A 72,089-nucleotide genomic window follows, 5' to 3' on the forward strand; every position below is an offset into this window, starting at 1 on the left:
TGAGGAGTTTTAGGAAAGGGGAGACACAGTGACAAGGCTGTGGAGAAAGGAAGGGCTCATAAATATGGATATACATAGAAATACATGGAAATATGTGCTATGAACAAGTTAAAGTCTTCCTTTGCTGTTTTTGACAGAGTTAGGAAGTTGGAGTATGTGTAGGCAGGGAGGAGTGCTGTGGTCAGACAGAACAGACCTCATAGAAGCCTTACTGTATCTGAAGGGGAGCTATAAAAGTGAAGGCAAAGGCTCTTTAATGGGGTCTGTTGTGGTAGAACAAGAGGAAATGTTTCAAAATAAAAGAGGAGAGGTTTAGACTGCATATAAGGAAAAGGTTTTTAACAATAAGGATAGAAAAGCGCTGGAATATGATGCCTGAAGAGGCTGATGGGTGCTCCATTTCTGGTGACATTCAAGCTCGTGCTGGACTGGACTATGAGCACCCTGATAAAGTTGTAGGTGTCCCTATTCATGGCAAGGGAGATGGATCAGATGATGGTTAGGCACCATCCCTAGCGCTGTTCAAGAAGCGTTTAGATGAGGTGCTTAAGGACTTAATTTAGTAGTTGGGTAGAGATAGTGATAGGAGGATGGTTGGACTAGATGATCTTATAGGTCCTTTCCAACCTTATGAACTTATGAACTTATGAACTTATGAAAGGTCTCTTACAACTCAATTCACATTTTCTTCACATCTTGCATGTTTATATGTGTACGTGGACACATGAATGTGTATTGAAAAAAAAAGTTAAAAAAGAAAGTTTTATATTTCACATTATATTTTTCAGACATTTTATATCGGTGCTATGAAGCACTTGGTGTCCTCCCACAGTCTTTTTCTCCTTTGCTTGGAGCTTGCCAGATTCCCCATCCCATCAGTCCCTACCATTCAGAGCAGATATTGATGATGAGGATTCAGATATTTAATTTGAGTGTTTTTACATAATGTTCATGGGAGTTATGCACCCTAAGGAATGGCAACTAATATTTCTTTCATCTATAAAAAGTTTCACATTATTGTTTCAGATATAAGTTAGTTTTCACTGAAGCAAGTGCTATTTTTACATATGTTTGAATAATGCAAATATTAATTAATAGCTTAAAATTATTCACCTAGATAATAACAAGAGCAGTTAAAGGATGTAAATGTATGCTATGGGTATTCTAAATACTGTACTACTGAAGGTGGTGTGCTCTGATGGAAGTAAGTTCAGAAAATTTAGGGTTCTTCCAGTTGTAGAAGGATGTGGCACAAATATGCCTTTGTCAGGGCAGAGATATGACACTCTGGGAGCCTTCCAATATAAAAGCAGAAAAAGACCTCACAAATTTTTCAAGGAAAGTTATTTTCTCAAAATGGCTAGGAAAATTTTAATAAAATATAAAAGGAGTTTCCTAATATTCAGAATGTTCAGTACTCCCTTCAATGATTATTAACAATGATTATATTTTTGTGAGGATAGGCTCCCAAGAGCATTGAACTGCTCACAACAGACTAGAGAATCCTAATGATTGTCAGTGTTGGGAGGGAAGTAAGCAAAAACCACTTTGTAACCTTGAACAAACAAGGCTGAAAACTTTGGCTCAATATCAAATGTACTACTGCACTCCTGGACACTTCTCCAAAGGAGAGGATAGGGCTTGGCAGACCATTGGTGGATATTCCTGATATTATGAAGTTTATGTTGCTTTTAATCTCCAGAAATAGTCCATGAAAAAGTAGGTAAATAATTGGCACGAATTTCTGATGTTGGAACTTAGTTCTTCGTGTACCATGTTCACCGACCAATTACAATTTTGTAAGATTTCTGAAATAGCTGCTTGTAAAATTTTGCTAGAAAAACTTGTAATTAGAAATCTAATATGTGTGGGACACTTATATATCATCTGGCTCATTTAAATACCACAATATACTTAATTTTATCACTGTTAAACATCATACATTTCTTTAACCAGAAATCATATTAATTGAGCAGTGCCCTCTTCAATGTTTTTCAAATTCTCACCCTCTCTCTTTATTTTATTTTATTTTGTTTTATTTTATTTTATTTTATTTTATTTTATTTTATTTTATTTTATTTTATTTTATTTTATTTTATTTTAATTTCCTATTATTTGAGGAGTATCTTTGCTACCTTTTACCTACCTTTCTCCTTCACTCTGGAACACAGTAAATGTGAAGAGAGTACCTAAATTACATATTTCATACATGGAAGATTTCAGGTGGCATTCCGCTACTGCTTTTCCAACTGACATAATTCCAATTCTATACTAAAAAAACCCTCTTTACTGAGATTGCACTGATGATTCATAACAATCACTTGCTTTCAAAGTGTAAGCCTTTTAGGTCAGATTCATCACAGCTGAAATTAGGTTTGCAGACATGTAAATCAAGAGTACAGACATAATATTATCCTTAAATAAACAATGGTGGGACTGATTCTGAAGAAAGGTGGGTGGTTGTTCTTTATCTCCATGCCTTAGCTGGATTCCTGAAATTCAATGAACTGAATCTAGTTCTGCATCCTTGTATTTTGAATTACTGCCTGTTTCATTTCTTTTGCTCTAGTCTCTAGCTCATCAAGGTCTTTAGGAGGGAGATTTTTCTGCCTACCATCCCAATCCTCCCTTGCATTTACAGTACTTCCCCTTTTGTGCTAAATTTCTTATTTGTAGGAGGGGAATATCAATACCAAGGCTCATTATAGGAAAAACTGTTAACAATTCTTGCAGTATGAACTGTGGTTATATAGTCTTGAAAGCTTACCTTAACTTTACTAACATGCTTGTGTTAATACTAACCTTTCCCTAAGTAACTAACACTACAGGGCCATACTTGCAAGGCATTCTCTTACGTAACTTATCAAAATGGCTCATATAAAGATTTTGTTTCCCACTGAAAAAAGATGTCTGTGTTACACCTAGGTCTAGAATGTTACCTTTTTTCAGAATCAGGCGACACTTTACATATGCAAATATACCTATGACCCATATCTTCTACTCATTTTAATTATATCATTACAATAACAGAAGGTGTGTGCAAAAGTCTTCTAGACAACCCTCTTGTGTTTGAAAGATGCAATAATATTTACAATGATATTAAGTAATAATGATAAAAGTAGTCATAATAACTGACAAGGAATAAGGATATTCATGTAATCTTTGAGACAAGAGGATTCTGAGGTCAATTCAATTGATGTTCACAATGATTCTTGGATTAATCCAGGTTATATAATAGGACTCTTGTTGTTTGACAACCAATATATTTTGTAATCCTTGTTGATGTTTAAGATATAAAAGAAGAGAATAGTAACTGGCTTAAACTAGCCTTAATCTTGTCAAAAAAAGAATAATGTTTTAAATTAATAAATCTGCCTTTCATTAATCCTGTATCGATTAAAGAAAAAAATATCCTGGGGTTCTTTTGTTTACAAATGTATACTGCATAATTTAATGACAAAAAATAGAATGAGAACTGGAACGTTTGCTCACCACTACTATTAAGAAACAGAAGTGTCTTTTCACATTTCTGCAGCGTATTTCACCCTTTGAAGATTTTCCCTCACAGAACTCAGAGCATATTTAACCACTCACAGTTCATAACTAGACCCTCAAATCAAAATTAAGCCTACTTCATTTTTAACCCTACAGTCAGCAACAGTAATGACTGAGTATTTGTGACAAAACTGCAGAAGGGAGCTTGTACTTTAAGGGTCCAAATGTTGCCTATGCTGAAACAAATGGAAAGCTGAGGTGACCTGATCTGCCTCTGCCCATTAGGGACTTTTTGATAGTCATTGTCTTCAAGAAAAATAATTGCTTCCCAAGAATGCTCAACTAAATCATTTTATTAGTGTGAACTGGATTAAGGTTATAGGAAGGTCCCTGTTGCTTCTTACCCAATAATATCTGACCATGCATATCAAAGAGTGAAGGAGGCAAATTATTCATTATTTCACCAGCATAATGAAAGCATAAGAGAGGTTTAAAAGGACGCTATCTGCAGCAGGAAACTGTCAAAGAACGTGGGAACACAGCCCTCCTGCATTTTTGTTTCAGCTCCGTTGATCAGAAGATTGAAAGGCCTGCTCTACCTACAGGGGTCCTCTGTTCAGGCCCCACAGTGCAATTATAATCCGTCCTCACCTCCTTTAGAATGACAGGCCAAAAACAAAGCCCAGAGCTTTTGTACAGCTTAGCATTCCTAAGAAACACAAATCTTCATTTCTTACTTTTTTTTTTTTTACCTTTTAAGAATTAATTAAAATTGCTCTTATATAATATTGAGGGATAAAACAGCTTTAAATTATCTAATACGTTGTAAGAGTTGATTTTTTTTTTTTATATAGAGCACATAGAAGGATCAGTTGCTAACTGCCACAAGGTAGAGCAGCTCTGCTTTTGTCTTCATGGTGCTGCCTGCAGGAGGGAGTCCAGTTGGCAGAATTTTGCATGAGGCTGTTTAATTTCTTTTTTTTTTTTTCTTTCTGCCGTTACTCCTGTTGTTTACACATTTTGGTGGCAGAAATTTGCAAGTAGTTAAATCCTCAATAGCTCTTGTAGTTAATCTTGTTGTTGAGCCTGTACTTTTCAAGGGCTGTCTGAACAAAAGCCATACCCTCTCGACAGCTAACATGTATACTTGGGCACTGCAAGAGCCTTAAATGGTCGTGGTATTGGGACTGTGATAACCTAAGTATATTTAGAGTCACATGATCTATGTTAAAAAGTAATATTTGGTCGTAGTTTCAAACAGCAGAGTAGTTTAGAAGCAACAAAGACCTGTCCAATTTTAAAACAACAGCAGTGAACTATTAAACATGATACATAGACTATTTGTTTTAACACCCTTCAACTGGCCCCCACATCACTGTGCTTCTCCCGAGGAAAGCTGTAGATTGCATGGTTACAATACTTCGGAAAATTCTGTGTTCAGCATTAAAATTTCTGTCCGTCTTGCCTTACCCCACATAAACTAACAGTAAGCAGGCTAAAGTGAACTGACAGGTTATATTGTAAAATGAGCACACAGAATACCTTCAGCAAGCAAATCTCAAATAATGTGTGTGACCTTTAAATGCATACATTTGCAGAAGGTTAGACAAGATTCCAGGCTGCTTGAAAGCTTTACTGGGAGTGACCAGTATGGGATGCTGTTGTGTACTCCAGTTGTGTGAGTCTGTTTGAAAATGTACAATCAGGTGCTAACAAAAGTACTGGCAATGATGTTAATATGTTTTGCTCTTCTCATCCTCTGATTTCTTATTTCTCAACTGAGACAACACAGAATTACTTCTAAACTGATTTGATTTTTTTAATATCTTTAAAATGTTATGTAGATACACTATTGGTAGTGAAATCTTTCAAGAACACAAGTGCATTCAGAGGTTGTGTCACACCTGTTGGTTCTTACCAGTGAAGTCACACTTTCCTTGTATCATTTTGCTGTTAATATTATTAAATAATTACTTTACAAGTTGCTTTTTTTTTTAATTATTAGGTACTAAACTTCGCAGGGGTTAAGATGACTGAATTAAGACCATTTGCAAACACTTAAGAAGAAAATAATGGCATTAGTACCAACATTTATTTTGCCTTTGGGAAGGTGTAAGGCAATGTAAATCAGGCCTCTCCTTCAAAAGCCATTTCTTTTTGTTTGGTTGGTTGTTTTTGTTTTTCTGTTTTGGTTTGGTTTTTGATTTGGTTGTTATAGGCTGATTTCGTTTGTCTGAAGGGGACAAAGGCCCATTGTTTTATTCTTATTCACTTATTGTTTATCCCTTTGCCTTTTTAGTGACACCAGTTGTATTGTTCATGTGGGATACCAGGAGCTTCAGGACAGAAGGCAACCAAGCAGTAAGGAGCCAGTAGGGGAATATCAAAAGCCAAATGCTTGGCTTGTCATTCATGACTTTTACCTTCAACGGGATTGTGGCATGTAGAATCAACTTCTGGAGCAACAGGACTTCTGGAGCTAGGACTTGGTGGAACACCTATCCCTGGTCCATTTCTGCACAGCAACGTGAGAAGTAATCTGGAATGATTCTCTAGCATAGTCCCACTAGAGATGCATTTGTAGAGAAATTCAGAAACTCATACATTTATTCAAGCATGGAGAACTTCCATTCTTTGGGTTGAAGCACTAGCTATCATATCCTATATTTTAGCAACAGTATTTTGCATCTTTTAAAAAGTAAAAAAAAAAAAAAATCTGCAAAATTGTATGTAAGAATAGATGTAATGTCTGTCTAACATTCATTTAACTGATGCAAACATATCCTTCTCTGGCACACAAAAAACTTCTTTATGAAATAAATGTGTAGGACCTACCATAATCCAAAGACATGATATGCCTTAACACCAAAAGAAAACACCAAAAGAGATGAATCCATCTTGAAGGAATGTATAATTCCCTGAACTCCGTGTTCTAAGTGTGAAGATCTAGATGGAAAACTGGAAGCTTTAACTGAAGCTTTACTTCATTTCAAATTACATTTAATTCTGCAGAGCTTCAAGTCAAAGCTGGCTAAATGAGCTGAAAAGATATTAACTGTAGACTTACTTCTACGTTTCTTAATTGAATCTTTTAGGATGTTTCTAGACATTTCCATTTTAGATTTCCATTCAACTACACGAGATCCATTTCAATTCACAACAGCGGTGAAGTGTCATGAGCAAAAAGGGAACTGGACATTATTTGTTCCTGTTGACCTTAGTAGAACTAATAGTATTTTTAAATATTTTCATATGTGTTTTTTTCCCTTAATAATAATTAAAAATAAAAGTATTCTAAGAAATTCTGAAACCCTTGAAGTAACTACAAGAGAATTTTCAATTTGAGAAAATACACCATGGATAAGTGATCAATCTTCAGGATCAGCCCTTCTACCATCAAAATACTGTCCAAAGAAGAATGTTTAGTCACGAAAGGTTAATTTAAGACACCTTTTCCAACGTCTTTAATTATTTCTTTAGCCATGTTTTTCTCCAATACAACCCCAAACGTCTAACGCTTGTATCTTTCCAGGAAACTGCATTTAAAATTAACAAAAGCATAAGTATATGATGTTATCTTACATTTTCTTTCTCCCCTTGCATTTCAAGTATATTTCCTGAGGGATGGCTTTTCAGGTACAAAGCATCTCACGATTTTAACTTTAAAACAAAATGATAATGTCACCCTGTCTCTGTAAACTAAGGGAATTGAAAGAACAAAGCAGTACCATTGACCTCACTGCTGATGGGTTGAAAGCCAGAAGGGACTTATAATGCTCTCAAGAGGTATCTGTCTGCGCTTCCTAATGCAAGGAAATTGCCTCAAACAGCATTTGAATAGAAAGACGTCATTCAGAGTTGGTGGACTATTAGTAAGAAAGCAGGCTTGTAGGGAGTAAAGGGAGATCTTCCTGAATACTCTTTACTCCCGAGTCAAATCAACTGGGAACTGTCTCCTTTCTAAGAAAATACGATAAAAATAAAAATTTCCGAGTTCAGTTTTTAGTTGGGTTTGTTGTAGATTTCATTGAGCTGGATCAACCAGAAAGTTTCTTTCTCCTTTATATCTCAGTGGCACCGTTAGATCAGACTGCGTGTATGGATGGGTTTGTATGCACTTGTGTTCTTCTCAAAGGGAGGCTACATTTCTAATACTCAGATAGTTCGAGTCACTCCCAGCTCTGCCAAGATGCCCATCGGTGGCAGCAATGACTATAAGTCCCATAGAGGCTGCATCTGTATCTGTATCTGTAATGGATTCTGTCCACTCAGAATCTCTTCTGTCTCCTTAGTTTGACTTGTTCTTTACAATATAGCAAAGATAAATTCCTCACACACTCTGACCTTTTCCACTTCCCTAGAGCTGTCAAGAAAACTCAAAACACAAATCCAATTTCATGTATCTTTGCTTTATCTGATGGGATCTGAGAAAGAGTTGGTTGGATTTTCTTCAGTAAGAGCTCTGATGTTGTAATGGGTGAGAAGATCCTACTTAGAAGTCTTCCAAATGTGAGCTGCAACTGCATTCTTACAGAAAGATGCAGAGACTAGTGAAATGATATGAAAATTCTTAAAGCTCCAACCACAGCTAGATATGTATGATGTATGTTTTATGCAAGTATTTCTTAGAAATTAATTACTGCAATTACTGCAAATATGAATTCATATATTTATATTCATATATGCTGGGGCAGGGGGTTGTATCTATATGTTGAATGTTGTTTTGTACAGCTTACTGGAATCTAACTGGCAGTCTGATTTTTTTACTGTGGTGTAAAGCTTTGTCCTGAGTGCAGAAATCTGCTTAAAATTATTATATCCAATATCTGTTTGCCATCACTTTTCAGATGTGAAAATTTTGTTTTAAAAATAAATCCTTACCTGCTGTAATATGATTGAAAATGATTTTTTTTTTTTGTCCAGTAGTCAAATGTTTTTCATCTGGATATGTTCTCATCACAAGTCACATTCATTTGTTAAAACCTAGACAACATGGTAAAACAACATGAAAAGGGATTGTTGTCTCCATGTTGTCTGTCTATATTGTCAGTCATGGAGCTTGTTTTCACGATTCTAGAACTGGGAGGTCTTAAATTCAAATTAATCTTTTTAGGCAAAAGGAATGTCAGTTCGTTTAGGCAAACATGCCAGATTAGCTAGTTTCTTGAGGGTTACTGAAAATCAGTTTCCCACTGAACTTGCAAATGTGTAGCCATGGTCAGGAGATGTTATTTAAATGCATGTAGACTGCATACCCAGGACATGACATACCTGACATACCTCCATGCAGTTTAAACAAATTCTCTGTAAACCACTTATGTACTTGAAAATCAGAGAAGTCACAAAGCTTGATGTGCTTATGTCATGTGTCCTGGAGCCTGTCAGTCAGCTCTGGAGGAGATATGCCCTTCTATTTCTACTCCATAAAATAACATTTATGTGGCTCTGAAAAGGCCCACAGGCTGCTGTGTATAGAGTAAAAATACCATGGTACTGTTGAAGGAGAGACATATCACACCTTCACAAAATTTACCTTCCTTCTTTGGAACTTCATAAGAAAGTAAGAGACATAAAATTGTAGGATCATAGTGGTTTGAGATGGAAGGGACTTTTAAAGCTCATCCAGCCCACCCCTACCTTGCCTAAGACAGGAGCATCTTTCACTAGATCAGGTTGCTCAAAGTCCTGACTTTAAACGTATCCTTATATGAGGCATCCACAGCTTCTCAGGGCAACCTGTGTGTGGCACTGTCCTCATCATGAAAATTTTCTTCCTTATATCCTGATATACTCCTTATATCCAGGTTTCTACACTCCTGTTTGGATTGCTTGGGTTGAAGTAGAAGCTCCTGCTGGGTAATGTCAGTGTAGAAATCTGCTTAAGCTAATGAGTGTAAGAGTTCTGTTATAATGGTATGTCATGTATGGTACTATAAAATATAGAGATTATTGTAGAAGGCAGTGATTCTAAGACATACCAGTCAATGAAGTTGCAAAATATTACTGCTAAGTGAGAACACACTAAGCACTTCTATTTTATTGCTACACTCATGGAGTTAATATCAAGCAATTGCAGTCTCAGTTGCTTTTAGTATCTTTCTCTGAAGCTTATAAACAAATGTATTTTGTGGCTTAGAAAAACGGGACCTACATTAGGACTTTTGCCTCAAACATTTATTTTTAGATCAGACATGATAGTACTTGCAGAGAATATCAACAGTTTTATTAAGTTTTAGCAAGTCTCTTCCCCACAAACAAGAGTTTCCATTCCTGTTGACGGTTTTATGGACAGAAGAAATGGGACATTTACTGGCTGTAGACTGTCAGAAGAAGGACAGCTATAGTGACAGCATGGTAAAATTTTGGAGGCAGAGGGAAGTAAAACTTCAGGTCAAATATTGAAGTTCCGTACCAGTCTTTAAAGTGGAGCACACTCAGCACACTGAGAAGGAAAACAACTGATTGACTGTTAGCCCTTTTTATGTTATGTTGATCATTTCCATGAAAGAGAATCTTAAAAGGGTATCTCAAAGATAACTGTTTCAATCATGCCCTGCTTTACTTTTGCCCATGTCAACCAAAGCAAACATAAGTGAAGACAACTACTTTGTAGTGTCAGATTCTGACTGCAGTGCCAGTGAAAAGAGCCAGATTCCATGCCAAAGGTGACAGAAAATAAAGCTGAAAAAGAGCTATAGCATTACAAACCACCAGATCTTATAATTTCTTTGTGAAGACAAAGATGATCAGGGCAAGCCTCTGACCAAGGCCTTGGGAAAGCACTATAACATGTCTTCTATTGATCTACAAGGTAAAATCCACTACTATCATCATGAAAGATATCATAAATGTTACTGCACCCTCCCACTGCCATAAATATATCACCTGTGATTACAGGAGTGGGTCAAATCCACTGACTGAAAAATGTTTTTTGTTTCTGTGTCAACAAGTAAACCTCGTGAAAATGTTTTCTTTAATATCAGCTATCCTGAAACTATTCTACTGTAAAATGATAAAGATGCTTTTCATGCTTGAGTTCTCAGCCCCATGAGCACTCTTCGGGCTACCAGAGGGTCTCTAAATTCTGAGGTAATATCCATAGCACATAGCTTATTGTATCATATGGCTTAATCAACCATAAAATGATTCCAGTTTGAATATGTTCTACTTTAACTGGCAATTGTGTTGCTATCTATGCTTACAAATAGAAGTCAGAGTAGTCATGTTAACTTCTGCCATGCCATAATGCAGACTAATTTGAGCTATCTTAACAAAGGATTTTGATTATTCCAAAGTAATTGGAAAAGTTTAGGTGTGAATATAATATCAGGATAATAATATTTCAATAGAGGAAAATGAATAAAATTTGGTGAAAAAGGAAAAGCAAAAAAATATTTCAAATTTTGGTTGATTTTAAGTAAATTGACAGATGCAAATGAAGAAGTTATCTAACCTTATACTTGATTCTGCTTTGAGATGACCTCAGATTCCTTCCTATCTGAATTATCCGCATTTAAAAAAGCTGAAAATAAAAAAGGTCCACAAAAATACAAGTTCTACAGTTTCTGATTTCCACATTTTAACTCAAGACATCATATAGAATCATTATTATTGATAGAAGTGTGCTTTATATTGCAATTTTTATCATACCATACTTTATATGTTTAAAGAAAATAGAACACATTTTAAAATTATTGGTCTGTTACATTCCTGTTTAAAATATTTTATACACTGGAGTAGAGGTTGATCTTCAGAAAAGACCTGTATGAAGACTCTCTATGTCCATTATAGACCTTGTTTTTCTTTTTATCAAAATTAGATAAATTTCTTTCATTACAATGATGTAGGACCACTCAAACCAACTCTCTTGCACAGTGTACCTAATTTTCCTACGCAACGTTTTGAAGTGAATTCAAGAAAAATGTTAAACCAGCTGGTGCAAAAGTCACTACAACTATTTTTCAAGTGCAATTATTTTTCACTATATTGTCACCAGCTTTTATGTTGTGTTGATGGCTGAGACACAAAAACAGACTGAAAAAAGAGCGGAGGAAAAAGAGTCATTACTCCACCACATACATTATCATCATTACATGGATTTTAATAGCAATAATTGAAATCGAGTCAGGCATCTCCCACCTTGACAAAGATTTTTAGGGAATGGAAGTCAGGTGCATCTTGAACTAATCTTTGCTCTCATGAAGCCTAGGAAAGTCAGAACAGAAAGGCACCTGACTACATATGGAGAATCTCAGTGACTCAGTCAACACAGCAATTTTAGCTCTAAAGCATCAAAATTACATAAGTAGAGTGACAACACATGGAGTAGTGTAACAAAGGAACATTGCATTTGGGCAACATTGTCAAATAAATACGGTTACAGAAAAATCCTCTGGATTTACAAAATTAATGCTGTCTTCCTTTAAATATTTAAGCCTCAATCTGAGATGCTACTACCCCTTCAGCTTCCACTGAGTATTTCAGAATGCCATAGACCAGTTCCTTTTTTGCAGTGCAGAGCGGTCTTTGCTATGTAAACTGAAGTAACTCCACTCAATTTTTGGAACCCCACTGGTGAAAATACTTGTTCATACTACCTAGATTCCATGTAATGTGAATGTATGCCTCTTTAGTTATATAGAGTATCACTTTCAGAGCAAAATTTCACAGTTCTTTCATTAAATAAGGCACTACATTAAAGGATTCTTTGCCATTGGATTATTCATCCATCAAATAAATTTCTGCAGTGGAGTAAGGACTCCATATGCTTGCATGCCCACGCATATCTCTTTCCTGCAGCTTCACAGTCTCATACCATCACAAAAAATATTAGCAGAAAAACAGCTTACTTCTAGGTACAATATGACAGATTGCCCAGTCAAGTGCAAGTTTCAGTTTACTACAGTTTGCACAGACATACTAATTTATGAGGATTCAGCATCCAATCCTCTTTCTTCAAAAACAAATTGTGAAAAAGCTTTTCTAGTTCCGAGTAGTGGTAGCAATCAAAGAGCAGTAAAAGCAAAAGTGTCCATAAAAGGAAGGAAAATTTTCCTTTCCAGTAATATTCATTTGGCTGTACATGTTCAATAGCAATGCACCACACACATATGCTTACATATCTACTAGTGTATATGTATAGCTTCCCTGAAATAATAAAATCTTCCTAAGCTTGTCAAAAACTAAAAATATTTTTCCACTGATACAGCATCTGACAAAATCAGTCCAACTCCAACTTTGATTGAAGGGGAAGCTCTCAGTTCTGAATACAGTCACCGTGTAAAACACTGAAATGATCCTTGTATTGTTATGCAGGCCTAGGTGACTGTAAGGCCCAGATGTCTGCAAGGCTGCTCCTATTAACAAGGAAAAGAAAAAGAGGCTGGATATGATAAATAAGACAAAACAGGGTTTTACACCAGAGAACAAATGTATAGAACTCCCAGTAGTACATGATCACAGACAAGCAGGAGAGAAAGCACTGGCTGCACTGTCACATGTATTATTGCATTTTGGCTTCTCGGTAGTTTGCATGAAGGGCAGTCACAATTCATCATCTGTGGCCTATCCCTTAGAAACGTACAGTCAGTGAAAGTAATGAAGAACAGATAATACAAGACGAGAATAATCATAGGAGTATGTTAGAAAGGGAACAAACATGCAGGCCACATGCCAAAACCTTCGTGTTGCACTGTATAGCCTGGACAATTCCAGAAATCACAAGAATTACATGCACTCAGAAGCCAGAGTTCACTTCCCTCAGTTATAGGTCATTGCACCCTGTCAGCTATTAGCTATAAGACCAGCCTTAGCATAAACATATACTGTTCAGCCTTTGAAATAATTGTGTCTTCAGTTCTTGTTCCTTTTGGAAGACTTTTGGCGAAATATTAGGAAAGGACATTATGCTTTCCTAAAATGTGTTCTTAGTCACAGCACATTTGTCTATGTGTCTGCTTTTCCTTTATTTTAATGCTTTCAAGGTATTTGCCCGTGTACATTTTACAGGGTGGTTCTCTCCTCTGCATCTTCCTCTGGCTAAGCCAGTCAAGCCAAATGGTACTTTAATGATAAATTCTCACTTTTTACTAATTATCTTAATAAATCTCCACCGGAATCATGGAATCATAAAAGGGTTTGGGTTGGAATAGATCCTTAAGATCATCTAGTTCTAACACCTCTAGTTATAGGCAGGGACACCTCCCACAGGTTACTCAAAGCCCCATCCAGCCTGGTCCTGAATGCTTCTGGGGAGGAGGCATTCACAGTCTCTCTGGACAACCTGTTCTAGTGTCACACCACCCTCACAGTAAATAATTTCTTTCTTATATCTAGTTCAAATCTACACTCTTTCAGCTTAAAGCCATTTCCCCTCATCCTGTCACTACACGTCCTTCTAAAAAGTCCCTCCTTAGCTTTCCTGTAGGTCCCCTTCAGGTACTGGAAGGCCATTATAAGGTCTCCTTAGAGCCTTCTCTTCTCCGGGCTGAAAAGTCCCAGGTCTCTCAACCTTTCCTCACTGGGGAGGTGTTCCAACTCTCTGACCATTTTTGTGCCCTCTTCTGGACCTGTTCCAACAACTCTATACTATTCTTGTGTTAGAGACCCCAGAACTGGACACAGTACTCCTGGTGGGGTTACACACTACAGCAGAGTAGAGGGGCAAAATCACCTCCCTCGACCTGCTGGTCACACTTTTCTTGATGCAGCCCAGGATACAGTTGGCCTTCTGAGCTGCAAGCACACAGTGCCAGCTCATGTTGAATCTTTCACCAATCAACAGTCCCAAATCTTTCTCCTCAGTACTGTTCTCAAGCAATTCCCTGCACACCCTGTATCTGTGCCCTGACCCAGATGCAGGATCTTGTACTTGGCCTTGTTGAACTTCATGATGTTGGCATGGGCTCACCTCTCAATGCTGTCCAGATCCCCCTGGATAGCACCCCTTCCCTCTAGTGCCTCAACTGCACCACTCAGCTCGGTGTCATCTGCAAACATGCTGAGGGTGCATTCGATCCCACTGTCCATGTCACCCACAAAGATGTTAAATAACACTGGACCCAACACCAATCCCTGAGGAACACCACTCATCACCAGCCTCCACTTGGACACTGAGCCATTGTACACAACTTTCTGAGTGTGACCATGCAGCCAATTCCTTATCCAGTGAGCAGTCCATCCATCAGATCCATTTTTCTCCAACTTGGCTACCAGGATGTCATGCAGGACAGTATCAAACACTTTGCACAAGTGCAGGTAGATGATGTCAGTTGCTCTTCCTTTATCCACTGATTCTGTAACTCCATCATAAAAGGCCACCAAGTTTGTCAGGCATTACTTGCCTTTGGTGAAGCCACTTGCCCTTGGTGAAGTCATGTCTCTTCTTTTCCAGCTGCTCATGAGGTGCAGTTTTTCACTTCATTTCCAGCTTCATGTCAGTATGGCACTGGGGAGGTGATGCTTCTGTACAGACCCTGATTACATTTGCCTGTACTGAGAGGTAACCAGGGAAACTGAAAGATCTTAAGAGTCCATTTTTCACTCTTTCAGCTCTTTCATCAAGCCCTGAAGAAAGCTTCCCTGTAAAGATTCTTTGCCTATAATGACAGAAGGTATCTCTGCACACTAGTGAAATATCCTTAGCTGCTTCAGTTATTTCTGATCCTTTAGGAAAGTGGATTAGATAAACCAGCTTTTTTCTTTTGCCATCCATTACCACAATAATTTTAATAGCAGGCAAAGGAAGTCTTGGCTCCCTGCATTATGTGAATATGGCAATGTTCCCAAAGTCCTCCAAGTCTACTGTTCCTCATCATAATCTGAATTCTGTGTTTATATCATATTAACAAATAAGAGGTCACAGAGACCCTGTGTTCCAGCGTTTTTGTTTTTTTTTTTTTTTCCCACTGTGGTTATATCACAGCTACTAATTTGGTTCTAGGACTACAGATTACAGGTCAATGATTCACAGGATAATATTAATGGGTCTGAATTAAAAAATGTGCCCAACTCTTGATGTAATTAAATTGTACCTTCTTCCTTTCATACTGTCCCTTCCCTAACTCAAAATCTGACTGAGTGTTCTGTACACATCTTAAGCTATGAATCCTAAATGCCTTTTATTTTCACATCGTTTTGCTTTTTAATTGTCCTAAGATGCTCCAAACAGCAACTATGTCTGATCACTGTGAAGATTCCAACTCTTGACTTATCTTAGTTTCCTGTAATATGCAATAAAAAGGCATTGATGTGAACCTTTTTAAAAACACTGATTTGTTTAAAGACACATTGTCTGCAAATCTGGTATGCTAATTTCCTAAGTGTGATTGTTTCTGTGTGCAAATACTCAACAGTAAACAAAACCCAAGGTTTGTCAAAAAGAATTTCTGAGTAAGTTTATTAGGTTAAAATCTGTTTTGTTTTGGTATGTCACTGTTGTTGTTTTTTCTTGGTCCCACATGGAGAGCAAACATGGCCTGGAAGAGTGTTATGTCAAGTACCTCCCATCATGCATTGTCGCTGCTCAGTGAACTGAAGTCTAAAAAAAAGTAATTCCTCATTTTCATCTTGACTAGGATTCCCCTTTTCTTTGCTGTGAAGCTGCACTAATCCTTCATTCAGCGCAACCCACACCCTCTGGTTCCACTCGGAGTTCTCCCTTTCTAACATCATTGTATTCTTTATCTGGGCCTTCTTCTTCCAATAGTACTCCTTGAAAGCTCTTTCACAGACAAGAAAGGACCAGCTCCATAATGGCCAAGTTGGCCCTTTTCTTTTCTCTCTCTTTTTTTTAAGCTTCCGACTGAGCTTTGCTATTTAATCTTCTTGAGGCGTTCAAGATGTCACTTGCCTCTGATGACTATAGACAAAAGGGAAATCCATCCAACTTGAATGCAGTGTATACTTGAATACATTGGGTTGCTTTGAAGAGAGTTTCTTGAAGTCTCTGTGTTTCATTGGCTGTCCTGGTGGCCTCTATGCAGGTCTTTATGTTAAATCATATGCACTTTCACAGAGCATGTTTCCTGGAATGTTACCTGGATTTATGTAGCCTTAAATATCAGCAGGTGAAATATTCATCCAAAAGCGATTGTTTCAATCAGGTCTTTTTAATAAGCTAATGAGAATTTCCCCTCCTCTCCACAAGCATATGAAAATAAATTAAGCTTTCAGCATGCTTTGACTAGTTGGTTTGTACATATTTGTCAGGTAACTGCAATATTGTCCCTCTCGTTGCTGGAAACTGAGAGAAGGATGAATATACAGAGAGCTGGGTACAGCATTCTCTCACTCCAGGTGCTCCACTCCTTCTTGAAGCATTAAATTGTTAACATTTGTCTCTCTATAATGCATTACCTCAATATTTATTTTATACTTCAGCTAATTTAGGAAAACGGAACCATTAACGTGAAAATGTTTTAATAAGTCTTACAGACACCACAAGTAAAATTCATTTAATTATATTCATATGTGCTCTACATTTCATATATTCTCTAAAGGATTTTTCTGAAGTGCTGACACCTAACTCTTTAGCTACTGGTTATCTATGAATATTTACACAGCCTGATAAGAGATTGGTGATATGGAAGATGTAGGATGAACAAGCATTTGTCTGTATTGATGTGCTTTTAGTCTGTATAGCTACTCTTTGGTTACCTTATATTTGTGGCTCATGCATAGATAAAATTCTAGGAAACTGCAAAATGGATAATGTTCATTGCAATGTGAACATAAGCACTAGCAATTTCATTGCATAGAAATGCAGAATATGAAAACAACATGTTAAAATATGAGTCTACCAATTCCTAGCATTAGTCGGGAGTAGAAAACATGCAGTCTTTGTAGCAATATATACAACTTTTCATTTCCCATATCAATCATGAGAACAAGTTGAAGTTCAGATAATGGCCAGTTCAATTTACCCTAATTGTTAAGGACTTAGCCTGACTGTTTGCATTACAGACTGTGGCCACTGGGTTCTCAGTAGGGGTTTGCGGCCTACTCCATTCCGTAACAAACCCATGTTCATGCGTCGATTCAGATCCATCACCCTGAGATAAACTGTGAATATTGCCCTTTGTCCTGTGCTGCATTCTTTCATGCATTGTGTAGTGACTATTTAAGGATTTAAAGGCTCATTTGCACAATTCTTTTGTCAGCAGACTCAGTGCAGAATGGAAAAGTGATGGCTTCTCTGTCTGGGTTGTGCCCTAAAGCTCTTGTGAGAGAAATCTACATACATAAGTTTTTCTTACACATGCAGAATGTCAACACTAAAAAAAAAAAAAAATGACCTGTCTGTTTCTGTAGCGTAAAAGGTTATGGGTTAATATATTATGTGATTTGGTTTCCTCTTTTGTGGTATTAAAAAAAAATCAACACTTGAAAGCAAACAGTAAAGGAATACAGAAACATTAGGTATTTAAAAATTCAGATGATTAAGGTTGCTGGAATTTGCAAAATAAATCTCCATTGCTGAAGGAGATTGATGACATTAATAATTTAGATGCCTCAGTTGCTCAGGAAATGTCTGAGAAGATGATAAAGTCCATCTCATCTGCCTTTTATGTATGTCTCTTTTGTTAATACATGTGTATTTAAACAGCAAAACAAAACAGTCACTGGAATGACAGTATCTCTGTATACACACACATATATATACATATAGATATATATACTCATTTTAGAAAACTATCTCATTACTCTTCCCCTCAAAGTAAAGCTGGTGGAAAGCCTGCAAACAAAAATTAAAATTTGGTAAAATCACTATCTTGCACACAATTTGAAAATTCAAAAGGCTGTGCTAATGCCATCTGAGTCATTTACCTGCCTTGTTTACTGTATTATTGCTTTTTAATTAACACAGATAAATGTATCCTAATGATCATTAAATTTACAGCCATTTCTCATAAATAAGCACCAAGGACTTGAAATCAGATAGCAAAGTAGTGCAATGATATTGCCTTTTTCCATATAGCATTTGTCATAAGAGTTTATGACTTAGAGTGTCTAGAAATAGATTCTACTTTTTTCAACAATTTTCAAAATAAATTGTTCTGCAGTGTGTCTTGTGTCATTTAATATGAATAAAATGTGAGTCAAGTAATTCTTACAGTTAGAAACAAACCTTGAAATATGCAAGAATTTGATCTTCAAATTAAATCTTACTGGTATTACCTGTTTAATTTTTTCTACCTACTCATTATTACTATTGTTAGACTGAATCTGCCTAGACTGCCTTTAATCTAAACTTCAGAAATATGTTTGTTTTTTTTTTCTGTTGTTAAAACTATTAAAATATTCCAATTTTGATACTGGTCATCCACGCCCTCTGCTCTAAAAGTATGATGAGCTTTTATTGTCCAAATGTCTGCTTTCCCCCAGATAATTAAAATATTTTCTCAAATATCACCATGTGCAGTCAAGATCTTTAAAGCTTCCACTTCTTTCAAAATTTTCCTCAAAATTTATCTTCTCTGTGCCACAGCTGGAAACTACCTGGTAGCAAGTAGCATTTAGTCATATCTTTCAGGTTATGTTTTTGTCAATCACATTTGGTTTAATAGCCATGAAGATCAGGCAGATAGAGTGTAATGCAGAGTGTACTCTGCATTAAAGACTGTTTATTTTGGTGATCATGTTTTTCTTCTCTTTGTCTTCCCTCATGTTTTTGGTCCTTGTTCACCTTGGATTGCAGACTCCAGGTTGTGTGGCACAAGAGCAGTTACATACTCCATAAGGTCCCTGTGGCCTTTAGTATTTACTATGGAAAAAACCTGTGACTGCCTCAACAGTAGTTGAACAACCACCTTTAAATTCATTTCCAGTGAGATATCTGCTTGTTTAGCCTAATGTAGAGCGCCCTGGTAATTTTTTTTTACATCTTGTAAATACAAGATTTGAAGTACTTTGGAAAGATAGAATAAAAAACTTGCTTTTTGTTTCCTTGTTTATAAAATGGAACATATTAGAAAAGCATTTACAATATAGTTCTTTTTCTTTCTATTTGTTAAGCTCCTAGTAAGACACTGAAAAATATAAAAGATTAGATTGGATCTGATAGAGCCTTATAATTTATTTAATCATTGTCTCTGCACATCTGAAGATTTCTCTGTCAGTATAAGCCATAATGTTAACCTTTAGATTTCTGGTCTAGGGATTTCCATTAAATTTTATACTATGATACATCTCATTTAAATATTCATGTTATTCTGGATTGTTTATTACATTAGCCTGAAGATAGGCGAAGTGTGTATCCCAGTGTAATGTCCTCTCTGATGGACTGATGTCACTGACATTATGTAGCCTTTAAACACTAGTTCATGGCCCTGACTGTGAGAAATGGTTCTATCCAACCAGATTCTAAATCTTGCCACAATTTTGGAATAATGGGGACTGAGCTCTGCCATGACTTCATTAGCTTATTTAAATGCAAATGACCATTTGAAAATCTATGTATCTAATGTGTATCAGTATGTATACCACATAAAAGATTCTGGTGTCCAATAGAATGATTACCATTTACTCCTAGTTGCAACAGCAGATTACAACAGTGTGTGAAAGTCCAGGTGAAGGTGCAGACAGATTGCTGAACAGCACAGAATTTAGCTGATTCTACCAGTTGCTACCAAAGGATGTAAATACAGCCCATAGTCTTCTGGAGTCATACACAGTCAAAGAGGTTAGTTTCAAGTCCAGAAACTTGTAGGAATTGCTTTGGCAGGAAGTCATAACAGCCCCTAAATTTACAAACTTGTTCACGTCCACAGTGAGTGAAAAACTGAGTAACAAAGGATAACTGGCTACTGAACAGAAAGAATTTAAGAACTAAATCCAATGTAAACCGGGGAAGAACAAATGCATCTGATATTAGATCTCTTCAACAGATATTCACCTAAGCTGTTATAAAACATTCTCAATTCAGTAACATTTTTTTACTTTCCCTAAATGCATTTTACAACAGTAGATTTGTATTAGTAACTAGTCTAATTCTCTGATCCTTTGAAGTTTCTTTCATTATGCTGTATATGAATGTCCGAACATTGTGATTTTGTGCCACAATTAATGAGTTTTACGCTTTGATTTGAATATGAGGAATGTTTTGCCAATTTATTAACTACTTGCAAAAAAGTGACTGATAGCCACAGGCTTCCTGTTTTGCAGGAAGATGTACAAGAGTTTCACAGGTGTAAAACATGGAGGGAAACGCTGTCATAGGTTATGGCTTTTGAATGATTTATTTAGCAGAAGTGACTTTAGAGAGGATTGTCTTCATTACGGTACAGAATGAGAAATACCCAGAACACAGTGGGCAAGACAACCTGTATGTTGCTTGGCCACCTGGAGCTTCACCTCTGCTTGTGGCTGAATCCCTGTGACACTGTAACTGAACCATGGGCTTTCAATCTTCGGGGGGAAATTAAGAAAAATTAAGGCTCTTTGCCTATGTGAGGTTTCAGTTCAACAGTTCCCATGTTCTTGATAAAGATAACAATTTGCCATGCCTTTGGAATGAGCCTATTGTGTAGAAAGGGTAGTATTTTTTTCCCAAGACTCTTTCCTTCATCTAGCACTGGTTCTGCATCAGCTAGCTGTTGTTAATATAGATGTTGATTTAAATTAGGTTTTAGAAAGTTGAGTGATGGCTCTATGCATGAATAACATGAAGACATATATGTAATGTACAGTTACATGACAAATCAAACCAATTTAAACAGATTCAGACCAAGTAAAGTCATAATAATATATGCCAGAATTCATTATGTTAGCATTAATGGTGATTATGATGAACACCCTTTTTATCATCTGAAGCCAGACTTCCCAATTTTAATCTAATTTTAACCCACGATACTTAACAATATTTTCCTCAATATTTTATGTCAAGCTGAATATCTACCGTAGTGATGACTCTTTTCTATCACCATGATTACCTCTTTAGCTCTTACTATTGAAGGTCATAAATTTTACTGAAGTTACCTTGAAATTATCCTTAGTTGTCAAGTTTTTCAAAGGTAAGAATAACTGTATAGGACTGATAGACTTCTGCATGTGGACAGTTAGAATGGCTTTTTTTTTTTCTGATCACAGTTTACTAAGATGAATTATTTATCTTACTGTCAGTCTAGTCAACTGGAGATAAATCAGGTGCAATGCAACTTCATAACATAATGTTCAGAATTTGCTTTCATAGGAAAAGACAACAGTGCTCTCTCTGCTGAAAAGGCATGATGTTAATAGCATCAGTCATTGTATTTAGATATTCAACATAAAGATCAGGAAATTTGGTTGAGAAGTTTCCAGAAGCTTTCTCAAGAATTTCTTATATATTCTCTGATTTCTTAATACTAAATGTTAAAAATTAAAAAAAAAAAAAAAAGTAAAAGAAAACTTCTTTTTTAAGAGTTTTTTTCTTGAAATATTTTTTTTTCATATTTTCATATTTTTATTCTAAGGAAACTATAAACTTTTAAATAGGCAATGTTAGAACTTGCAACAATAATGTCTTCTGCATTTTAACATAATGTTGAAATTTAATTCAGAAACAGATTCAATCTGTCCACAACAGAGAATATAAAATATATCACTAGCTATTAAGGAAAAACCAACATCACAGGTTAACAGTGAATATGATGATTTATATGGATGGATGTGAAATACAAAAACTGAAGGATTACAGACTCATAGAACAAATAATGATACAGGGAAACACCTATAGAGATATTTCCACCTTTAGAAGAATACAGTCCATTCTTAATCTGTGTAGGTTGACAACAAATTGCATAGAATCTTTAAAGAAAGCCACAGCTTAATGTGTCAAAATGCACCAGAGCTACTGAGATTTAACCCAGCAAGGCAGAAATAAAGTGGTGACTAGTAATATGATAAAAAGCATAAGGTTTCTCTGAATCCACAGCTAAATCTACAGCTATGAAACAAACCATAGCAGAAAATATCGGAGAAATATCCAAAGGTTATTCCTACTGGCTCATGCACTCTATTTCCATACCATTGGGTTTATTTCCAAAACATGGTGTCCATTTTCAAATTGCCTGTAATACAGTTATACCTAGATTATACCTGGGACTGTTTTGGGAGAGTTCTAGCTGACTGACCAAACTATGGACCATGCTAGCCATAAGATGAGTTTCAGTGGCTAACTACATTAACCGCATCAGCACAGATGTAGTCTGAGAAACATCTTCCAGAGTTGTTTCTGGACAAATTTTGTTTCTAAACAAATGGCCGGATAATAGAGAAAGTCTGCCAGTTCATTACAGTGTTGTCACATTGCTGATAAGGGTAAAGTTCCAAGCAATGAACTGACAACATGTTTGGAAAAATGCAGCATAAATAAAAAATACACATACACATACACACCAAGGAAAAAAAGAAAAAGAAAAAAAAAGGAGGGGGAGAAATAAAAAAGAAAATAAATTTTATCTTACAGTTTTCTCGTAATTACTTTATCCACCTAGAACATGTTGTCTTTACAGACTTTGGTCAGAAGTGATTTACTGTCACCATGTACTTCACAATGACTCAAAGACCATATATGAGTAGTGTCCCCATGTCATCCAAAATATTCAATTTTTATTGATCCCTGTCTCTCCCTGAGTGCTCATGAGCACCCTCTCAGAAAGTTCAAATATATTTCCTAGATATTCAAATTGCTAATCTGTATTTGGATGTAGCTAGCCTGCTTTAGTGTGAAGGGCTATTTCATGATCACATAATCACCCTAGTTTTTCGTTTTGTTTTTGTTTTCAAGCACAGGCATAGTCTAGGTGTCAGATTCATCCCCGGGGCAGTGAATTTTAGTGAATTTTAGCACTCAGTCTTATCCCATTGACTGTTATAGAAGTTAGACACTTCTACAAAGGTCTCTTTTTCGGATGTTTCCACATAAACATATATGGTTTTATAAATAATTTTCTGTAAACTATATATCTGTAGTGTATAGATTTGGTGTAGTACGTCTTAAAAACTCTACTGGTGACATTGTAGAAATAACATCAGAATAAGACAGAATTATATTTATTATCCATGTTAGTTTATAACATCATTCTCATGCAGCAAAATCTTTACTGTAAAATAATGTAACTAAATGGATTAGCATTCATAAATATGTATTTTAAAGACATTATTTGATTTTGTTTATTTTTTTCCTGTTATCTCTTTCTCATTGCCCTTACACATTTTTTTTTGTTTGTATTTTCACTTTGGTACTTTTAACTGATAATGTAACAACATTTGCATTTAATAATTTGCATAATATAATTGTCACAAACTTTAAAATAAATGAAAGCTTGCAGATTATAAAAATGCACAGCTCAGCGTTACATATGTATACACAGAAAAGAACGATGCTGATAAGGCAGTCTGACTTACTAATAGCCATAGTAAAATTTGGCTTCTTAATCCACAAAACAAAGCTAATTAAGACAGAAAAATTGAAGCACAAATTGAAAGTGATCTCTCCACCCCCCCACCCCACCCAGCTGTAAAGAGTTTTTCTCTCAAAGTGGCATATAAAATACAGTGTATCTTGGATTTATTCCAAGAAGAATAGTGAGCCAGTGCAGAAGGCCACATTGGGATTAACAAATACATGAAAGCATTTGCATTAGGAGTACAGCTGGAAATAAACTGTGTGAGATGACTAACACTTACTTTATGTTTACAAAAGAAAGGGAAATACACTTGAGTTTGAAATTGAAGATATCTGACTCTGTTATGTTTGGGGTTGTAATAAGGATATGAGAGGGAGCTGAATAAATTATTTTTTCTCCTTAGAAGAGAAGACTCAACTGTGAGCATGTTTAAGTTCTGGAGTACTGATTCATTGTAAATTTCCCAATGATATTTAAAGAATGGGAAATCATTACCCAGAAAAATGTTTTTTAATTGCTTCCTCTTTGCAATATAATAAGCTTTCCTTCCCTTTTTTTTCCTCACTCAGTGTTATTTCAATTTTCTTCTGACATTGATATCCATTCTCCTATTCTGATCTAGCCCTTCATTACTCTTCCTCTCATTTTTGCCAGTTCACCCTATAATTATCTTCTACACCCTGCTGTGTGCCTTGTCCTTGTTTATGGATGCCAGGGTCTTTAGGAGTGGTCCTCCTTTGTAGCCTTTTCATGGAGAAGTCCCTTTCTCCCTGTCTGCTCCTTGTTCCTGTCTGCTCCTTATTCCTCCCAGCTCTGTTTCTTCATGGTTACCTGTTCTCTACCAGTGCACCTTCCTGTAGTAGTCAGTACTAGTATTTTTAGTACTAGTATTACTGACTAGTCTGTACTAGTCAGTCCTAGGATTTTCCTAAAGAAATCTTGGAATTCAAAGCCTAACTTTCCCTTGAAAGATTGCAAAAAAGTGAATCCTTTCGCCAAACGAACACTGAACTCGAAACTTGCACTAGGCAGAGGGAAATAGAACTCATCACTGCTTTCCGTGGAGATACAGAGGGATACAATTCAGCATTCGTACCAAATTTATTAGCTTTCAATCATTTCTATATTGATATAGCCAGGAAGTTTAAAGAATGAATGCCTTGATCTCAGTAGAGATTATTGTAAACTGCCAGTGCTACAGTTATTCTGGGGACAGACAGAAACTGTGGCTATTTTGGCATCACTTTGTATTAACACCAAAGTGAATTTTAAAAAGAATAAAGGAGGTCAGCACAGCTACAGATAATTGACTATGGAACAATAGCAGAAGTAAGGCTCAAGAAGAGCACTTTCATTTGGAAGTATGCTCAGTAAAACACAACACATCTTCAGTCTTTGTTATATAGCCTGCTAAGTGAGTTATCAAAAGCATGAAGTGACCTGAACTTTAAACACACTTCCATGCTAAGATGGATCTCATGGGAAGATGGGTCTTTTAATCTCAGTCGTTGTTTCAAACAGAGTGATAAAGAAACAGTAGGTGTAGTACCTTCATTCTGTTGTTCTACTGGAGCATAACTCAAAATAATAAACTAAGTATCAAGAGTCAAAGTTTGACTCTTCATGCATATTCTATTGACTTAAATCTTCAATAACATCAACTCTTCCCTGTGCAAACTCATCTAATACTATCTCTATATGCTTTGGACAAGTATAATCAAGAGAAATTTGGATCTTGTTGTCGGTAGTTATATTTGTAATTAAAGATATCACCTCGGATATATCTGTAAAATGAATACCATAGGTCAGTGCCTCTTTGCTTCTCGTATCTCACTATCTGTAAATTTAAAAAGAAAATTACTGTCTGTTTTCACCAAACAAATCTTCAACCTTGCCTCTTCTTCCATTGAATGTGCATTTCAAATAACAGAGAAGAGCTGCAAGAGACATTTTATTTACTATCATAAAACTGTACTGCTGTTTGAAAGAAATTTTCTAACTCATGTCCTCTTTAAAGACCTTATACTTGGTTGTATTCTTCTTTCTGATTTCATACAGTATCATTTCAAGTCACCTCTTCAAAACATAGAAGCTTAGTTTTCGTGGAAATATGCAGACCAGCAAAAAATGCCAGGCTGCATTCATAAATTGTATGTAGGACAGGACTAACCCTAGGGGCCAATTCACAGTGAGTGTGTTCTGCCCTGGAAGCAGACAGTAGTTGCAGTGCTGCAGCTGAACAGAGGTCTTGTCAGAGCAACAGAGCTACTACCCAGAGTAGACTGACCATGGCTGACTTGAATTTGTTGATTTACATTCCCTTAGACAGTGTGTGGTTTCATCTAATAATTACATGACCAGTTTTTGTAATTATTCATCTGTAACATATGCCATTATGAACCATTTTAAAATGAATGTTAAACATAAACATAATACTTCGTTTATTTTCCTCTTTCATATGTGATCCCAAAATAGTCACTTGAAAGGATTCTCTCCACTTCCCATGTTTTAAAGGAAATTTATATCCAAATTGATTAAATTGCTTCCATGAAAAATAGCCCAAGACAAAAAAAAATAAAAATAAAAAATAACCACAATAACAACAAAAAACACTACTCCAGATTAGCATTTGTGTACAACTTGGAGATCTGCCATGGGAAACGTTTACATACATTACTGAAGGGTCCGAAGAGAAACATCTTTAGCAATGAACATCATCATCTTGTTAGACTGTATCTGAAGTCTGGAAATACTTGTAAAAAACAGTGTAAAAGATAAATTCATCCTTGGCATTATCTTAAGACTGTTAAAAAAAATTGACTTATGATACAAAAATAAAACATGGATGTGATACAAATTGCCTTCATTTTTTTTCTGCTGGCAGACTGTAGGTAGCATAAAACCACAGCTTTGTATCCTTAATCACTTGATAAAATAGCATTATATCAAGAATAATTAGCCATCTAAGAACTGAAGTACACTGTTTGAACACTGTAAGCATTCATTCCATAGATTAAATTGCAGAATAAGTTCTTGTTCAGCACAATAAACAATCAGGGAAAAAAACATAATAAATTTCAGAAAAAATGGAAATTTAGATAGCTTGCAGTTATATTAGTTTTAGGGTATCACTGTATTGAAAGAATTAGCAATATGTCTGAGAACAACAAGCTATTTAGTGACTGCCTCTTTAGGTAAATACTTGCATCAGCACAAACTGTTTTCTCCATGAAGGTATAAACCAAAAAAAAAAATTGACTTTCTAAGCAGGTCTTTATTCTGCTGTGACAACTTCTGGCTCCAGTATGGAAAAGTTTACAGGTTAGTGATAATTTATATTGTCCTTGCTTTTGGCATCAACTTTTATTTTGTGAGAACTGCTAAACTAGTACATCCAATGCTGAGATAAAGGGTGCCAAGAAAATGCAATGCTTTTCTTCTCAACCTATATATCAAACAACAAACAGGAGTTTTGTAGATGTCTGCTTCATACCAAATTTGCTGCAGACTGGTCATACCACAACTGTCTTTAACGTACTGTGGATATGGAAAAGAAATAAGGGATTTGGCTAGATGAAGTGAGGGTAAATTGAAGCATTGTAGATACAATGGAGAAAGTTGTTTAATCTGCACAACATCAGAACTCTCTCAAGCCTGAAAGATTTCAGGAATACGCCAGAGGTTTATCTACTATACATCTCTTTGCTTGGTAGATTTTATGGAAAGTGATTGTATTCATGTCTTATTTGCTGAAAATAAATAAATAAATAAATAAGAGTATGCAAGCACCATACTGTATACATGCTTGAACATTTATGTTTAGTCAGAAGATGGCAACCTTCATTGCCTTTTGCTCCACCCACAATCAGATGGGAAGCTGACTCAGTTGGAGAATTCCCTTCCCATGTCTACTGTCAGTGAGACACATGATAAGTCATTGCACTTTCTTCTCTCTTGGGCTTTCCTGGATGTGTTAGGATCAGTCAAAGGATGTTAATCTCTGTTCATACTTTACCTCATATTGTTCCAGTTCTGTACCAATAAGAATAGATTGTTCTCCATTGCTCCAACCATCCCAGTTATTCCAGTGTAGTCAACTACTGTGTTTTAACCCAGCAGACTGCTAACACACACAACCATTCTTCTCATCTCTACCCTCTCAGTGGAATGAATTGAGACTAATTACTCAGAAAAATTACTCAGAAAAGAGAAACAAGCAAACAAAACAGTGATAACAATATACATTTATACCTAAAAACAGCTACTTACCACCTGCTGACCAATGCCCAACTAACAATTCAGCTGCTTCTTGACTGACACCCCACTGGCAATGCAAAATCTTACCACCTGCTAACCAAAGCCTAGACAATCCCTGTGCAACTCCCCCAGCATTATAGGCCTCCACATGATATGACCATGGAGTCATAGAATCACCAAGGTTGGAAAAGACCTAGAAGATCATTCAGTTCAACCATCCACCTATCACCAATTGTCCTCAGTAAACCACGTTCAACACAAAGTCTAAACATTCCTTGAATACCTCCAGGGTTGGCAATTCCACCACATCTATGGGCAGCCCATTCCAGCACCTGACTACTCTTCTACAAAAGAAGTATTTCCTAACATCCAGCCTGAATTTCCCTTGGCTCAACTTGAAGCCATTCCCTCTAGTCCTATCACCAGTTACACGAGAGAAGAGGCCGATCACCAGCTCACTACAACCTCCCTTCAGGTAGTTATAGAGAGCAATAAGCCCTGAGCCTCCTCTTCTCCAGACTGAATAATCCCAGCTCCCTCAGCCTCTCCTCATAAGGCCCATACTCCAAACCCTTCAGCAGCTTTGTTGCCCTTCTATGGACATACTCCAGGGTCTCAATGTCTTTCTAGCAGGGAGGGGCACAAAACTGAACACAGTAATTGAGCTGTGGCCTCACCAGAAGGAGATCAGGTTGGTCAAGCAGGAGCTGATAAACACAGGGCTGGAGCACCTCTTCTATGAAGAAAGGTTGAGGGAGTTGAGCTTGTTTAGCCTGGACAAGAGAAGACTCCCATACTTGAAGGAAGCTTATAAGAAGGACATTTTACATGGTCTGATAGTGATAGGAAAGGGGGAATGGCTTAAACTAAAAGAGGGGATATTTAGGTTAGATGTTAGAAATAATTTTTTTACTCAGAGGGCAATGATGCACTGGCACGGGCTGTCCAGAGAAGCTGTGGATGCCCCATTGCCTGAGGCATTCAAAGCCAGGTTGGATGGGATCCTGGGCAGCCTGATATGCTGGGTAGCAACCCTGCCCATGGCAGAGAGTTGGGACTAGATGATCTTTAAGGTCTCCTCCAACACAAGCTATTCTATGGTTTTGTGATATAATTCTATGTCACCTGGTGTAGAATAACCCTTGAATTAATTCAGACTAGTTGCCCTGGCTCCACCCCACTCCCTGCTTCCATGCCACAAACAGTGGCTTTTCCCTGCTGAGTGTCTTGGCCTGACCCTGATGCCAGCAAGCCAGGATTCCTTGTGCTGGGTTCACTAAACTCATCACACTTTTATCCTACCCCTGTAACTTGGCAAACCAGCATAATACCTGGTCCCTTAAGATCTTCCAACACTGACTGAAACATTTGACTACTGAGCAGCTATCAAATGCCAGAGAAGAATATGCTTTTTCCTTTCTGAAGGCAGACGAAAATCTCTCTCTACTGATCAACAATGCAGCACAATTCCCTTTGGGAACAGCTACCTCTTCAGAGAATTTTGATCCACTCATTCAGGAAAAAAAAAAAAAAAAAAAAAAAGTATTGATACAGCTCATCTCCTTGTATTTTATGAGCATGACATTTTTTTGTTTTGTAGTACATGTCCTGAAACTGAACTACCATTTCATGATACATATTTAAGTGCTTAGTGGGATGTCTATGTTTGAGTTACAACTTGCCCTGTTTCTGTTAGCTTCTTTTATATTACCCTTTCCTTCAGTTGTGCAAGTCTGTCTGCTCATGCTTACCTCTTTCTCTGTTACTTTATGTTCCACCTTAAAAGCTCATCACGTTTGTTAGAGTCCACAAGTATAATATGTAGTAAGCTGTGGGACAGTGACCGACTACATTTTTTAAAAACTAATTGAAGAAAAAGACAGAAATACCAAAACCCATAGTAATAGTAATTGTAATTGTGTAAACATTTCCAAAGCTTATTATTTTGATTCATATTCTGGAAAAATATGCAGGCCAATTAACAGACATTATGATTACAAGAAGTTTAGGCTTGAAACTTTTGCAGTTTATCATTGCCCAGCATTTTGACTCTTAGATGCATGCATAAATATTGTGATGCCTTGTTTTATCAATTCCAACCCTGATCCTCTAAATCCAAGAAGAAAAAAATCTTCTATTTTATGGAGATCCATTTTTCAGTCATTTAGTTCATAATGTGGTCTATTCCTCTTTTTAGACATCATTGAAAACAAAAACAAGCAAACAAAACTAAACCATTACAGGGCATAGACGAGGTACTACATGTGTGCACAGTAGGTTTTAACTGAGCATGTGGCACAATGACTTGTAATATTAAGTCAATTCTTCCTATAGCTGTTTATTAAAGTGACATCACAATGACTACTGCAGGGGGATGGGAAGTTTGTAGTAGTTTCCTCAGTAACAGCTTTTCCCTGGTATTAAGTTCAGATGGAAGGCACATGATGCTATTGGAATAGTCACATCAAAATCATAAAAATACATTTACCCATTCCGAAGAACATTTTCCAGTATACTTTCTGTAGCTGAAGCCTACAAATTTTGTGGATGTTAATTGATGTTAATTTGAAGTGGGTATTTAAAAAGAAAATGTTGCTTTTTTCAGGCCTTTCTATTTTTGTTCTGTAATAACGTTCATTTTGCATTTTCTTCTCCCTATTTCTAACATAATGACAATCTATTACTGTATTTTTGTTGGTTAAATGAGGCACAGTTAGCATTTCAGTTATTAAGCAAAAGCATTTTTCCCATACAAATCAAAATAAGCTAGAAATGACCACCAAAACATATATAAATAATATAATACAGAAATAGTTTTGTGTGTGTGTGAACTAATAATTTCTGTGAGTCATTGTGGTATATTTTGTAGGTAATGTTTCAGAAGGTTTTTCTTTAACCTGAGGAATTTGCAAACCATACTGCTTTATTAATTTCACCACTTGCTTAAATTAGGAAATCTTTTGCATTTTTTTATCTTCACCATATTTGCAGTGTGAGTGTGCTAAATTCAGATGGTCTCTATCTTGCATTCTGGGTGAGGACAAAATCACGCCTTTACCCTTTTCTCACTGTGCTACAATACCTTCATTTGCTCTAGAGTTCTTTTATTCTATAATAAAATTATTTGGGACTGTTCTAAATCTCTGGGAAATTCAAACTGTGTGAAAGAAGGCCATTTGTATGATGCACTGGTAAATGCTTTCTGTTGGTTAGATGTACAGGCAATGTAAATATGGTTTGCTCCTTCTCCTCCTGACCTGCAAATGCTCGCTGAATTTACTCTTTGAATTACAAGTGATCTCTTTTAAAGAGAAGAATGAATATAAATTATGGTGACAGGTGTTTTTTTGCTTACTGAGATCTTTTGTTGGCACATTTTGCATGTAAATGCACCAGTCTTTAGTAGCGACAGGTTGTTCCAATAATTGTGTTGTCTCTTAATTCCACCTGCAATTATAACTCAAGAGTTGATCTTACTACACTCAGGGCTTCTCGATTCCAGACATGATTTTCACTTTGTTTTGAGAATGCTGTGCAATAAATACCTGTAAATGACATAGCTGGTCCTGCTACTTCGTGCATCTCAAGAGCATCTCAGTAACAGGACATCTCTCTCATCAGAACTGTTGTAGCTTTATGCTGATGGTTAGAAATGATTTAGAGAGGAAGCAAGAGGCTTGTGGCTTTGTCGCTATGTTCAGCTCCCAACCTGGGCCACAAACTTCCTGTGCAACTCTGAGAAAGTCATTTCATCTTTGTGCTTAGTTTACACTCAGGAAAGAGAGGCAATAGAGATATCCATTATGGGGCTTGCAAGAGCAAACTCATTAATGGTGAACAACTTTGAGGTATGGCCTCAAAGCACCTAATTTAAATACTTGTTGAACATGTTAATAGACTCATAGTATTTGCATGCTTTACAGGGAGAGTCTTACAGAAGACTGTGATTAGAATGGACCATCTTCGTCTTATGCTGAGGGATCCAAAGACTAATGCACCAAACAAATAGCACCTGTATTCTGTATAATCTTTAGCACATTTTTTTTTCCTTCATCCATCTGGGTACAGGTGGGAAGAACAGATCTCCAAAGGGAACTTCTGAATCTCATCACAGCCTAAACTCAGACTGTCTCCAATTCTTACTCTGAGCACAAAGATCTCACAGAATCCAGATAGAAGGGTCATACACAGATCATTTGATATATATAGCATTGTAAACCTACTACTATACAAATATAGCAACAGCAAAACTATTCCCAGCAGATATTGATCTAATCAGATCTTGTAAGCTACTACTGCCTCTGATGCATTCCGTTCCAGTGCTTGACAATACTCAAAGTAAAATTCTTTCCAAACGATATCTTGCTGCTTTTTCATCCTATTTATCACCTTCAGCCAATGTAGTGAGAAACACACCATCTTTCTGCAATTGGCAACCTTTATTATGTGCTAAAACTCTTCAGTCTTCCTTTATTTAAACTACATAATTCCAGGCTTTTCAATTCTTCTCATAGCAAATGCTTTTGTCAACTTCAGTGCTCTCCCCTGGACTCTTCAGTTTGAAGACTCTCTTGAAACATACGTACTGTATCTTGCCTCGTGTACATTTGCTCTAGCTATGAAGTGTCTTTCAGAAGGGAAAGCGCTGCACCAAAGCATGGCAGTAAGAATACTAAGCTAGTGCTGTTGTGATGCCGTACATCAAAATATTTTCTAAAATGTTTCCAGCATCACCCCACTGAGTCTGGAAGTGAAAGCAGCTTTTTAAGAACCAATGAGTAAGATGCATGTCTCATTTGTGCAGAGAAAGGAACTAAACTGTTTTCCCACATCCAGTGTCTATTTGATCTTTAAATATGGAATTAAGGAAGGGCTTTAGGCCTTTGTAGTCCGTACACTCCCAGACCAACATCAGAATCCTAAACATCCTAGGGCCCTAAGCACACACAAGGTGCTCCTGTAGCAGCTGGTACAGCAAATAGAAGAAAAACCAATGAGACAAATAGAGCATTAACTTATCTGTTAATCTCATAAGTTTGAAGATAAAAAAGGAAAAGCACAATACTATATAAAAAATACATTTGGGCATAGAAATGGAGACTAAAGATTGACTAAAACTCAAATCGAGTCTAGGTTATGTAGCACAATGTCATATCAGTATACCACTATTAATCTTTGTACAAACTTGTATATCCAAAGTCATGAAAATCATAGGAATTTGATTTAACTCAGAGAATCAGAGCATCCTTTCCCCCCCTCCCCACCCTCCCCACCCCCAAAATAGTTAGTAGGAGATAGATGCTTGGGAGTTCGTGGCTTAAATTTATATCAGGAAAGAACTTCACAAGGTGATCTACAAATGTAGTTCCCTTCTATGGATGTTGATAGTTAATTTATAATCATTTTCATGATAGAATAGCTGGATAACTTTGCTGTAAATTTATAATTTATGTTCATATTACAAATTCATTGCAAGTTATAGATGCTGTTAAGATCAAATTGCAGATCAGCAGACATTAAATTAAACTAGTTCCAGGGCATAGCTTTTCAATAATGTTGACCTAACCTGAATGAGGTGAACAGGTAGCTCTGTCAGCTCCTGTAAATTTGTTATTATGTTACAGACTTGTATAAAAATTACCCAGGTGGAAATTAATTCCACATTTGACACAAAATCTCCAACTGTAGTCTATGGAGCATTGCAAGTAATACAGGTTATCACAAAAGCAATTTTATTCAGAACCAGATCTTTCCACCCCTTCTGGTTTATTTAGGACCACATTCTGGGAGTCATTCACAAAGAATGACAGAAGCCTAGGAGGTAACAAAGTCATTCCTCACTTAAATCGAATTTTGCTGACATCTGAGATCAATTTGGATCAAACACTTGAAGATGTGGATTACAATCCCATCATACTTTGTTACTGAGCAACACCAGAGGTTCATTCCAGACTGCCAATGAGGCAAAGACAAGCTCTACAGGAGTTCTGTTTACCTGCCTATCTTTCAAAAATGTTCTGCTTTATGATAAGTTGTTTAAATTGATGCTGTTGCATCAAACCACTGTTTGTTCCAAACACTAAAATTAAAAAGACAGCTAAGCAGCATCTTAACTCATATCTCTCCATGTGATATTTCACCACTCACACTGCTCAGCTGTGCGGTACTGGGGCTGCCAGGTTATCACAGAGGTCTTCTGTCATTAGCTGCAGAAGGCTGCTCACTGTCTGATAAAAGAAATCATCTGGTAGGAATAATTAAGGCAAAGTATGGGTTTTTAAATATTAGTAAAGGGAAATACTGTCAACTTAATATCCTTAAGAGAACCTAGATTTTTATTTATTGTAGAGTCATAAGCTTTATTCTCAGGAGACTTGATTGGTTCAAAGCAAAAGATCACTGCAAGATTACAGAGAAATTCATAATTTCAGAATGGTATCTGGCATTACAAAGGGAACACAGATACTACCATCAAAGCTCTTGGAAGGTTTTGTTTCAATCTGTTCATACTCATAAGAGAATCGCTCCACTAATATTACCGAGATTCTCTGGCAAATATATTCATCAAATAAATAACTTACATTATAAAGGCATTGGAAAACAAATGCAAAAAAATAAAATAAAACATCAAAGGGTACATTTGAATATAGTCTTTCAATTTAGAAAATTGAGACAGTGAGAATGGGTTTTTTTCCTCCCTCAAATTCTATGTCAGTTCCTGAGTAAACTTTTAAAACTACCTGTTACGACAGGTATGCAGAACGCAGTGCACCCATGAATTGTGCATTAGGAAATAATATATTTGTAACAAAGAAGCAGATTACAGAGACATTAGTGGTCTTTTCCAGCCCTAATGATTCTATGATTCTATGGTGGAATCAGCATCCTTGGAGGTGTTCTAAAAACATGGAGATGTGGCACTGAGGGACGTGGTTAGTGGGAATGGTGGGGATGGGTTGATGGTTGGACTAGATAACCTTAGTGGTCTTTTCACCCTGACAGTACTGGTTGTTATCTACAAGCCAATATGAAATCAATTGGTCAGTGAGTTGGGTGCTCTGACATTATACAGCTCACTAGTTTATGCTGTACTTCACAGTCATGGCACAATTCCATTTTATACTTATCATTTCTAAGAAAGGAAGAGAGATTTCATTGATGTTATGAAGATTCTTAACTGAATCTCCTCTTTCATCACTGACATTGTGTGTAGCTTTGTTGCAAGACATACACTGAGTTAATGACTAGATCCAGATGGTTTGATGGCAAAGCATACTCTAGCTTTTCTACTGAATCTGGAAGGACAGTGTCTTGAAGAGGCAAATTTAGGACCAGATTTTATGTTTTATTAACTCTAGCAAATGCCAGCACTACTATGTGCTCATCTCTCAGCACCAGGACTGACTAAGAATTACTCTTCTGTTTACAAACCAGCACTAGTCACATTTCAAATTCCCTTCTTTCACATCTTTTTCAGCATACCGCTTTATCCATTTCAAAGCCTTTCAAAAATCTTAACCAACATGTTCATTGCTTTTATCTTTATCAGATTGCGCATCATCCACTTCCTCTTTCCTGAGGATGTCAGCCAGCAGTGTCTGTTGATTATATTTTTCAATAGGCCTTGCATTTATGTGTCTGCCTGTTCATAGAATGGCTCACTTGTAAAAAATAGTATTTAACTTTTTATGATATCTTTTTATATCATCATGGCTTTTCAACACTACAGTAGTCCTTGCTTATGGTTAAGAAATGTGCCTCTTACATGTTTTTGTATTAGAAAGATTAAAACTCACCTTCTTATCAGGTAGGTGAAACAGTGGGTTCCCTCTGCTAAAATTCATGGCTCAGCAAATGTTGGAAGAGAAGCCCATTTTCCGAGAACAGGTTGATTATGAGTAATCTGCTCGGGGAATGTTAAGGCCAAAAGGAAAAACTGCTATAAATTAGAAAGCTATTGAACAACCTACCAAGGGAATCCTTCAATTTATTGAATGTTTACAGGGCAGGTGTCTGTACCTGTGCAAGTCACCAGGTCCATTTTTTTTTTTTTCAGAAAAGATTGCCCTGAGCTAACCTAACTTAGTTTTGCTATCTATTTCAGGTGATAGATTGTAACTTATTGCTATTTCTCTCAATTTATTAAAAAAAAAAAAACAAGTCTAGCAAATTGACTGAGATGCAAAGATCTACTTGAGTTCAAATAAATAAATGCATTCAGAATAGTAGAAGTACTTCACAGCGCTGTATAAAATGTTCAGGGAATTTTAATTAACAATAAACAATTTTCTAAAGGATCAGCTTCACCCACAAATTTTCATCTTCATACAGATACTGCCAAAGTATATTCATGAAGATGATGTTTGCTGACTCTTTTTGACGTCAAATTTCTGAAATTATAAAGAATAATTACCAAAAAAATCACACAATTAGTATAATAGCATAGATAAAAAACGTTAAATCAACAGAGGTTGATGCCAGACCCGATGACTGATTTGGACTGTAATAATCAATACTGTTTCACTATTTTCTGCATCTCTTACATACCCAGGCTGAATCTGTTCTTCAGTGCTTCAGTTTTGGCACATTTCTTCAAACTGACATTTTTAAGTAAAGAAATAAATCTAAATGGACCTACAAAACTTTTTAAACTATTAATATCAACCTTATCTTGAAGAAACTCTTAGATTGAAATAGACTTTTGTTTGTTTATCTCTGCAGAAATAGAAGTTGAAAAAATCAACTGTAAGCTTTATGACAGTATTTGAGCACAGTAATATATGAAAAATTTTAAACATCTTCATAAAAATGCACCTACTTCATATGATATCATACAGGTTGAAAGGGACATCAGGAGTCTTCAGTTTAACATCCTGCACAATACAGGGTCAGCTACAAGGTCACACTAAGTTGCTAAGGCTTAAATTTATTTACTGGATTATTTTTTAGGTTCCCTAATTTCAGGAAGAAGGAATGGATTACAAATGTTTGAGAAATGTGGGTTTCATTCACATCTCTTTTTGAACTTTCTCCATAGTTAGCTTCTGTCAGATTGAAACATTGGGACATTGAAATGCATCCTTTGCCTGTAGGCATGGTAATAACTTGAGCAATATATTACTGAAAATATTTTGGTTTCTGTTCTATTCACTCTGTTTATCATATAGGATTTATTGGTATTAGTATTATTATTTACAAGTAGTTAATTGTGTTAAGGAAACAGGTGGGTGTATTTATTTCTTGTGGTATTTTTAGAGGATTGTCAATACAGCCCAGAAATGTAGGTTGTTAATTTTTAGTTCTTGTTTGGATTATCCAGTTGAAATATAAAGCTACAACCCACTAACAAGCACCCTATGTTGTGTTCCTTTCTTATCTGAGTTTATATACCAGAATTAAAAAAAAAAAAAAGTAATTTATGAACCCGTTTTGGTTGTATTAATTAAGTAAAAATTAGTAGAGGACATATTAGAAGTATCAACTTATTAGCTCTATGTACAAAATCTGGTCTCAGTATCATATTGCTGAATTTGAGTGGAAAACATTGTTTAAGACATACAAAGTATATCACACGTTTAATGTTACAGACTGTCATTTATAATCTCTATTTTTTTAAAATGGCTCTTACACTCTGGGAGAGAAGCCTCTGGGAAGACCTTATAACAGCCAACCAGTACTTAAGGGGCCCATAAGAAAGACAGGGAAAGACTTTATCTGAGTTTATATGAGTGGTGAGACACTTATAACAGTCTGCCCAGAGAGGCTGTGAATGCTCACAGCGTGAATGTGAATTTCTGGAGGTGTTCTGGGCAAAGTTAGATGGGGCTTTGAGCAACATGGTCTAGGAAGGTGACACTGCTCATGGCAGAGTGTTGGAACCACAGAGGCTATAAGTTTCTTTCCAGTTAAAACTGTTCTATGATATGGATATAACAAGAGAAAGGGTTCGTATTGAGTGAATCATGGTTTTATATGAATAGAAACAAATTTCTAAAACTGTGCAAATGAAGTAGTGTTACTTAGTGTTTTTTTAATTATTATAATTAAATTTCATCTAAAAATTTATTTCATCTCAAACCTTTGCTGTTCTTGTTAGCCAAAACATAAAACTATGTGCATTTATTAGGAACACTGCATACAGTTGAAGTGTATTTATGATATCTAATACAGAAGCACCCTTCCATTTGCATACTTATTTTAGCATTCCATGAATTAAGCAATGTGTAATACAAACTTTCCCATTGTTCTGTATTCTTTTAGTTCATCATGAAGAAGCTAAGTCTTGTAGTCTGTTGTGTATCATTAAGTGTGTGATCTTTGGGAGGAATTTTATCTTGACCCGTCCATGTTCCTTCGAAATCAACTCTTTGTTCTTAATATCTGTCAATATTACCTCTACACTAGAAATGTAAGTCTATTTTATATTGTATACTAGCTTATAACCCACTACAATAGTAATGTAACATCCTCATTTAACTACATATGAATGCTGTTTTCACTCATTTCAGAGCATTTCAATTAGGATTGTTTAGTCTTACTGTAGCATATAGAAAAGTCTTGAAATGAAAGTTTGTTCATTTTCAGTACCCAGGATAATTTGTTAAGAAAGGTAGAAGTTTTTCAGATATCTCTTTTCAGACATCTGTGAATCAGGAAGCTCTTGTGGGATGCAAAAAACATGTGGGATAGAGCCATGTATTATTATGTCCACTATTAGGACAGTTCTAGTGCTTATATACCTCCATTCATCCTCTAGTCTCAGTGTTCTACTTCAAAGAAGATTCCCATGAATATCAAAAGGAGATTACTGTGGTGTTGTGTTCAAGCAAAAATTAAAAAAAAAAAAACACCTTCTAATATATGGTACTGTGTTCATGACACAAGACTAATGACTTCTTGGATTTTAGATATCTAGGAGTAAAATGAGAAACAGCCAAGTGTTGCTTTTTGGTAGATGAAGAAAATACTAACCACTGACAAAGAATAGTCATTGGTAAAAATTAAAATCTGTAAGTGTAAAAATCACATATCCAGATTTTGAAAGGATAAAATCACTGCCTTTGTTACAGAGATTACTAATTTTACAGAGTGGTTTAATTTTAACTAGTGATCAAATTTTCTATAATGGATAGTAATGACCACTTCATAAGAACTGAGACTAGATTAACACATGGCCATTTTCTGTGGAGATGATGAAGTAGAAATATTGATTGGACCCGCTGCAGACCCTTTCTCCTATTTTTTTTTAATTTCCCAGTAACAAACTGAAATACATTTCAGTATAAATTGACTTACCTATATCCCTCTAATTCTGTAACTCAACAGATGAAGTAGCTTCCTAAACCCTACACTTATAGGTAAGATGTATCCTATAGATGCCACTTCTTTGAAGATGCACAGTTTTTAAAGAGTATCTTTACAGGAAAACCTGAGAAAGAATGGGGAAAAAATACTTAAGAAAAAGAGAAAGAAGTCAAAGTGAAAGCACAAAGATCAAATAATGGTTTACAAAGAGACAGAATACAGGTAGAGTTCAGTATAGATGAACAACAACAAAATTAACAGACATACAAAGGAAGATTGAAATAACAATCCAGCTGCTTAGATTTCTCTCCTAGATTTTGCATTAAGAACTGCAACTGCTTTTCAGTGGTGTTGCACCAGTTTGCAACAGACCTACAAAAACACTAGAGAGGAAATTAAAAAAGAATTGCAGGAGCACATGTTGTAAAGAGAGGAAGAAATACAAAAAAGTAAGATTTTATGAGTTTGCTTGAAGACATTAGGGAGACAAGGGGTTATTTTCTGCATCATTATCTAAGATTATTATTGTTCATCTATTTTGTACTAATGACTGAGGAACCACCACTAGCTGTTTCTGGGTTTGCAGGTGTCCACATGTGAAACCTTAGCTCTCTTCATCACCAGTGAAAAATTTCTTTCTGATTTCAATGAGGTTAATTTTGGACTCATCACTGAGAGTTTTTTTCAAACAAGCAAAGCACATTTTATCCCTTGAGAGTTCACCAAAATGTACTAACAGAAAAATCCAGACGATTAAACTTCACAGTGTGACAATTGGTTTTAAGTGATATCTGCATACACAATCCTTCTGATGCAGTAAAAATAGCATTTCCTAATTTATATTTGCATGGGAAACTGCAACACAAGTGGGAAGATGAACAATTGCAGATAGTTGCTAATTAAGGTTCTAAAAATAAATTATGCAAATGAACCTCAAAAGGCTTTTTAAACTATTTCCAAGATTTCTTCACCATTTTTAATGAGCATTTTTAAATTCTTGTCTTTGAATTAATGGCAAAAATGTAATATAATTCAGCATATATATTACCATATTAACAAGGTAGTAAATAATTTTCCTCCAGCATGTAAAATATAATATTTTCTTGGATTACTGATTCAAGATATTGTTGATTACATATTTTATACTCTATACAATAGACAAAGACAGACAGAATACATTAAACAAAATCAACTTGAGAAGGTTATGTTTCATAGTTAACTAGAAAGTATCAGTAATCAAGATTAGAAGAATGCCAAAAATCTTAACAGAAAATGCAGGGAATGAAACAAACCTTTCATGAAATATTTTCAATATTAACAATTATGTTCATTCAAATTCAAAAAATATTCCTTTATGTAGAGCTAAGTACTCTTTTTATCCAGCCCCAAGTACCAGAGTTCAAGGAGCATTTGGACAACCTTTTCAGATATAGGGTTTGTATTTTGTGTGCTCCTGTGTGGAGCCAAGGGCTGGACTTGATGATCTTCCAACTTGGGATATTCGATGTTTATTCTGTGTTTCTACAGGTGCTAGTGCCTTTTGAAGTATCAAGTCTGACCTACAGCAATTCCTCCAGAAGGGTGCAGCTGTCCAATCACGTCATGTGGCAGTTACATTTAATCTTCTCAGGTACCCAAGGTGTATCTAAAATCATTAGGCATATTTGCTTTGGTGGATGGGACTTTATTATGAGTACTGTAGAACAAAAATACAAGGGGTGCTCTGAAAGTAATGTCTCCTATTTTATAATGTTGGCCCATGAGTTCAGAGGCAGATGCTGGAGTTATGGCAGTGGATTTTGAACATTCCTACCAATACTCCATGATCTCTTGTTCATCACTAATAGTGCTGACTGTGTTGAAAATAGTATTATGTAGCTGAGAATTTGCTCTATCAAATAGTGTCATTACATTCTTTGCATTTGTAGTAGTTTCCATGGAAATAAATTGTAGGCATTACTTTCAGAGCAACCTACATATATATTTCTTTGTAGCACTTCCTTAAAGAGTTGTCAGTTAGCTTCATTATAGGTTTGGTCCTTCCTGGTTCTTCGGAAACTAGCAATTCTATCTGATCTTCCAAGAAAAGAAGAAAAAAATAATAATTTAGGAGGAAGGAAAAGTTTTCATGAGCTACCTTACTGACATAAAATGCCAAATGTACTTATTTAGTCAGTTATTTATAGTCAGTTGGTGAAACCAACTACAGCACAAAAGAAGAAAAATGAAACAATCAAAACCTTTTTAGTTACCTAACAATTTTTCCTATAACAAAGACTACTACATTCCAAAATTAAAAAAATAGTTTAATTTGACAAGTTTGCTGACCTCTCACCTGTGGTGTTCACAGCACAAAATCACACCCACACTTGGAGTTGCAAACCTGGAAGTATAACATCCATAGAAATGTAATTTATTTTAATTCTATCCTCTATGAGACAATAAAAATGGCAGATTCCTTTCCTTTTTTTGATCCTTTTTTTTTTTACCTATCAGCTTTGTTGTTGTTTTATCACACGACCTCATGTTCTATTACGAAAAGTAAATAAAAAATAAATAAAATGCAACGAAAAACCAGACGAGGAAACAAACAAAAACAAAACACACACACACATGCCATCACCACCAACAAAAAGCCCAAAACAATACACACACAACAACAGGCCTACACATCAACAGCTAAAGGGAAGTCATTCATCCCATAATTGCCCTGGCCTCAAACAAGCCATGAAGTAGTGCACACAATAAAAGCAATCTGTCCTCTTTTAAAAGGAAGTTCAAACAGCTGCCTCGAGTTTTCTATTGCATATTCAAAGTGATAATGTATGAAATTATTAACTTCTGCACTGCTGTTTATGGCATTAAGAACCCCCCATCAAGCAAACAAACTAACTGCGCAGCTGATTTTAAGGACTGCTTTTGTTAGAGACTTCTAGGTCAATTGGGCTTTCAAAAAGAGCATGGGTACTTGAAACATTTTGGAAGCTAACTTAATTGAAGACGGATGGTGTCTGACATCAGAAATGCCCATTTTCCTTTCTTTGCATGTCATTCCCCACGTTGATTTGTAAGGATACCTAAGGGTTATATGCCAAGCTACCCAGGGGAGAGACTTCTTGGTTACTTGACAGCCAGCATAGCTCAGCCATAAGACAGTGAACAGCACAATTCATCAGGGGGCTGATCCAAAGCTTGTTAGAGTTAATGGGGGCATTTCCTTTGATTTTATTACTTTGGATCAGAACCACTACAAATGTGACACAAGTAACATCCATATCTCGAACCTGTCCAAAGGAGAAATAAGCTTTTTAAAGCTGCTCTGATACTCTGCTATTCAAAAAACCAGTTTCTGCAATTCTGCTTTCCTTTTTAAAGTCACTATCACTGTTTACTGCCTTTTATTCTGCTCTTCTTGCACCTCGCCAGCCCCCAAGCAAATGTTATCTTATCACCCAGAGGTATTGACCTCTTCTTTGCTCCTCCTCCACTCTCACAGTTCTTCCCCCAAAGGATGTGAAATCATTAAGGGGAAAATAAAAGGTTTTCCTCTCTCAGATCAGGGTTCACTGGGTTGTTCTGTCATCCTTTTCCCCACTTGACATAAAACAGAGCTTTCTGACTTCTCAGCATCTGTGCTAAGCTATGTATTTTTTATTGGGTTTTTTTTTTTTTTTTTTTTTTTTTTTTTTTACGTTTTAGTAAACAGAAAGAATTTCCTTTATCATTGTAATTTTTCACCTTTGGAAAACTTTTTTTATGTAAAGTCACTGAGCTGATAACCTTAGCAATCAGAAAGCTTACACAGCTGAAAATGCCCTAGTAGGCTGTCATCTCAGACACCAAAATCTGAGTGAACAGCCCAGCTCCAGTTCCATAAAGGACAATAAATGAATAAACAATGCAGGCTATGAACTCCACAGTCCAGACTTATATGTGGTTGTGGATGAACCTTAAAGAACTCACAGGGAGACTGAGGCATTTCAGACTGGAGTTTACCGAGACCTAAGCAGGGAGCTGCCTCAGCTAACTGGTATGAAATCCTGAGGATAAAGGTGTTTGTCTTTAATGAATCTGGAGTCATTCATGTGTCTATCATAGCTACAGAGAAGCATAGCCCTTTCCCAGAGATGCATAGCCCTACATCTTCACTCTTATATTTCCACTCTAATATTTCCTGTATTTGAAAGTCTAACGTGCTCTATTTCTCACCTTTATGGCATACTCTCCTGAATTTGAAATGGAATAATTTGACACATTTAATTACAGATAGTAACTGAAGCCCTGTGCTTTGTCAGCCTATGAACAGTACGCAACAGCAATTAAATTATTCTTGCCTATGATCCTCTGAATGTTTCAGAACATACTGCTTTCCAGTAGGTTAGGTTTTAGTTGTATATCTACAAAAAATTCTTCAAGTGTTTCTGGAAAGAAAATAGACCATCTATTTTTATTTTGTTGGAAAGAAAATAGACCATCTATTTTTATTTTGTTATCAATTACTTTCTGAAAGGGCACAAATTATTTGTCATTTTAAGGTAGCCTGTACATTAAGGAAACCCAAAGTCCAAGACTCTAACCTCTGGGGCGTAACGTCTGCTTGGTGCCAGTGCTCACTCCATCTAAGCCAGAGGAGTCTCCAGGTACTAGCTTAATATAAGGGTTACTTAAAATATACATGATAGAAAAATAAACCACTTAAATTGTTTAATAAATATTTTAGAGATGACTAAATGTCCAGGTTTTCCTTTACTACTTCTGCCTCTCTTCAGTGAACAACTGAAAACAATACATTATTCTAGTTAAAATAGTATACAGTCACTTATACTTACAGTGACTCAGTGCCAGTGCATGATGAAGCTACACCAGCATCAACACTCTGTCCTTGTACCACTGTAGCCTGACAAGTGGAAACTCATGCTGCTCCCAACATGGAGCCCTCAGAGCAAACACTACATACAGAATGAGCCTAATTGTCTGTGTGAAACAGGCAGGGGCATTTGCAGATGTAAATTGAACTGTGGTGAAGGTAGCGGTAGAGTTGTAACGTTCTATAAATTACTTTTGTGGGCCTCACTCACTACCCCTTACAGGGCTTTCACTTGATTCAACAGGGCTCTAAGCAACCAGGGAAGAAAATTTCTTTTAAAGAAATTTAATGCAGCAGAACTGATTAACTGGGGAGCAGCCTACAAACAGGCAGCTGAGAGAATGTTCTCGGCAAGCCCTGTTATGTTGGTTTTATTAATTAACATCTGGCTTCCTGCCTCTAAATTGGGTCCCCTTCTTTGCTGCTTTAATGCCGTGTTTTCATCACTTTTACTCTGAAATGTACCCCAAGAATGTGAGATTAAACCCTTTGGCTGTTCAGCTTCTGGAACACAAGTCAATCCACTTTAAACAGCATACAGAAACATGGCTTTCGTGATCTCAGCAAACCTCATTTTCTGGCTGACACTTCTTGAAGAAGGACAAAGGGGAAGAGACAAAGTCTTGCACCACAGAGTGAAAAACAGTACAGTACTCAAGGTATATAGGAGTCAACTTTTAGCTAAAGAAACATTCTCCATCATTAGGAGAATATTAAAACAAGCATGTGAGGGTAGCACTGTATTTGAGGGTTGAGCCAGTCTTAAAATGAAAAAGTAGGATATGTTTTATGGCTGCACTTAATGTTTAAATATGTTACAAATTCTACAATGCAATTCTGCCCACTGCAACCTGCTTGCAAACTGCATCATGAAAGGGTTCACACTTTGATCTCCTCAAAATAAAGCATCTCTCTTAATGGAGACCGTATAATATAGACTTCACAGAATCACAGAATGGCTTGGGTTGGAAAGGATCTCAAGGATCATGAATCTCCAATCCCCCTGCCACAGGCAGGGCCACCAACCTCCCGGTTTAGTACTAGACCTGGTTGCCCAGGGCCTCATCCAATCTGACCTTGAACACCTCCAGGGATGGAGCATCCACAACCTCTCTGGGCAGCCCATTTCAGTACCTCACCACTCGCATAGTTAAGAATTTCCCCCTGACATCCAACCTAAATCTTCCCTCCCTCGACTTAAAAGACTTCATTTTAGCAGATGGTTTTCAGAACAAATATCAGAAACTATATGTAATCAAAGGCAATAACATATCTGGTCAGGTTAGAAAGTTCTATATTTTAGCAGCTGCTCAGTCTTTTATGCTATGTACCCTAACATATGCATATTTTACAGTGCTCATCTTGACAAATAACCACATACTTTATTTACTAATTACTTTACAAGTCTTGCAAGAGTGGGCTTCTTTTTAAGTGTAATTCAATCATCTTGAATTTCCTTATATACTTTTCTATAGTTTGTTTTGTCAGGGACCTTGGTGTTTGTTGTGTATGGTAGAAATATTTCTTTGGAAGTGACTCTACTATGCTGTGTTTATTATTCTTCCTGATGTGCTTCTTCTTTGGGAATTGCTGTTAATTCTTAGATTGTCTTTAGTCTCTTAAACTACTCTGATGTTTTCCTCTTCTCATTGTTTCTGCTCTCTTATCATGTACCACTTTCTGTCACCCAAGTAACTGTGAAAGTAGTGACCATTTTGACAATAAACAATGTCCTTATTTTAAAATGGCTTTCTTTAACATGCACAATTGCAGTAACTTAGAGAACGTAATTGTCAATAATTTGACATAGGTTGTCCCTGGGTAACACATATAATGACTTTATTTGCCACCAGTTCATCTGGTTGTAACACAGTGATAATTTCTTGCTGTAGAAGATAAGTCTGTTACTGACAACTGTATGTGAATGCAGAAATCAAAGGGCAACATGAGTACTGATCGCAACTGCTATAGATTTTCTTAGTGATTTCAGTGAGTGATAGATCTAATTCAGAGGAAAATGATTAAAAGTTCTCATGAATACAGCTTTGGCATTTCCATTTTCAGGATTCAGAGAAGAAGGATTCACCCCATCTCTATTTGTCCATGTCAGATTTATTCTTTTAGTCTAAGTCAGACATCTTTTTGGTTTATTATTTGTTGTATATATAAATATTGTTTATTAGTCCTTGTTTGGTTTGGCAAGAGAACGACCATACAGTACCAGTTTATATTGGTTGCCCAGGATTTGTACAGCTCAAGTTTAAACTAATTTCGTCCAGTATTATTGGTTTCCAGGAAAATGAATGGAAAAATTTAGTTATGTGGGATGTCTTACTCTGTTGTTTTCTTTCCTATTAACTTTCTTAAAGACAGTAAAGTCCATACATTTTCAAATAATCCTTCTTCCCTCTGTGGAAAGTCTGTGACAGGTAGTATCTCAGGTAGCCTCTAAAATTACTTTTTTTGGTGGCCAGCAGCGTGAGGGAGGTGGTTGTCACTCTCTACCCTGCTCTTCTGAAGCCCCATCTGTAGTGCATCCATGTTTGGGGTACAGACATGGAGCTGTTGGAGCAAGTCCTGAAGAGGGCCTGGAGCTTCTCACTTAAGGGGAAAGGCTGAGAGACCTGAGATGGTATAGCCTGGAGAAGAGAAGGCTGAGAGGGAATCTGAACAGTGCTTATAAATGTGTAATGTGTGGGTGTAAGTAGATGGAGTCAGGCTCTTCTCTCTGGTGCCAAGAACAGAGCAAGTGTCAAAGTTCCACAAACAGGAACACAGGAAGTTCCATACAAACATGAGGAAAAACTTTATTCTTTACTGTGAGGATAACAAAGCACTGGTACAATCTGCAAAGAGAGGCTGTAGAGTCTCCTCTAAAGATACTCAAAACCTACCTGGATGCTTTCCTATGCAACTTACTGCAGAAAACATGCTTTTGCAGTAGGATGGACTTGATGATCTCCAGAGGTCCTTTCCAATCTCTGTGCTTCTGTGATTCTGTGAAAGCAGCACAATATTTTTTCTTAAAAGTTCCTGCAGATTTAATTACCTGCTTAGATCTGTCCAACTTTTTCACAGCTGTGGGTGGGATGCCAGTTTTGGGACCCTTCCAAAGACTTCTATGCCCTCGGAAGACACATGATAGCAAGGTTTTAAATGCCCAGATATGAGCAGCTGCACAAGAAGAAATCCAACAGCTGTTGAGCTTCTCTACCCTGACAACTGCAAGCCAACAGAACCAGAGAAAAGGTGTTGGGCTGGAGGGAATCATCCCAGTGTACACAGCTGCTCCATGTTTATCAGATAGCACATGGGTACAGCAATTCAGGGGACCAAGTGATGGATGAGTACAAGAGGGCATATGAATGTTTCAGGTACCATAAGCTAAACCACTTTTAGTTTACTATCTCACGCTGTAATCCATCTTAGATTACAAGATCTTCAAAGTAAAATAATCCTCTTTTTATGTGTGCAGCAGACTTCAAACCTGAAATCATATAACACCACAGGAAGGTGAAACATCTAGTTTCTTCTATTTACAAAAAGTAATGAGGTCATTCAGTAAGTTTCAACTTAATTCATAGATTTTCACTGTATCATTCAGCACATGCCTTTTCTTCTCCCAGGGGGAAAAGCCTCATGATCTGTATATTTTTATCATATGAGAATAATGTTTTTTTTTACAGAAATCCATCTTCCATTTCAGGGAGTAGGGACAGAGGATTTACTTCCTTTTTACCACTTCTCTTACTTTGTTTTGAGACTGTTAAAATATTAAAACATTTCCACTTGTAAAGTTTCTTCCTTATTTCTACACACAGAAAGTATGCACAGTCTGTTGCTTCCCTCAATTTTAGTTGCAGTCTTTCAACAGACACTCACACACCACTGAATGTAGGTCTCCTGAAAAAAATTCCCATCAAATGAAGATATTAGCAAAACTAGGAACTCTCAAGAATTACTGAAATCACAATCCTTGTGGTGGGACCTGTGCACTTTGAACTGATCCTAAGAAAAGAACAGAAACCTAACAACCATCTTTTTCTCTTTGATAGCTTCTATCAAAGGAACAGGGTGAAAGGCAACAAAGTTGACATTCAAATTCTCATCATTACCCATTGTGTTTAAATCTGAGAATGAGAAACTGCAGTAAAAAAAATCCTATACAGTTAAGCAAGAGATTTTTTTGTTTTTTGTTTTTTGTTTTTTTTTAACCAGAGAATGATAACGACATTTTTGGAGCTGCAGATCTTCTACATTAGTGAGACAACTGAGTATTTAAATGTGGAAACACAGTGAGTCTTTGGTGCAACTGGTTGCTGCATGTCATCTGAGACCAGGTTACCTACTACACAACCACAGAAAGCACATTTCATTTCTGGTATAAAGTACAGGAACTTAAGACTCTCTCCTTGAAAAAGATAGAGAGCATGAATATGAATCTCTGTAAATGAATAACTGAATTTATGGCAATTCATTAAATCATCATAACCCTTTCTTGGTGATCATCCAGTTCACAACTATGATCCTTTCAGATCTCTGCCACTCAAAGTCCCTTACAAAGTTTCTGTTGCACAAAGGCTGAGAAGTGTGTTCTAGATTTAAAGCCCTGAGCTCTTTCAATGGTTGTTCAGGACTCCTATGCAGTATTATAACTCACATATCAAACCAGGTAATGAGATGATCACCCTTTTAAGAGTCAGATAAAACAAATACCTCTTTCCAGCACCTCCACTTCTGGCACAAACTTAAATCACTGACACCACAAAGAACTCATCACTGCTTCAAAGAGTAGAGAATCTGCCCTTGAATTATTAAAATATTTTCTCTCTCACCTTGTTACTTTAATATAGTGCAAATAAAAAATATTTATTTATTTTTTATAAAAGAAGGTGTTTATCTCTTAAAGCAGTATGTTGCAGTAAAACTGCAAAGAACAAAATGTATCAGTGAGCTAGAGGAAGAATGGAAAAGACACTCATTGCTGTGTCCTGAAGGGGAAAAAAAAAACAACAGGAGGCTTTTGTGCTTAGAAAGAGGAATTTAAAAATTCATTACACTGGAAGTGATACAGTGGTTTAATTCACTGCCCTTTGGAGACCTGAAATGTATTTCTGCAGAGAATGTGTTTTTGCAAATCCCCAAACCAGCGGCATACAACTTGGCACGAAGAGGAACAGCTGCAGTGCTGCAGGTTGGGGGACGTGCATTGGCAGAGGCTGATCTGGGGAAGCTTGTTTAGCACCTGCCTGCATCGTGCCTGGCTCTAGCCAGTGCTATCAGTTTCTGTCTTTGTTAAAAACTTACAAAGCCAGCACATTCACAAATCTTTCTCCAAGATAACTGTTGCCAACAGAAGACTGTATAATTCTTTCCTCCACTTGTATTTTCAGTTCTGTGAAGGGAAAAGAGGGAATAGAAGCATGTGTGTCGCTGTATGGTTTAAACTATAGAAAATACTTTAACCATTACTTTTTAACAAGGAGTTAGGAAGTGAATTAACATGCATTACATTAATAAACTAGATCTTCAAAGATAAAATCCAGTGAATTCCACTTGGATTGTTAAGGAATTTCACTTCCAAAGGATTATTTACATGGGATCATCATGCTCAGCCAACCTTAGCTTGTACTTTGAGTTAATGTGGTTAAAATCCACCAGACATTTGAGAAGAGGTGAAGAGATTGCCTATGACTGTCCAGAAGTGTTTGACCAGCACAGCGTATGTGTCTTCACAGGCAAACTGGAATTTTCAAAATTACTTCTGTGTAACCAAGGAATAAAACATGCTTAATATTAAAGATTCGGTGAATAAGCTGTGTATAAAAGCACCTGATTCCATGTTTTGCTAGTGAGGATGCAAAGCCAGTGCAGCATTTCTTCTGCTGACATAATAAGGTGATCCATGCCCTTCATTAAAACCACCCCCTCACTGATGTGTTTTCTTCAAATTTTCTCGCTCTGCTAGCATACTATCTACCTGAGTAATGTATGAACGTCTTGGTACAAAAAGTGCAACGCAAACAGAAAAGTGCAATTTAGTAACTTTAGCATCATTATCCTGTTGACCTAAAGCATGAGATTCATTAGCCACTGGAAGGGCAATATTATCAACAAGTCAGCACAAAATTCTTAGTCCCGATTTATCATACAACACTTTATTTGTATAAGAAGAATTTATTCTATTTATTTATTCTATTATTTATCAAATAAGATATGACTGGCAACAAGATCTGGGGGCAAATGATAAAATGTTGGTTGCTAAAAGTTATGTGTAGGATTAGACAGTCATGACCTTACAAGGACAGTCTGAGAGAGCTGGGGCTCTTCAACCCGGAGATGAGAAGGCTCCAAGGAGACCTTATAACGGCCCTCCAGTTCATGAAGGGGGCCTACAGGAAGGCCGGGGAGGGACTTTTTAGAAGGGCACATAGTGACAGGATGAGGGGAAATGGTTTTAAACTGTAAGAGGGTCGATTTAGTCTAGATGTTAGGAGAAAAATTCTTTAGACTGAGCGTGGTGAGACACTGGAACAGGTTGCCCAAAGAGGTTGTTGATGTCCCCTCCCTGGAAGCATTCAAGGCCAGGCTGGATGGGGCTGTGAGCTATCTGGTACAGAGGGAGGTGTCCCTGCCTATAGCAGAGAGTTGGAACTAAATGATCTTAACAGCCTCTTTCAAACCCAACCGTTCTATGCTTCTATGATCCTGTGATAATCCTGCTCCATTTCACCAAAATCCTTGAAATGGCTGAGTACAAAATATGGTACAAATAATAATTAAAAAAAAAAAAAAGTATTTTTCTTTTAAAAGCATCTCTTGGTTATTCTTCAGTCTGTCTCAAAGAAAGGACAGGACTGAACATCAAAGGAGGTGAAAAAGCTGCAGGAAAGAATAGAAAGTCATCCAAGGCCTAACCAGGTGTCAGCTGTGCCTGTAGTTGTTCACAAATAAAATGTTAGTTTAGTATTAGAGCCTAATCCATGTATTTCCTACATGGATATAAGAAATTGAATATACCTACTAGATTATATAATTTCAAGGTAGCTAAAATTCACTTCATATGTAAAGAAAAATAATTACCTTGAACTGGACAAAATATTCATAAGTTTAAGATGTATAACAGAAATTTTATGTAAATTTTGCAAATATTAAACTTTCCTACATGAAATCTGCATAATGCAACAACAAGCAGTAAAAATGATTAAATGGCTGCATTCATATCTTATAAAAAGAACTTTAAAACATAAAAAAAAAAAGACCTCATAAATGTTAATTTCCTATTTGTGCCATTCAATTCTCTGTATAATACTAAATATATTTAATAGGGGGAAAATGTTGATTGACTGCTGTAGCCAGTACCTCTGAACACTGCAAGGGAAACATTGTTGTCTTTTCTGTCTTTGAAGCATATTCTAATAACCTTACTCATATCCAGCAACATATTGCTATATAAATAATTCAAATGAAGTCTGTATAATTGCTTTTAAAATGTTATTTTCAGGAGATAGATCACTATTTTGTCCTTGTTAAATTTTACAGATCACTAATACTTCAGCTTCCAATACCTGTAGAATTTTGAGCCACTATAAATTTCATGACATAATCACCATGTTCCACTGAAATAAATAAAAGATCTTTTAATCAGCATGAAAAACAATAGAGCTTCTTCTACCAAATTAGTCATTGTCTGGAATCTTCAGAAACACTCAGTCTTGTTTCTAACTCTACTCCAAATTATGTCAGAGTAAAAATTTCAATAATTTCACGAGAAAGAGTTGTAAGTACTTTTGAAAATCCTATGTACAGTTCAATGTTTTAAATTTTCACATAAATTACATCTCAGGGATATGTATTCACATTAGTGTTGTTTCTTCTGAAGTTCTTTCAGATGCTGTTTGATACAAATGCTGATACAAAATAGTAGAAAGTTATAGGAATAGCCATTCTGTATACATTTGAAAGAATTCATAGTACCTCAAAAAAGGAAAGTGATATCCCTACTGAAATCATTATTGTAATTTTTGTGACCGCAGTAAGTCCAGGATTTCCTTCAAAATATAGTTCAAGTCACTTAAAAGTTTCAGAACATTACTTAAGTGAAGTAGCTTAAAAAGTAAAAAACCTGTTTAGATAGTGATGGATCAAAGAGCATTGCACAAATACCATATGCAACAAGAAGTGTAGAAAAAATGAACACTTACTGGAAAACACATTTTCTTGAAAACATGTTGCAAATGTATTTCTGACAGCTAATTAAAGCTATTCCATCAGTCATGTTTATGTGAGGTCCAATGAAATCTGAAATGAAATGCAGTAAGAAGGCTATGCTGTGACAGACAATTTTATTTTTCCTAGTATATCCTTATGTTAATATATTGGTATCATTGTCTCCAATGGGAGTTTTGCAGTTAAATTTGAAAAGTTGTTTGTTTTTTTTTTTTAATAGGTTGTGGTCATTGTTCAAAGTTGTTTGTTTTTTTTTTTTAATAGGTTGTGGTCATTGTTCAAGTTTCCTTATTTTTAAGACAACAGTTATGAACAGAAAATTCTAGATGTCCCTAGGTAAACTGATTTTTGACTCTTTACTCTGAGATGAATTTGTTATCTTAGATCCAAACCAGATTAATTTCTTCCATGCAGAAAGCAAATTATTCCTGAGAAGGCTGTTTGATGCAACCCAGTGTACTTTAGTATGTATGCTCCAGTTCTCTGGAGCAAACCTAAGCCATTGTATGATACTTTAACTTCAGGTGAAAAACTGTGAAACTAAATGCATGTAGTGAAATGATTGACTGGATAGTAATTAGTGTATAAATAAGCCACAAACTTCCAAAAAATTAAGTAGACATATAAGAAATCTTTAAAAAGAAATAAGTAATTCAAATGTTGCATTGTTATTTTTAATGTGAACATAGGAAACAAAAGAATTGCAGCGTCAACATGATGAGATTTCAGTGCCATTAGTGTATTGCAAAGAGATTATATTAAAAACAGACTTTCACATTTCCCTGCCATGGACTTTGTGCTTGTGTACACTTGAGAGTTATAAGAAATGCTTCTAACTTCTGACCCATACATAGGATCTGATCCTGATGGGTGTAAATTATCACATTGTTCTTGTGTCTTCATAGGTGGTACTTAGCTATTTAGGAATGCATAGAGGAATTCATAATGGTATGATGGTTCCTTTCAGCTCTGCAGAAAGGGGTCCAGGGGTTCAGGTAATGTAAAGCTTAACCTGAGCCAGTGGAATGCCCTGTCAGCCAAATAGCAAGCTGCATTTTTGGATGCATTAAACACAGCATAGCCAGACAGTCACAATAAATAATTCCACAGCACTGGTGGAGCCTCACCTTGAATACTGTGTACAGTTGTACAGTTTTGGACTCCACGGTGTGAAAAGGATGTTATGGTTCTTCAAATTGCTCAGAGGAGGACAAAAAAACTGGAAGGCTGGAAGACATGCCTTCTTTGGAGAGGCTGAAGGCACTTGGTCTGTTGATCTGGAGAAAATGAGGTTGAGAGGTGACCTCACCACTCTCTGCTGCTCCTGAGTGGGGGAAGCAGAGGGAGGTGCCAGGCTCTCCTCATGGGAACCAATGGCAGGATAGGAATGGCTCAAAGTTGTGAAGTTCAAACTGGACATGAGGAGACACTTCTTTACAATGAGGTTGGCAAAATACTGGAAGAGGCTTCCTATAGAGATGGCCACACTTCAGTGTTCAAGAAGCACATGATTAATGCTCTCAATCATGTGCTTTAACTTTCAGTTAGCATTGAAGTGGTCAGGCAATTGGACTTGATGGTCTCTGAAGTTCCTTTCTTCCTATCCTATCCTATCCTATCCTATCCTATCCTATCCTATCCTATCCTATCCTATCCTATCCTATCCTATCCTATCCTATCCTATCCTATCCTATCCTATCCTATCCTATCCTATCCTATCCTATCCTGTCCTGTCCTGTCCTGTCCTGTCCTGTCCTGTCCTGTCCTGTCCTGTCCTGTCCTGTCCTGTCCTGTCCTATTCTATCCTACTGGAAGTAAAGAATATGTTAACCAATCTTCTTCTATGAAGAAGCTTTACATGGAATACAGTTAAGCTCTTCAGTGCTTTGGTTATAATATGGTAGTTTTGACCAGATAAGTTATAGAATGAGCTCAAAATCTAGTTTTTGCTTTAGAATTCAGTTGAAATCCTGAGAAGTTTTATTTATATAACTATGTTAAAATTTAACCACTTGATTTAATTTAACTTTATTTATTGCTATATTCCTCATTTTCCTATATATTTCAAGTATCAAATATCAGGTATCCTATGTGATACACCAAGAAGCAGTTCAAGAATGAGGTAAAGACTCGGATCAATTAAATGATTATTAAAACAGAGCACTACACAGTGACACCAGAGATGAGTTTCCTTTTTATGAATTGACTCACAGATCTTGTTTGTGTACAGAGGCTCTCTGTGGCAGGAAAAAAATAAAAGAGGAAAACAGTAGTGGTACAGAGTCTTCAGTGTCTTTTCTTCCCTGTCTAAATCAATGAAAACTCCTGCATGACTGCTAATTCTTCTTGCATCAACTGACAGTGCATGCTCACTAAATCCATATATGTGATGAGATTCTTTCAGAGAATATGAGAGGATTTGTAGTGGATATTCCTATTAGCCTTCTCTTTTTGACAGTTCTCTGACAGATGTACCGTTTGAATTAAAATATTTCTTTTAATTGCAAGAAGGAAGATAAGGTAGCATTATGGGAGTTAGTTATGCCACTGGACCACCATAAAATCACTGTTATTTGTTAATGTCATTTACAAACTGCTGAAGTAACATTAGTAAGTGGAAGCACTTGATACCAGGGAATTTAACCATATAGTAAAGAAAATTTATGGACAGATCATTAATCTCTAACTGCAATGAGTTAGACTTGATTTTATGCCAAATGTTTGACTCTAAAGAGTTTGCCAAATGGCAAAAGCTAAATTATAGAAGCAATGCATATTAAAATAAGACCATTTAAATTTTACATGTACTGTGAGAATAGACAAACACCATCATATTTTTAACATAATCTCCAAATGTAATTCCTAATCCAATAAAAACATCTAATAAAAATTGGCATAAAGTTGCAATAAAATTAATTAATGAGTTGTGTACCACATTATGTTTTCATTTCCAAGTTGTTAAAAGTTTCACCACTCATTCTCATGCATTACATTTCTGCCACTTCTCTCAGTTTCTGTGTGGGCCCATAAACATGTTTCCACCAAGAAAGTACCAGCCTGTAGTTGAAAAATATAGATCTTCTGTTAATAAAAATACCTGATGATAAGAAAATATATCATCATAGTTCTTGAAGGAGGAAGAAGACCAATTACACTGCATATATGCACTGCATGATTGCCCTGAGCCATGCCTGGAAATTATGAGTGTGCTGTTGGGCATGGGCCAACATCAATGGGAAGGCTGTGCCACAAATGAGCAGCCTCAGTCCCCCTGCATTCTCACTTCTACCAGACACAGCCCACAGGTCCTCAGATTGCCAGAAAGATGGGAAGCAGGAACCCAGGAAAGGATGATGCTAGTACACTGGACATCTGGTGAAGTTACATGCATCCAGAGGTGCTTCAGAAAGCAGAGGACACAGAATGGATCTATAACAAAGTCATAACTGGAATTCTTCTGATTCACACTTCAAGAAAAAATCCTGAGACACTCTGGAGACTGAGCAGTGCTTGATGTTGTAATCACCTGGATTTGTCATGCTGTGGATCCATCTCAGATTTTAGCCAAACTAAGCAAGGTATCAGACTTTTGGAACTTCTTTGTGTCGATGAAGGTAATCTATGTAGGTACCTGGAGATACGTTCAGTCGACAGCACATGGCCATGCAGTGCCATATACACAAACTGGAGATCTGAGAGAGCCACATTTATGGGAGATACAGCACAGGGACCATGACTGCATCCTGGTGCTGGCACTGGGAATGCATAAGGGATACCACAGGTCATACTGATGGGTCCTTACCAGCGAGGTGCAAGCCTCTGACTGAGATACATCAGTTTCAAAATGAGTTCCAACCTGGCTGCTTCATCGTTTTAAATGAAAATGCAGTCAAATGCTGCACCAGTCAATACCCTGTATGAAAACATGATGTGGGATTGCCGGCATGGCTCCAGACTACACAGAGACTGTACAGGAGGCTTGTGGAAATAAAAGAGTTGTAATGGAAGTTCCTTGTTTGTTTCATGCTGGTTCCATGCAAAAATAGCAAAGGGTATGAAAATGATGAACAGGATCATAAAGGTGCAGATTCTACCCCAGTGCACAGGAGCCATGAAGCCGTGCACTGTCTCTTAGGAGGTCTGCCAGCAGGGTGGTCCTTTATCAGGAGGAAGTTGTCAGGTGTCTGAATTGGACAAAGCAGATAGTATTCTATAAATTCTATGAGGAAACTGGTGTTGGTGGAGTATAAAGTGCTCATGCCCCAAAGGTATCTGTCAAGCAATAATAGAAAAAAAGATATCACAAGTTCAAAAGCCATACCTGCCAAAGTCACGACCTGAGGTTAGAAATCAGAATATTTAAAAATCTGAGTTTTGAGCTGACAAGGAAAACTCTGTCAGATCGCATTAAGAAGTTTTCCCTGAAGTCATGAAAATGAAAAATATACTTTTTAACACACACATATGCACATGAAAGAGAGAGAGCTGTGGAGTGTGTTTTGTACTTGTTTGTTTTTCTGGGGGAGGGGGCTGGTTTTATTCTCCGGGAGACATTTTCCTGAGGGCTAGAGCACTAGGTATTGCATAGTAAGGTGCAGCACTGGAGAATGGAAATGAGGGAGGGAAGTAAGGCAGGATAGGAGAGTAAAACTAAAAAGTCAACTGAAAGCTTTAGGAAGAGGGAGAAGACAAAAAGAAGAAAAACAAAACCATGAAAGATCAGGTATGAAATAGTAATAAAATCCCTTGGGGTTAATCCAAAACCACAAAGAAGCCTTGCTATGTTATTGAATATCACATTCTGTATAAATATCACTTAAGCCATCCCTTTAATGGGATATGGCAGCTGCATGGCACAGTGACACTTAACAAACAGCTGAAGAGAGGAAGGATATAATACTTTCTACAGGATGAACTTTATGAGTTTATGATGTAATAAGCTGAGTCAGAATCTGGCTAGGATGTAGTAGTTAAGCCTTTTAATTTCAAAATAAATAAATATATATTTTTTTAAAAGGGTACATCAGCTACTGAATAACCCCAGTTTCACGAGTATTCATTTCACATCTCATCTGACACCACTTTGGACCTATGTAGATTCAATCACATCTCCAAGATAAAAGAAAGACCCACCATCATCATTTCCTCCAGTTGCTCTTTCTTGGTATTCTTCCAAGCAGAACTGCCCTCAGGGAATGCTACCAAACCTGCAAGACATGGCAGGGTTGTACTCAAGGTGGTACATTTCCCAGAAAAATCTGCCCAAGTGTGGATATAGCAAAGCCTTCTGCTCTTGGATATTTAAACTTGTGCAGGCCAATACAGTCTGGGAATGGGTTTTCATCCTTTTGTCCTTGTGTTAAGTTGTTGCCTCTGATCTGATTTGGGACAAAAGTTCACATAATTTCCCTCAGGAATAAACAGTGTGTGCCCTTGGTTATATTTCTCACAATTAGCTCCATTTGTCTCAATTGCATTTATGAGGAAACTGGGAGAAGAGATTACAAAAAATAGCTTTCAAAAAATTTACATAAATACTGGTGACTAATGTGACTGCAAATACTGTGACTAGTGTGATGACTACTGACTTATGGTCAAGTGGCATTCTAATTTCAACTTTCAACCTCTGCCAAAATTGCTCTTAAAGGATTTTTCTAAATGAAATGACCAAAACTAAACTCAATTTGTTCAGCTGAATGGTGCTGACTTCACATGTAGCCTCATATAATTATAAATGCAGCACTAACTTGCATCCATTCTAACATGTCATTCCCTTTGTTACAGAGGTGATGTTTTGGTAGAGCTTGGTATTGGTTTTACACCAGCATTGTGAATATTTTCTTGGCTGAACCAATTGGCACAAACATTATGTTACACCCCACAGAAATATTCTATTACATTCCTATCATATTTTTGGTCAAATACATTTGGTTTTTAGCTATCTTTGCCCTAAATCATTTTTTTTTCTCTTTCTTGGGATGGGAAGTGAAAGCAAGTTTCAATTTGGAATAACTTGCAATTTCCAGTAGGAAATATCTCCATTTCCTGGCTAATCCTTGCTGGACCATTTACTTGAAGAATAAATTCTCTGCGTTATCATCCCACTACACTCATCATGGATAAATTAGCACCATGTGATGAAATAAGTTACAAAGAATATATCTGAAAGGCTCTTTTTTCCAAAGGATTTTAAAATCAGACTTGGACCACTGCTATGCCTTTTAATAACATTATTTCACATCCTGTACACTTCAGGCACTACTACCCACCCTGGAGCCACCTTCAGTTCAAAATCTGTGCTGGTTTAGAAAGTAATACCATCCATTAATGGTATTAATACCAGAATGGTAAAGAATCAAAGTGTCGATGTATTTCTCTTTCAGATCTATCAATGAAATTCAGTCATCACATCAGTAGAAGAGGTACCTCCTAGCCTTGTTAAAAGACACAGATAAAGTCTGGTATCTCTTGTACACATGCAACACAAAGTGCATTGAGCATGAGACCTTTCCCAAAAAAATGTTAACTATTTTTGTTTGTGTGTGAAGATGTTACTAAGCACTGTTTTATGACTCTCTTAGTGTCATTATCCACTATCTTACTAACCTTTACTGACAGTGAAGAAATACAAATACAGGGCTCCATATCTAGAAATACCTTAAAAGGAACACAATATTGCTGAGTATTTTCGGTATTGAGAAGAGATAGACATACCTTTTAAATTTCCATATGTCCCTCACTTCTATTGAATAATGATTCACAAACACATGGTTTTGGCTAAGTTTGGGAATAGAGAAAAAAGGTTGAGCAGAGGACCCTTTTAAAATCTTTTACTATCTTGTTCTGTGCAACTTCTGGTTCAGTGTTGTCCAGTGTTTTGACAGACTGAGTCAATTAAAATTTCCTTCATACAGCAGTGGGTCAAATGTGTCTTTCTCTAACTTATGTAACTTTTACTCTGTTCTGTCTTCAGCTATTGCAAAAGAGTAATCTCTGAGATGGAAAACTACCAATGAGAAAACAAAATGATCCATTTTCTGGAAACTAAATGGCTCTGGTTTCTCTTTAACTGTTTGCTCCTTAAGAGAAATTCTGAAAATTCTGTAACAAATATTTCATAATTTTGCACATTTTCTTTACTCACTGAAATAAAGAGACTATCAGAACACAACAGCAGCCTTTAGGTACTTGTCTATCTGATTCAGTGGGTATTCTATTCATCTTTTGTGTTTTTAAAGACTTGCAAATACTAAAATTAAATATTATAGTTAGAAGCTGAGATCATTCTCTACCATTACTGATTTTTTTTTCTTCTTACTATTTGACATCCAGGAAATGAGAAGATGTAGGCAGATGAGGAAGGGTCAGCACGGACAAATCCTGAATACATCTTTAGGTTTTATAGCCCACCTGGCTGTATAATAACATTCTGGATATTGTGAGATTTTAAACATGACTCAAAGATGACAATTTTAAGGCATGAGATCATTTGTGGGTAAAAGTTCATCTTAAAACAAACATGTTTTCCTGAAAATATTTTTATGAGACAATTAGCAGCCCTTCCCTTTACAGTTCTGTTAGAAAATAAGCAGACATTGATTCACATCCAAGCTGCTGATGAAAAAATAAGGGTTCAGAGGAAAACAAAGCAGACAGGGACAATGCTGTTGGTATCAATGAATGAATACATTCCATTGACAACTCAGTTTGTCAGTGAGATCTAAGTAGCAGGGGGAAAAAAAAAAGATATACAAGCAAAGTAAATTTCCTGCTGAACTCTGGTGTATGTTAGAGAATCATGATCTCAAAATACTTTTCCAATGCAAAAATTAAAAATGCTAAAGGGACATTACTAAACATTTATTTTTGACAATGTTGAAGTACTTGATTTTGATATTCTTAAAATACTGGAGTATAATATTACATTTTAAAAATGCAAACCAAATCCAAATAGAATAAAATGTAGAATTTTAAACACATTCATTCAAACACAAACTGTAGGTATGATTTAAAAGAGAACACACATAAATTCCTGCATGTTAGTTTATATGCTAATATGATAGCATTTTACACAGATGCCATTAGAAGTACATGTTGACATATTCACTGGAAACACTCTAATTTTGACAAAATAGCATTTCATCTCAAAGACTGTTAACTACCTATCTAAAATACTTTTGGTCTCTTATGTCAAGATAAAAGCCCAGTCATGGGTTATGCATCGCAATAACTAATATATTCAAGGGAAATACTATATACATAGCTTAGAATCCTGTCCTGCTTTTGGAAGTGACTCACTGTGACAAACACACAGACACATCTGGTATTTATAGTTTCTTTTGTCCCAGCTTTGGATGCTTTTGCACTCATGTCAAGTCATAAAGATCCTAGGGCAATATAGAATTTCCTGAAAATAGTTTAATTGCTCACTGACATTATCCTGAGTGAAATCTAATTAAAAATGAAGACTTTGCAGCTCTTGCCAATTTGGAAAACATGCAACACTACATTTATTACTGAGTAAAAGAATATATATCATGGCATTTAATCCACTCAACACTAAAGAAAAGGGTGGTATTCATCATTCCTACCTTTAACCACATAACAGTTAAATGTCTGAGCCTAAGCTATTGACCTTAATCTGGCTCTGTGGTCAGTAGAGAGAAACAGTCGTTTCATAAGACAATTCATCTGACCTTTCTTAGGTACATATTTTAAGATGAGATGAACAGTTCTCCAGGGATTGAAAATGAGATAAACTGCCATCTAGAAATTTGATATCTGTATCTAACGTAATCACCTGAGGCTTTCTCTACAGCCAATGGAGAGAAATAAGATTTCACGCATGACCTTCATAGTACCACAAAGAATCTAACCTCCTGTGATATGCCTCAGCCAGGCTGCAACACTGGAAATTGTGGTAGCAGGCTAAAATCATGGAATCCGCGCTTGCATCATAACTTTCTAATTCATCGATGAACTAGTGGATTAAGACATTCCTCATTTCAAATGCTCTCACTATTCAGCACTGACACTTTACTCTCCAGTTTCACCTAGGCATGACAATACCTGCCCACACTATTTCAAATGTTCACACACATACTACAGTAACAATATAAGAAGGGATCGTTAAAAATTCCAGTAAACTAAGAGCTAGGAAATATCCCATCTGAATTTTGCACTGGATTAAAACTGGTGTAGTGCTGAATGAACCACATCGACTTCAGTGCTGTTTTATTGTGGCCTGAAGCCAGTGGAAGAGCACAATAGCAATGTTTGTGAGTCATTCTTCAGTTTATGGCAGCTGTTTAGTTCATCTTTGATCATACATATTTTTTGCAGTTAAGCTTCTTGGTCACACTGTCTTTGCAGAGATAGCTGTTCCAAACAATGCCCATGTTCATGTGCTAACAAAGGTATTTGTGCATGTGGATTAACTGGTTTTTGCTTGTCATGTACTTACATGCTTTTGTGTTGGCTTTGTTTTGTTTACAAAACGATATTCAGCTACTCAAGGAACATAAGCATTAGCATATGACATAGCTGAACAGCTGTTCACCAGAGTTAGCATTAGTGTAAAGTGCTCAGTGGATAGCAAGAGCTATATCTCGTCTTGAGTCAAGACAAGAGGTTGGTAGATAATTTAATAAAATGGTGAACAGCAGATGCTCCTAGGAAAGAGTACTAAGACAAGTGTTGCCTGTGACAGTGAATCTCTAGAATATGCTCCCATTTTTATGTGCTTTGTGGCTCAAAGACTTTTTGAGCTGGCATGGGAGTCTTCACATTTAACAATCCCAGAGGAATTTTTCTTCTACATGAATGTATCACTTTTTAATCTATATAAAATTCCACCACTGCAAACCTTCAACAAAAATTTCCCCAGTTCAATTTTACACTGTGTGAAGGCTCCATTCCCAGTTTTCAATTGCCTGTTCTTAGTTTTATTTGATAAACTCTGGTTTTTATGATCAAAGAGATATGGAATGATAGCTCCCCATTAACCTTCTCCAGCTCTTAATGGATTTTGCAGATCTGCATCATATCCCATTTCATTCAGCTATTTACAAGGCTCAACAGCAGTCTATTGAGTGATTTCTCATTTTGAAAGGTTTGTAACATTGGTCATTTTTGATGTGCTTTTTCTGTCTTTCCTTATTCTACTAAAATCACAGGATCACAGAATTGTAGGGGTTGGGAGGGACCTCTGGAGATCATTGAGTCAAACCCCCTGCCAAAGCAGCTCCCTAGCCCAGGTTGCACAGGTAGGCGTCCAGGTGGGTCCTCAACATCTCCAGAGAAGGAGACTCCACCACCTCTCTGTGCAGCTGTGCCACTGCTCCGTCACTGCACTGTGAAGAAGTTCCCTTTAACATTTATCAGTTTGTGGCTATTTCCCGTCGTCCTGTCACCACACACTGCTGAGAAGAGTCCAGCTTTTCCCTTGGCGTTCCGCTCCTTAGATATTTATAGATGTGGATCAGATCTCCTCTGAGTCTTCTCAAGGTTGAACAGCCCCAGGTCTCTCAGCCTCTCCTCATAAAGGAGGTGTTCCACGCCCTTTATCATCTTTGTAGCCCTCTGCTGAACTCTTTTGAGGAGATCACTGTCTTTTTTGTACCAGGGAGCCCAGGCCTCACCAGGGCAGAGTAGAGGGGGAGGATCACTTTCCTTGACCTGCTGTCCACGCTCTTTTTAACGCACCCCAGGATACCATTGGCATTCTTGGCCATCAGGGCACACTGCTGGCTCATGGCCAACCTGTCATCCACCAGGACACCCAGGTCCCTCTCTACAGAGCACCTCTCCAGCAGCTCATCCACCAACCTGTACCGGTGCATGCAGTTATTCCTCCCAAGGTGCAAGACTCTACACTTGCTCTTGTCAAACCTTGTCTGGTTTCTTTCTGCCCAACTCTCCAGCCTGTCCAGGTCTTGCTGAAAATGCTTGTAAGCAAAAGAGAAATAAGGGTGGAACAAGTTGAATTTTGAAAAGTACGTACATTTGAGAAAAAGTACATGTCTGGAGGTTGTATGTTGAGAATAAATAGAAAGTTATGATTTTCTTCTTCCTAGTTGAAAATGGTAACAGCAGTCAAAATACCTCAATAAACATAAAAAATTTCTTTAAATGTCTCCATCAATTTTTGGATAAAATCTAGACATGAAGATTTCTCTTAGGAGATAAAAACACTTCCACAAAATGTTAAGCAAGTTTTACTTTCCAGATATGAATTTTTATCCACTCCAAATCATATTCCAATCATATGCTTTGCAAGTTAGTAGCTCCAGAATATGAGAAAAACATAATGCTGTGGAAACATTTGGAAAGGATAATAATAAGACTCTTGTAATGATAAGCTGTCAGGAAAAACAAGCACTGAGTCCTGGGTGATACAGGACTCAGCAAAGAGATAAAAGAAGGAAATATAATTGATGCCAATCTAGGAAACTATACAGAAAATAAATCCTGTCAAACTAGCAATATATTTTTATGGGAGTGTCAACTGACAAAAGAAATTATATTAACCCTATGTATTCCCTTAGACATTCAATTTCAAATTCTATTAAATTGAATTTGAAATTAGATGATGCTAAATTAACATGGCACATTAAAATTCAGCAAAGGCATAGAATTAAATGATATACCTCAAAATACTGTTATAAAATGTGAAAATTTCAGTGGTATGTTTTACTTAGTGTTTTGTCAAAAATATGATGAAAACTACTCACAAAACAAACACAGTTAATATTTGTAGATGATCATTATAATACTTACAAATCATGAGTAGCTCAGTTGCATGCAAACTTTATTTAATGAACTCAGGTGTGATTAGTTATACTGACCAGTTATCCTGTAAATGTTACCAGGAGGGCGAATACAGTTTTCTCATGGAGAGAACATCTTGATTAGATGTTTAAAGTTCATGTTATCTCAGCATTTGACCTTCCTGCTAACGTTCCTGCAATATTTTGTTTAGTTCTTGTGCCACTTTCTAGAAAGTTTTGAATAACTGAAGAGATTCAGATTAAAAACGTGGAAAAAAGTGTTCCTTATACAAAAAAGATTCTCAGATATCTGTGAGAGGGATGGTTAAGGGGCATCAACTATTACAAACACACAAAATAAGACTTTGTGAATTCTTGTTGATGATATAACAAAATACAGTGGCTGAAAGATGGAGTTAAAATGTCTATGACTAGAAATTAGAAACAAATTTTGAACAGTGAGGGTAACTGGCCAATTTCAATCGAGACCGATATTTTTTCAAAACTTTTAAAACTCAATTTCAAACTGAAAATATATAGGTAGGGCTAGATGGTTACAGTGATCCCTTGTGACTTCATAATCTATGACTCTATAAATCTAAGCACCCTGAAGACCAAATCTGAAAACAAATAGCAATTAAAGAAAAAATCATGAATACTTAGAATGTTTACTTTTTGTTGTTGTTCTTTTTCTTTTTTTATTTTTATTTTTTACAGCAACTAGAATTCACAGATAATTCAGAAACAGAAAAAAAGTTTGAGTTATTAATAATTTATTTCAGGGCAATAAATCATTTTGCTCCACTCTGAAATTCCATTTCTGTAACTAGCAGCTGAATAATTCCCATTGAATATACTTAAGAGTTCATTAAATTAAGAAAGACAGAAAATGCTTTAGTGATTTTCTGAAGTTATTTTTGTGTAATTTCTGTCATTTTCATTTTGACTGCCACATAATTTTTCCTAATCACTGTCAAGGCAAAAGTGTCTAGCTGCAGATAACATGTATGATGTTTATTGTCTCTTTTGAAGTTGACTTTTTGTACCCTCTTGAAAAGTTGTGTATTGTATCTACCAATCTGTTGAGTGCTTACTGGAAAGACTGTGTATGGCTCAGGTTATTCTAGAAGATATTATTTTTTCTATTTTGCTGTTCAGATAAACTTTCCTTAACAGTATGTCTTGGTTTAAATAGGACCCATCTATTTTATGGACAAAAAGGAACAGATGATGTTTTCTCAAACTTTAGATAAACGGCAATCCTTACATAATGGTGGGCATTTCCTCTTTGGAGATCGCCACTGAATCCTGACATTCAAACAAACTCACCGCTAAGCTGCTCCCTGGGGCTAGGCTCAGATTGTCCAAAGCTATGCTTATTACATGTGCTTTGGTCAGCAGATATGCAATCTTAGACAATAGCTTCTTTCTGCAAACAATAGTCAGTATTAAGAATGTCATCAGATATAATGGCTATGAGCGGGACAATTCTGCTTTCTTGTGAAAGCATTCATAATGGAGCGGTCAGAGCGTGTGTGTCTGTGTGTCTGTCTGTGTGTCTGTGTGTCTGTGTGTCTGTGTGTGTTTTGAGAAAGATCCACCAGCGTGCTGCAGAAGCTGCCTGCTGGTCTCAGAAGAGCTGGCTCATGAAAGGTGCCATTTATAGCGCTTTCACAGTGCCACAGAATGGAAACATTAGGTAATAGTAAAATCCCAGAGCTAGACTTACTAAATTCTGAAAACTTACTCACATTACCATGCTTTATAGGGCTTTAGGGACTTCATAACAACAATCTGTGCAACTGCAGACTTTGTTTAATGAAAAAATAAATAGAAAGAGTTACCCCAAAAATTAGCCTAAAGACTGGTATTCCCTTGTTAGTGCCCTTTAATAATTTTCACTATGCCTCCATTTGCACTCTGTCTAGAAAATAAAAGGCTTATTCATGCACAAACACACAGATCTGCCTTCTCAGTGAGAAATTTTGTAACATTTCTGTAGCAGAATCAACTGTAGCAGTTCAAGGTCTTTTTTTTTCTGGAAGAGGAAAGGCGGTTAGCTGGTTATTGCATTTCTTTCAGGAGATTTCTTCGTTGTTGTGTAATTTATCTGACAGTTGCCACGGGGTTTACACGCCACTTTAGTTACCCTCCTGATTTTTAAGGGATGGATACGCATGTAGAAATTAGGGGAGCATTCGTTTTTCCCCCTAATTTCATCAAATTACATGCACTGTGATTTTAGATAAATCACGCTATTGCGCTGTTTCCTTTTTCACGTTTATGATGACTTGTGGGTTCACTTTGCTTTGCCTTTAAGCAGTCAGAAGCAGCCACTGTGCTTTCGTTGGGATTCATGTCCCAACCAATTGAGTTTGTCTGATGTGTCCTCTGAATGGTGTTCTCTAAGCAGCTCTCTGTAATGCTCTGTCATGTATTTGTTTGGTGTTTTTTCTTATTGGGAGGTATCAGAGCCAAAAATCCAGAACGTCTTGCTTTCTCTATAAGGCTCCCTGAGCATTTCAAATGAAACAGATCTAACAAAGAATGCAATGTGAATTTGTGCATCACCAGTGCAAGAGAAACAAAGTAGTTGGTTGAAAAGGCAGACAAATATATCAGCCTTCCAATCTCAAGTGACTCTCAGGCAGGTAAAGCACATATGCCTTCTGGATTCAGAGCAGACAGAATTCAAAAGATCAGCCTTTTTCTGACCTCAGATATGAGCATCTGGCTAAGACCAGCATCCTTCACAGCTCTGGCAGTTTGCAAAGACACAGACTGGCCTGGATTACAAATCGGAAACACTCATCACAGCTGAAAGTGCATTTTTGCCACTGGGGTAGTAGAAAACTGAGAAAGACAGACATGCAGCTGGGGGAGGCTAAGGCAAAGCAAGACTGCCTTTTCTCTGCTCTTGAAACCTGTGATGCAAATATTTATGCATGAGGCTGAGAGGAATTCTTGGGTCATCCTTCTACTCTGTCTAAAAACATACCCATGTCTGAAAGGAGAGCTCACAACAGTGAGTTTGAGAATGTGCTGATGTCAGAATTCTGTGCTATTTACATGCCTTTGGTGAAGAGCAGCCAAGTACCTGCTTATCATAAATCTCTCCTCTCCCTCCCTTGATCCTCTCCACTGAAACCCCTGCAATTTTCAGTACAGAACACCAATGCACAAGTAGGTTATTCTACGTATGAAAGCAGTGCTTGTGGAAGATGTTGAATGCACAGTCCTGGAAATTCACATCCACTGCAGAATAGTGAAGGAGAAAAGATACATCATGGATAGTAGCACTGTTAGCTTCCTTGCTTGGACTTACCAGGTTCACTGAGCCTGAAGAAACATCCACTGGGGTGAGACTACCGTTCATCCTTTATAGCCAAGTTGTTGTCCTAGCTGCTAAAATTGCCATGTATGGGGCTAATTAGGGCTGGTTATGGTTATGGCTTTTGCAGTGTTCACAGATGTGAACTGCTCACCCAAAGCTAATGCTGCAGGATGTGTCACTTATACAATCCATCAGATGTAACAATCTGCTAAACTACAGTAGACTTATACTTGCCTAAAGAGGAAATCAGAGAGAATGGGTTGAAAAACCCTCAAGATCCATCTGTCTACCTCAGGAGATCATATCTACAGCATTCTTGAAAGCTATTTGTCTAACCTACTTTTATAGATCATATCTAAAAAGGACTCCAGGACCTCTACATGCAACTCATTCCAGTGCTTCAATATAGGCACTTGGATGAGAAAGGAGATTTTTGAGTGTTTAACCCAAACTACCTCCATACTTCCTATTTGCCATAATCCTGTCTTCTCTGCAGGGTTCCACCATACAGCAGGTAAACATGTCTCTCCATTTTTTTCTCAGTTTACAGTCCTTTCAGTCTTTCCTCAAGCATTACATTTTCTAGATTGTACTGTGATCTTTCCGTTGTTCACTTTGGACCCTTTCTGGCTGGTTATATAACTTATAAAACATGGTTTGAACCACATGGGACACTGTTCTAGTCCATGCTGTGCAAAGTTGGAAAACACAGGAAAGTAATTGTAATGTCTTATAGGCAATCTTCCTGCCTAAACATCCCTAAAAGTTCATGGGTTTCACACAAGCAAGATGCAGCTCAGCATGTGTGTTATGTGAGTCAAATGACTCACTGCTGTCATCTCCTTTCTTTTGCCTCTTTGTCTGACTCTTCATCCCCCACCAGAAAGAAATCACTCTGGCCATGCTCCAAAATCTGTGCAGGAGCACTGAGAAGCTCAAGGTGTCCTTCTGTAATGATATTAATGACAGCAAGAAATAGAACAAAAGAAGAAATCTTCACAAGATGGCTATTTCTCACCAGTACATTCAAGAAGGAGGTGAGGAAGTCAGCAATATACCAGCAGTATCAACAATACTGGCTGCTTTCCTTTTCAATGCCTCATTCTTGCCTTGGTCTTGTGAAAGAAAAACTAGATATTATTGAGAAAACGATTGTGTTATTTAAATCAGGATGCAACAGTAGAAATAGCCATAGGTTTCAGGCCCAATTATTTTTCTTAAAACTGAATACAGACAACACTCAAACTGCATTAAAACTGTTATTTTCATGACAGCAAATATCTCTGAGCTCATGTATTAATCTGGAACCTTCGTGTATCACAATGCCCCAAACGCACAGCTGTCAAATAGATTATATCTGTGATTGATATAGGATGTATGGATATGACGTAGAGAAAAAGCTGCATTGTGGGACAAATGTCTCTGAGCTTTTGGTACTATAGTTCCCAAAGAAGTAGTATATGTTTGGATTGCTTTATTTGGCATAATACAGAATTTCAGTAGAAGCTGATTAGCAACTTCACTGGAAGTGTCACAAAAATCCCTCAGTACAGCTTTTACAACTGCCATCATTTAGATTTTTAAAAAGAATGACCTGTGTAAATAAATATGCACACCAATACAAATGTGTATGAAGGGAAGCAGTAAATTAAGTGCTATTCACAGCAGAGCAATTAATCATATCCCATGCATTCTACTAAAACCTAAGAATTTCTATAAAAATTCAAAGGTGTGGATATACATGCCCTTTGGAAAACTGTTTAAAAATTTGTGTTGATGCTGTGTTTAAGGAGAAAATGCTGCAGAAATCTGTGAATAGGCATTACATTTGATGATGAGATCCCTATACTGAAAATAAAAGCAAAAACTAGATGAGAATATTCCCTACATAAAAGTAAGCTGTAGAGTTTACACAGTTTGAGACTGCAAACATACTTGCTACTTTGCAAAATACTTGTCCATAACATCACATTTTCTATAGCACTGTAGCTGAAAATAGTACAACAGTACATGGCGTTTAGGGCTGACAAAGACCTTTGGCCTTTGACCTTAAAAGATCTTTATGTGGAGGCCCGTGGTGGTTGAATTTTGTCAGTACAGTGCCAGAGCCATACAAAAAAGGTATTCATATTAACCAAGTCAGTGGATATTTCGGATCAAGATGCCAGCAGTTGTCTTTTTCAGCTGACATCCTGGTTTGAGAAAGTTGGATTTAAGGTTTACTTGACTCTCATATTTTGATTTCTTGCCATATAGGGTTGTGTCATTAGCTCTCTGGAATGCCTTTCAGTTTCTTCCTTGAAAAATGCTAAATAAGTTCTCACTTTACCTACTGACTGCATAAGAATACAAAAACAGTGGACAGCTGTGAGGCATCTGCGTGTCACATAAACAGTGTTGGCACAGTTTCTGCATTCAAGAGATCAGCAAGAGCCTAGTAAATAAGCTTTCTTCACTAAAGACCACTTTTGTCCATGATCATTGGAGCTGTGCTTTACTCATACACCCTCTGAATTCCTCTTTTCTTCAGTAATCACGCATGCCTAGCATGATGGCTGATTCTATTCTACAGTCTGCAGCCATGTAATTATGTGGATAATTGGCAGACAAGATGTTGTGAATACCTGAATCCCAGGTTAATTGAAACTAACACCTGCCTGAACTGTGCAGTTGCAATGGATGCAATAATACAACAAGATCAGGTCCTACTGAGTTGCATAATCTTTTCAAGGCAAGGGTTTTGATCTCCTCCTTTGATTTGAGGGCGGTAGTAAACTAAAGTATTATGCCTTTGTTGAAGCTTATAAAAGATGAATCTGAGCCTGAAAATGAAGGTCCTTCCAGTTAATCTGTATTGAGAAAAATCACTGAGCACACATCTTTTGCATCTTTCAGTTAGAAGGGAAACAACAGATACAGCTGAGATCACAACTGTAGTCAGTAACAACATTACAGTTGAGTCACCCTGGAGTAACCCAGGCCATTACCCAGGTAGTACAAACTGCAAACTTTGGATTTGTACAGCTCCATACAAGCACAGTTCCCACCAGTGTCATCAAACATCACGAACTGTACAAGTGTTAAGGCATTACACAGGAGGCATTATCCCACTGTTAGTGGGCTGTGGTTCATTTTTGGCTCTGTTGTCCTTCGTACTGCCATAGCTTGCAGACAGCTTGCTCAGATGCCTCGCGTGTTCCTTTCTCATGCACAAGATGGGGGTAATGGAAAGCCTCTACAGACAGGCACACAGCACATGTTCTGTCAGAAGGGAACTACTAAGACAAAGATTCCCAAGTCATGGCAAGACCTTGAGAACAGGTACGCTTTTCTTTTTAAAACCTCTTTTGCTTTTCTTCTTCTTTTACTGAGACTATGGCAATTTTTGTTTAAATCAACTCATACATATCATTTTAAACACAGCTTTTATCTGACAGAGTTCAACTCTTCAAAGTTTTCAGTTCAAGCAGACCTCAATTACAAGGGAATAGTGGATTAGAGAAGGAAACCAAAGTAGTTTGGCAATAGAATCTGGTCTGTTTAGGAAATGAATTACACTGTATAGTTGCTAGTAAGAGCAGAAGACAGGACTCGATGACCCAAAGTGTTCTATTTCTGTAAGTTAAACAAGACATTACATTTCTCTATTAGAATAAATAATATTGGACTGTACTTATAGTAGTGTGAATTGTGTAGAGTTACTGTGCTTTTTGCAAAGAGAATGCAAGTAGAAGAAATCCAAAAATGCCAAAATGTAGCCAGAAGTCTTGGAATTTTCAGAAACCCATGGTCCTTAGATTACTAAAGCAAGTAATCTTATTACAGACTTCTCTGGGAACTGCTTGACCACCCCAGTTGCCTCTGAAAATCACAATCAATTTATTTGTCTCAGGACTAATAGGGGGAAAAAGATTTCAGGAATGAAAAGATTTTACTGTAATGACCTGAAGCAAATGGGAGAACAAAACATCAGCTTTAGAAGTCATGAGGGGCACAATCACTACAATTAAGGGCAAGGAAGAGAAGTGAGGAGGAGGGAACTGGGAAAGCAAAGTCCCCAAAATTCCAGCAGTGACATGGGCCCTGATTTAAATGTAATATGTCTACAAAAGAAAGGCAATGTATTTTGGCTGATAATCTTTCAGAGACATTTTGACACAAAACACAGAAATATCTGATAGAGAGGAAGAGTATCTCTCTGGAAATCACTTAAAACTTACAGGTTGTAAATGAAAGTTACAAGAAAATTTCAGCATAAATATTAGTGCAGTTTCAACCTGAGCACATTTATCAGCCCAGTTCCTTCAAAATCTCTTCCAGGTAACGTCTGTGTCCTATATAAGTCTTATTGTGTCATTCTTTCACCTGACAGAACCGGTTTGGTTTTTTTGTTTGTTTGTTTTTCCAAGCTGAGCACTTTCTGAATAGCTTCTCTAACATCTCTG

The sequence above is a fragment of the Cyrtonyx montezumae genome, unplaced genomic scaffold (assembly GCF_038088225.1).
Source record: "Cyrtonyx montezumae isolate F1298 unplaced genomic scaffold, pur_monq_1.0 scaffold_13, whole genome shotgun sequence".
NCBI classification, from domain to species: Eukaryota; Metazoa; Chordata; class Aves; order Galliformes; family Odontophoridae; genus Cyrtonyx; species Cyrtonyx montezumae.